The sequence below is a fragment of the Sinohyriopsis cumingii genome, chromosome 2 (assembly GCF_028554795.1).
Source record: "Sinohyriopsis cumingii isolate HCF-2022 chromosome 2, ASM2855479v2, whole genome shotgun sequence".
In the NCBI taxonomy this organism is placed as follows: Eukaryota; Metazoa; Mollusca; class Bivalvia; order Unionida; family Unionidae; genus Sinohyriopsis; species Sinohyriopsis cumingii.
This window is the reverse complement of record NC_142962.1, coordinates 110,719,605-110,791,693: the sequence shown is the minus strand read 5'-3', so window position 1 is coordinate 110,791,693 and position 72,089 is coordinate 110,719,605. Positions and strand designations below refer to the sequence as shown.

The following is a 72,089-nucleotide window of genomic DNA, read 5'->3' as shown; positions in this document are numbered from 1 at the left end:
TTTGTTAATGATTTCGAGAGGTTTGCTTAACTCTCTCTCTCTCTGATCTTTCTTTTTTCCTCCATTAGGTGAGAGGTCATGTCAAATATCTAGCCCGTGCTTGACAGTACACTTCCTTATGTGGGAGGTAAACCTCATCTCCTTACCCCATATCCCCCGGGGCGATAGTACAGATTAACGATAAAAGCTTCACGAAGATTTCATAGAGTATTGGAATGTTTATATAGGAATTTAGTTTTCCTTATATGTATAACCTGTCCACAGCAATTGTGATTTTAATAACATAATCTATACTTTTGATGAGTGGACGCTCACCAGTTAATCTGTACTTTTGAGAGAGGGACATATGTATGGTGAAGTTGTTTGCATTTAAAACATACACAATGGAGAGAATGTTGGCATACCTCTATGCTACATTAATGTAATGTGGAAAATATTTCCTTGGATATTGCACTTTTGGAAATTGTACATGATTTAAACACACTGCTGACTAGAATGAATGCTCCCTTGTGCTAAAACATCAGCGTAAATTACTCTAAAGTACACTATATTTAGCAGCAATTAAAATAGGGAAAATAAATCATCTCAGACTAGACAATACCAGTCACCAATCACTTTTCACCAATGGGGGGTAGGTGGGTGGGGGGTGCTGGACTTGTTAGCAATACAATCATAATTAAATCACACAATAATAATGCCTATATTCTCTTTAATGGGTCGTTCACCAGTTATTATGTACTTTTGAGAGAGTGACGTATATAAGATGAAGTTGTTTGCATTTAAAACATGCACAATGGAGAAAATGTTGGCATACCTCTATGCTACATTAATGTAATGTGGATGATATTTCTTTGGATATTGTACTTTTGGAAATTATACATGATTTAAAGACACTACTAACTAAAATGACTGCTCCCGTGTGCTAAAACATCACCCTGAATTAGTCTAAATCACACTATCTACAGCAGGAATTAAAATAGGGAAAATCAGTTTTGCCAAACGAAGGCAATGCAAGCTTCTGAAAGTGCAGTGAATAAATTACCAAATGTATAACATATAAAAATGTTATTGGCTCTTTTTTTAAATACAATTTACCTCTGAAGTTCAGGAAATGAAAATCACCAAGTGGAGCTAGCACTTTTTTGAAAGGTGCACATATGGAGTAAGGCCAAGCTGTACACTCTATAACCCATATTACAATCATCAATCATACACCAAAATATTGGGAATTAAAGGGTCTTTGAATTATACCTAAGATATACAAGGTCTTTCTTAAATAACCAGTATAACCAGTGAGGAAAGCCAGGGAAATTCTTTCTTTAAAATCATAACCGTATGCAAAACTATGAAACTGTAGACCGCCACCTTTAAGCAAATACAAAAATGTATGCAATTATTTTTTTTTTAATTCGTATAATTAAGTATTATGTTTCGAAATAAAATGGTACATTCATATTGATATTAAGCATGAAAAAAAGCTAATTATGCTCATTTTGCTCTTGCGCACATTACTAGCAATGAGGCATGTTTGTGTAAGTAGTGACCTTAATTATGGGGAAATTAGAAGTCTTAGAATATAGGAATAAAGTTAATTTGACTTTAAAACTGTTGCAATAAGTTAAACAAATATATAGTGGAAATGGTTCTTTTCATTAATTTGCAATGAAATAAATTTAACAAAATGATGAGAAAGTTAATTTACTTCTTCCATATTAAACAATGCGCACATATTTTACATTTTGATCTTTAAACTTTATGAACCTGATCTGTTCCCTCCCTTTACAAACTATAACATTCATTGATGATATCTCAGAAATAATTCTTGCTAGTTTCATGTTCCTGTCATTCAGCATAACTTTGGTTGGTATGTTTACAAAATGTAATGTGCATTCTTAAAATAGCCTAAATTAGTCTAAAGTACACTATCTATAGCAGCAATTAAAATAGGGAGAATGAATTATGCCAGACTAGACAATACAATCTTCTGAACGTGCAATGAATGAATTACCAAATATAGAAAATGTTAAAAAGTAATCGACTCTTTTTTATACAATTTTCCTCTGATGTTCAGGAAGTGAAACTGACCAAGTGGATCTAGCACTTTTTTGAAAGGTGCACATCTGGAGTAAATCCAAGCTGTATAATCTATAACCCATGTTACAACCATGCATCATGAACCAAAATATAGGTTCTTTGAATTATAACTAAGATATACAAGGTCATTTTAGAATACCCAGTATATCCAGTTTGGAAAACCGGGAAAATTCTTTTTCTTTAAATTCCCAACCCTTTGCAAAATTATGAAACTGTAGAGCGCCACCTTAAAGAAGATATACAAATTAATTATGTTTTCTTCTCTTCATATAATTATATTATGTTCTGAATAAAATGATACAATCGCATTGATGTCAAGCATGAAAATAAGCAAATTATGACGTGTTCTCTCCCTTTTCAAACTGTAACATTAAATTCATTGTTGATATCTCATAAATAATTTTGGCTAGATCCATGTTCCTGTCATTCAAGATAACTTTGGTTTGTATGTTTACAAAATGTAATGTGCAATCTTAAAATAGCTTACATTAAATCATGCGGGGTGTGGGTGGGCTTTACTTGTTAGAGACTCTGACACTCATAAATACTGTTCTGTGGAGGGAAATGCACGAAAATTATTCAGAAGTATTGTTTTGAAGCTTGCGACATAAAATCATAATCATCTCATACTATAATAATACCTATATTCTCCTTAAGGGAGTGTTCACAACTCATTATGTACTTTTGAGAGTGACATATGTAAGGTGAAGATGACTGCATTTGAAACATGCACAATGGAGAGAATGTCGGCATACCTCTATGCTACATTAATGTAATGTACATGATATTTCTTTGGATATTGTACTTTTGGAAATTATACATGATTAAAACACGGTGCTAACTAAACTGACTGCTCCCTTGTGCTAAAACAATCAGCCTGAATTAGTCTGAAAAACAGTATCTATAGCATCAAAAAGGTAGGGAAAACGAATTATTCCAGACTAGACAATACAATCTTCTGAAAGTGCAGTGAATGAATTATCAAATATATATAATGTGAAAAAGTAATCAACTCTTTTTTATAAATTTTACCTCTGAAGTTCAGGAAGTAAAAATGATCAAGTGGAGCTAGCACTATTTTGAAAGGTGCACATCCGGAGTAAAGCCAAGCTGTACACTCTATAACCCATATTACAACAATGAATCATGTACCAAAATATAAGGAATTAAAGGTTCCTTGAATTATAGCTAAGATATACAAGGTCATTTTTAAATAGCCAATATAAACAGTTTGGAAAGCCGGGAAAATTATGTTTTTTTAAAATTCTAACCCTTTTTAAAAGTTTGAAACTGTAGAGAGCCACCTTAAAACAAATATAAAAATGTATACAATTATTTTTTTATCTTCATATAATTATGTATTATGTTCTGAATTAAATGGCACAATCATATTGATTTTAAACATGAAAATAAGCTAATTTCATTTTGCTCTTGCTTACATAATTTGCCATAAGGCATGTTTTTTGTGAGTAGTGAACTTAATTATGGGGAAATTAGAAATCTTAGAATATAGGAATAGAGTAAACTTAACTCAATAGATATTGCAATAAGTAAAAGAAATATATAGTGGAAATGTTACTTTTCATTTATTTGCAATGGAATAAAACTTAAATGATGAGAAAGTGAATTGGTTTCTTCCAAATTAAACAATAGGCAAATATTCTACCCTTTGACCTTTGACTTTATGAACCTGATGTGTTCCCTCCTGTTTCAAACTATATTATTCATTGTTGATATATCAGAAATAATTCTTGCTAATGTTATGTTTCAGTCATTCAGCATAATATTGGTTGCTATGTTTGCAAAATATAATGTATATTCTAAAAATAGCTCACTTTTTATCATGGGGAGGCTGGACTTGTTAGAGACTCTGACACTCATAAATACTGTTTTGTGGGGGGGGGGGAGGAATGCAGGAGAATTATTCAAAAGGATTGTTTCGATGCTTGCGACTTGAATGTTTCAGCCATAAAATCAAAATTAAATCATACAATAATAATACCTATATTCTCTTTTAGTGGGTGCTCACCAGTTATTATGTACTTTTGAGAGAGTGACATATGTAACGTGAATTTGATTGCATTTAAAACATGCACAATTGAGAGACTGTTGGCATACCTCTATGCTACATTAATGTAATGTGGATGAAATTTCTTTGGATATTGTACTTTTGGAAATTATGCATGATCTAAACACACTGCTAACTGAAACGACTGTTTCCTTGTGCTAAACAATCATCCTGAATTAGTCTAAAGTACACAATCTATAGCAGGAATTAAAATAGGGAAAATGAATTTTGGCAGACTAGACAATACAAGCTTCTGAAAGTGCAAATGAATGAATGAATATCTCAGAAATAATTCTTGCTAGTTTCATGTTCCTGTCATTCAGCATAACTTTGGTTGGTAAGTTTGCAAAATGTAATGTGCATTCTTGAAATAGCTTACTTTTCATCATGGGGAGGGGCGGGGCTGGACTTGTTAGAGACTCTGACACTCATAAATACTGTTCTGTGGAGGGAAATGCAGGAGAATTATTCAGAAGGATTGCTTTGAAGCTTGCGACATAAATTCATAACTATATCATACAGTAATAATACCTATATTCTCCTTAAGGGAGTGCTCACCAGTTGATATGTACTTTTGAGAGTTACGTTTGTAAGGTGAAGATGATTGCATTTGAAACATGCACAATGGAGAGAATGTCGGCATACCTCTATGCTACATTAATGTAATGTAGATGATATTTCTTTGGCTATTGTACTTTGGAAATTATACATGATTTAAACACACTGCTAACTGAAATGACTGCTACCTTGTGCAAAAACATCAGCATGAATTAGTCTAAAGTACACTATCTATAGCAGGAATTAAAATAAAGAAAATGAATTTTGCCAGACCAGACAATACAAGCTTCTGAGAGAGCAATGAATGAATTATCAAATATATAAAATGTAAAAAAAAATATATCGGCTGTTTTTTTATACAGTTTACCTCTGATGTTCAGGAAGTGAAAATAACCAAGTGGAGTTGCCACGTTTTTGAAACTTGCACATGTGGGGTAAAGCCAATCTATATACCCTATAGCCCATATTACAACCATCAATCATACACTAAAATATAGGGAATTGAAGGTTCTTTGAATTATACCTAATATATACAAGGTGTTTCTTTTTAAATAGCCAGTGAAACCAGTATTGTTGTTGTTGTGGGGTTTAACGCCATTTTTCAGCACGATAGGCTATACATGGCGGCCAGTATTAATGGTGGAGGAAGAACCCGGAAAACCCCGGAAAGAACCACCGACCCACGAAAAGCTACTGGCAGGCTTTCTCACATGCCCACATTGGCTGAATCTTAAGTGAAACCAGTGAGGAAAGGCGGGAAGATTCTTTATCTTTAAAATCCTAACTCTATTAAAATTTATTAAAATATAGAGTGCCACCTTAAAGCAAGTATTAAAACATATGCAATTTTTTAAAAATAATTTTCATATAATTATCTGCTATGTTCTGTATAAAAGGGGCAATTTATATTGATGTTAAGCATGAAAACAAACTAATTATGATCAGTTTGCTCTTGCTTACATAATTGGCAGTGAAGTACGTTTGTGTCAGTAGTGAACTTAATTGTGGGGAAAATAGAAGTCTTAGAATATAGGAGTAGAGTTAACTTAACTTTAAAACTATTGCAATAAGTAATGCAAATATATAGTAGAAATGTTTCTTTTCATTTCTTTGCAATGATATAAAAATTGAATGATTAGAAAGTGAATTGGCTTCATCCAAATTAAACAATATGCAAATATTTTACATTTTGACCTTTGACCTTTATGAACCTGATGTGTTCCCTCCCTTTTCAAACTGTAACATTAAATTCATTGTTGATATCTCAGAAATGATTCTTGCTAGTTTCATGTTCCTGTCATTCAGCATAACTTTGTTTTGGATATTTACAAACTTTAATGTGCATTCTTAAAATAGCTCACTTGTTATCATCATGGGGGGGGGAAGGGAGCTGGACTTGTTAGAGACTCTGACACTCATAAATGCTGTTCTTAGGAGGGAAATGGAGGAGAATTATTTAAAAAGATTGTTTTGATGCTTGTGAAATGAAATCATAATTATATCATACAATAATAATACCTATTTTCTCCTTAAGGGGGTTCTCACCAGTTATTATGTACTTTTGAGAGAGTGACATATGTAAGGTACAGATGACTGCATTTAGAACATGCACAATGGAGAGAATGTTGGCATACCACTATGCTACATTAATGTAATGGGGATGATATTTCGTTGGATATTGTACTTTTGGAAATTATATATGAATTAAACATACCAGTAACTGAACTGACTGCTCTCTTGTGCTAAAAAAATCAGCTTGAATTAGTCTAAAGTACACAATTTATAGCAGGAATTAAAATAGGGAAAATTAATTTTGCCAGACTAGACAATACAAGCTTCTGAAAGTGTAATGAATGAATTACCAAATATATAAAATGGAAGAAAAGTTATCGGCTCCTTTTGTATACAATTTACCTCTGTACTTCAGGAAGTGAAAATGACCAAGTGGAGTTGGTACCTTTTTGAAAGGTACACCTCTGGAGTAAAGCCAAGCTGTATACTCTATAACCCATATTACAACCATCAATTATACACCAAAATATAGTGAATTAAAGGTCCTTGAATTATACCTAAGATATACAAGGTCTTTTTTAATAGCCAGTATAACCAGTTTGGAAAGCCTGGAAATTTGTTTTCTTTAAAAGCCTAACTCTTTGCAAAATTATGAAACTGTACAGCGCCACCTTAACGCAAATATAAAAATGTATGCAATTATTATTTTTAATGTTCATATAAATATGTATTATGTTCTAAAGAAAGAGTATGTTCATATTTATGTTAAGCATGAAAAAAGCTAATTATGATCATTTTGCTCTTGCTTACTTAATTTGCCATGAGGCATGTTTGTGTGTGTAGTGAACATAATTATGGTGAAATTAGAAGTCTTAGAATATATGAAATAGAGTATACATAACTTTAAAACTATTGCAATAAGTAAAAGAAATATATAGTGGAAATGTTTCTTTTCATTTTTTGCAATGAAATAAAGAAATCATTGATGAGAAAGTGAATTTCCTTCTTCCATATTAAACAATAGGTAAATAATTTACACTGTGACCTTTGACCTTTACGAACCTGATGTGTTCCCTCCCTTTTCAAACTGTAAAATTCATTGTCGAAATCTTAGAAATAATTAATGCTAGATCCATGTTCCTGTCATTCAGCATAACTTTGATTGGAATGTTTACAAAATGTAATGTGCATTCTTAAAATAGCTTACTCTTTATCATGTGGCGGGGGGGGGGCTGGACTTGTTAGAGACTCTGACACACATAAATACTGTTCTGTGGGGGAAAATGCAGGACAATTATTTAAAACGATTGTTTTGATGCTTGCGACTTAAATGTTTCAGCCATAAAATCATGATTATATTATACAATAATAATATCTATATTCTCTTTAAAGCAAATGTAAAAATGTGTGCAATTATTTTTTTTTTATTTTCATATAATTATATATTATGTTCTGAATAAAATGGTACATTCATATTGATGTTAAGCATGAACATAAGCAAATCATGATCATTTTGCTCTTGCTTACATAATTTGACATAAGGCATGTTTGTGTGAGTAGTGAACTTAATAATGCGAAAATTAGAAGTCTTAGAATATATGAAATAGAGTCAACTTAACTTTAAAACTATAGCAATAAGTAAAGGAAATATATAGTGGAAATGTTTCTTTTCATTTATTTGCAATGAAATAAAAAAAAAATGATGATAACGTGACTTGGTTTCTTCCATATTAAACAATAGGCAAATATTTTTCACTTTGACCTTCGACCTTTATGAACCTGATGTGTTTCTTCCATTTTCAAATTGTAAAATTCTGCGTTGATATCTCAGATATGATTATGGCTAGTTTCATGTTCCTGTCATTCAGCATAACCTTGGTTGCTATGTTTACAAAATGTAATGTGCATTCTTAAAATAGCTCACTTTTCATTATGGGGGTGGGGGCTGGACATGTTAGAGACTCAGACACTCATACATACTGTTATGTCGGGGGAAATGCAGGAGAATTATTCAAAAGGATTGTTTTGATGCTTGCAACTTAAATGTTTCAGCCATAACATCATAATTAGGTCATACAATAATAATATCTATATTATCTTTAAGGGGGTGCTCACCAGTTATTATGTACTTTTGAGAGAGTGACGTATGTAAGGTGTAGTTGTTTGCATTTAAAACATGCACAATGGAGACAATGTTGGCATGCCACTATGCTACATTAATGTGATGTGGATGATATTTCTTTGGATATTGTACTTCTGGAAATTGTGCATGATTTAAACACACTGCTAACTAAAATGACTGCTCCCTCGTGCTAAAAAATCAGCCTCAATTAGTCTAAAGTACAATATCTATGGCAGCAATTAAAATAGGGAAAATTAATTTCGCCAGACTAGACAATACAAGCTTCTGAAAGTGCAATGAATGAATTACCAAATATATAAAATATAAAACTAAACCGTTCCGGTGGCTTAGTGGTTAGAGCGTCCGCCTCGGATGCGGTAGGTCGTGGGTTCGATCCCCGGCCGAGTCATACCAGAGACTTACAAAAATGGTACTAAGAGCTGCCTCGCTTGTCGATCAGCATTAAGAGGTTAGTGTTAGGACTGGTCGGCCTGGTGTCAGGATAATGTGACTGGGTGGGACATCGTGCTACATGTCTGCGGCATGATGCCACAGTGCTAGACATCACTGTAAACTGCCACACTGCAGACATCGTAGGGATATGGCTGAAAAGTTGTTAAAGCTACGTTAAAAATGTCCAAATTACACACACACATACACACAAATATAAAAATAAGTTATTAGTTCTTTTGTATAAAATTTACCTCTGAAGTTCAGGAAGTGAAAATGACCAAGTGGAGCTAGCACTTTTTTTGAAAGGGGAACATCTGGAGTAAGGCCAATCTGTATGCTATATGACCCATATAACAACCATCAATCATGCACCAAAATATAGGGAATTATAGGTTCTTTGAAATATACCTAAGATATACAACGTCTTTTCTAAATAGCCAGTATAACCAGTGAGGAAAGCTGGGGAATTTTTTTTTTTCTTTAAATTCCAAATCTAAGCAAAATTATGAAACTGTAGAGTGCCACCTTAAAGCAAATGTAACAATGTGTGCAATTATTTATTTTATTTTCATATAATTATGTGTTATGTTCTAAAGAAAAGGGTACATTCATATTGATGTTAAGCATGAAAATAAGCTAATTATGCTGATTTTTCTCTTGCTTACATAATTTGCCATGAGGCATGTTTGTGTGAGCAGTGAACTTAATTATGGGAAAATTATAAGCCTATGAAAATAAGAATAAAGTCAACTTAACTTAAAAGCTTTTGAAATAAGTAAAAGAAGTATATTGTGGAAATAGATCTTTTCATTTATATGCAACGAAATAAAAAAAGTAAATGATGAGAAAGTCAGTTCACTTCTTTCATATTAAACAATAGGCAAATATTTTGCACTTTGATCTTTGACCTTTATGAACCTGATATGTTCCCTCCCTTTTCAAACTGTAAAGTTCTTTGTTGATATCTCATAAATAAATACGCTTTAGATAGTGGCGTATGCAAAGATGAAGCTGTTTGCATTTAAAACATGCACAACATGCTAACTAAAATGACTGCTCCCTTGTGCTAAATAATCAGCCTGAATTAGTCTAAAGTACACTATTTATACCAGCAATTAAAATAAAGAAAATGAATTTTGCCAGAGTAGACAATACAAGCTTCTGAAAGTGCAATGAATGAATTACCAAATATATGTAAAGAAAAAGTGATCAGCTCTTTTTTATACAATTTACCTCTGAAGTTCAGGATGTGAAAATGAGCAAGTGGAGTTAGCACTTTTTTGAAAGGTGCACATCTGAAGTAACGCCAAAGGGGACACCACAAAGTTGAGAAACGAGTGAAAAGAAAAAAAAAAAAGATTGAAGATTTGTAAAAAAAAAAAATGATAAAACTACTGCAAATTGATCATAATGTTATCTAGGGTTATCTTCCCAGGTGTACGTGGAAAGGAGGGGAGCACCAAGATTTGTCAGTGCTTAGGGCACCAGTGAGCCTTAATCCACCCCTGACTGTAGCTGACTGACGTTCATTAAAAATACTCTGCCTAATTTCGGGAGTGTTGTCCATTTTATGTTATATAAAATAAATGGAGTTGGATAAGATTTTTGTGATAGTATATTATTTCCACTCTTCTAGACCAACATAAATGAAAGTTACAAATGTCCTTTGACATATTAGGAATTATTAATCACGGCTATTTTCGAAACAAAGCAAAGCGTGTGCAATCTAGAGACTGACCATAGAAACATCAGACTCGTTTTATCCATGGAGTTTATGTGTCTTAAGTTGAAGATACTCTGAATTTCTAAGTTAACTACCAGGAGAACATGGTCCACAGAAACTAGAATGGGACTACTATTAGTTAGGAATGGAGGGCGGGAAGGAAACCGTGTAGTTTGCTCAAATTTTAGTTTATAATACCGTTAAACACGTTTTTTTATATACGTATTTTATTGTCATTTAATTTAATAATGTGGCATTCGACGCGAGTTGTCAAACTCATCTAGATTTTTCCCCAAAAGATTAAAAAATGGTCCAAAACTACCATTCGTTTAACAAAGATTCGAGTGTCTATGAAAAGTAAGGTAAACAAATTTCATCTATTAAAAGGCATGTAACATTTCAAAGGACAAACAGAAGAGACATATACGTATGTACGGGGGGGGGGGGGGGGGAAGACATTGCACTGGTTATAGTTACTATTGTACATTTCGTTTATTTTATAGATTCGTTACTTAGAATATAATTGTAAACAGTAGAAATGTCTAGTTCCGCGAATATATTTATGAACATTTTGAAATATTACATAGTGTGTTCCTTTACTTATATTGACATCAGATTCCATTATTAAATCTAGACTTAGACTAGGAATGTACTGAAAGATAGAGCGAAAGAGCTGGGATCTTTGGGTATTAAGTAAGGGGCAATAGGCAAACAAAGTATTCGACATCTTTATTATCATAATCACATGCACACGTGGAAGAGTTAACTAAATTCACCACGTAAAGGTCCGATTTCAGGGGACTACCCGCATATCTAAGCTTAGTTCCTAGGATATTAAGATGATGTTTGCCAGTAGCATACTAGTGTGATGCCCCGTTTAGTGAATTAAAGAAACGTTTCTTTAAAATATAAAGATTTTGGAGGATTTCGGATATCGTCAGGGAGAAAGTTCCAAGGACGAATTGTATATTGGTAAAAGGTCGCCTGAAAAAATAAAATATGGTAGAGACTGATGTCATACTTTGAGAGTAACGTAGACGATAATTATTTGCCTCATATATCTCTTGTGGCTTAAATAGTTACGTACTTGAGTATTTATTATCGAATACAGTATGCATACTCTCTCCTTTTTCCTTCGTTGTGCAAACCAAACAGTTTCCGTATAAAGAGACTATCTAGCAGAATTAATGGGAATAGATCTGTAACGATCCATGCAGATTCCATCATTATTATTTTTTCTTCTCTTTATTCTCATTTTTCCGAATCTTCAATAGAGCAATTATCCCCGACTCCAGAAGCATATTCTAAGGTTGGACGTATGAATAGTGTATATAATTTAGCAGAAGTCAACAATCCGTCTTTAATTAGACGATTGTGTTTTGTCACCTTTCTTATGCATCAGCATGTCATGCGCTAGCTTCCACTGTGTTGGGAACACGCTGGCTTCGAGTGATTTATTTTAAAAAGTTTGCATTGGAACATACATTTCTTCAACTATACTTTTACAAGTTTATAACCTCGTTAATCGGCTCCAGCGGTTTAGATTAGCTCAAGACTATGATTGATTGATTGATTGTTTTTTTTTAACGGCGCATCAGCACTCTTAGGCTATTTAGCGCCAAACAAAGTGTTACTTGTATAATCTTTTAAAACTTATAAAAGGTTCTACATCGACCAGCGATATAAAAGAACAAATGGTTGAAATTAAAAACGGTAAGATGGTAACGGTGCAAAATAAAGCTTCCCGATCAACGGGAGATGTAAAAAAGATGAATAGGTATTAAAATGGGACGGAATGTATATTGCATAAAACTGCACAAGGTGATAGCATAAAAGTCAGAGTTTAGAGTAAATATTTACGGCTTTCAAGAACTCGATAATACGAGTGATGTTTATATTATCAAAAAGTTCTTTCATATCATGCACAACTTAATAACGATCGCGCGTAGGTTGTAGGTCAAAGCACTCTATCATAAAGTGCTTGACAGTGAATGGTTCATTGCAAGAAACGCACTCTGGTGGGTCTTCACCTTTTAGTATGTGGGTGTGGGTGATATAAGTATGACCAATTCGGATTCTTGCAATGACTACCTCCTCCCTACGAATGGTTCTGTAGGAAGGAGTCCATTCTCCTAGAGTTGGTTTGATTGCATGAAGTTTGTTATTTACAGCATCATTCCATGATGCCTGCCACTTCTGACGTAAGAACTTTCTGATACAAGGTTTAAAATCTGTATATGGTATTTTAAAATCAGATGGTTCTTGAGACTCAAGACTAAATATTACATCTATAATTTCTTGTATATGTATAATGATGGCAGAAATAAGAGTTTGATTTCTAACTTCAAAATGCGGCAACTGTTTATCATATTTTTTAAACGTGTAACAGAGGAAAACTACGAGTTCAGCAGCTCGCACTTTTCCTGATCATTTGATGCAAAGTTAGAGGATGGAACCGTTCGTTTTAGTGGAGGTATTAGGTCCAATGTCTTTGTAGAATATACTTGTTATCTCATTATTTTCCAATAAGGTCGAGGATTTGATCCGAAATCAGGGCTTGAACCCTCATCCTTTCGCTCGCAGGTCTGAGATACTAACCACTGACCCACTGTGGCTCCGCTTAATCTTAATATACTCATATGACATGTTCCAATATCATACTTGTTTAATGGCAGCCAATAACACAGCAGACGACGGCATGAAGACATCTAATTAGAAGGTGTAATGACGAATGCATGCCAATGTAATTTAAGGACAATTATGTAACCTATTTTTGCGTTTTTTTATTGAATATCATTTTTGTCATGTGATACACATAACATAATCTTACATTTGAGATTATTTAAAATGAAATTTATGAAATACGTTGATTAGTTTCAATCTTTTGCGACTCTTGTGAAAGATCGTACATTTTTATTTATATAATTTTACATGTTATTATAATCCTTTATTGAGTTACACTTTGGTTACAAAAGAGACATCACTTTGATGTGCCCTAAAATTTATTTAATCTATTTTACTCTAGTAGGACTCATGAAATGAAGGCAGCTTACATGGCCTCCAATTCACCTTTCGGGAATAATACGTGTGGTAAACTTCTCTATCTCCTCAGTGTGTAACTATGGAAACGGTAATTTAATTACCTATACTCCCGTATGGAGATTTTCGATTAACAGTGAAAACAGCTGGATTATATAATGGTCAGATCTGTATATGTGTAGTTTAAAGCTGGGAGAATTATACCGAGAGAGTAGCAAATAAACCCTTCTGTAAAATCCCCAAACTCGCACTTTTACATTTTTAACTAGTTTATCTTTCACTCGTTTATAAATAATTGCAAATACGTGAGTAGTAACCAAGATTATATAAATTATTCAGACCAATATCCAAATTTCATTTTTAAAGCATCGTGAATTTTATGCTTACTTTCCAAAAATAATGATAAAGGAAAGTCTTATTATTTTGAAAACGGTGCAAGACAACTGGACTATACGTTCAAAAAATGAAATGTACTAATGCGTAAATCGTTCGTTTGAATTTTAAGATACATTTTATTTTCTTGGATTTGTTGTTCATGTGCAAGTTGGTAGAGTAATAAGGACATTGCAGTGTCCAACCCTATGAGACGTTAAAGCAGAAATAAATCCTTGTCTAGTTACTTTTATGGCATGAAGTTGAAACAACATGATTTATAAGCACGTCCTGTTACACAAAGGATGGTTCTGGAAAGTTGTTTCTTATTACGTGTATAAATCTCACCCATATGGTATAATGTTTTGGTGAAATAACTTCTAGCTTTAAAAGAGATTTGAAAATAAATAATAGTGAAAACACTGTATGTTCACATGGTCTGCACACTCAGTGTGCATAATCAAAATACTCTTCTCAGCGTATTTGTGGTTCATATTTTAATATCAGAGGGATCATTAACAATTCCCATTGTCAAAGGACGACCACATTATGAGTATCAATTGTCTATGTACTACACTGAATCTTAATTGTTACTTGAGACAGTAAGGTGCCAGCCTATTGGTTCCATATATTTACTCAGAAATAGATGATGGCTTGCATAAATAAACTCATGTAACAAAAGATATATTTTGGTATTTCACATGTACGTAATTTTCACCATCAACACAGATTCTACATGACACCTGTCAGTTTTACATAATCTGATTCATAAAATCACGAGCTGATTTATTTCTTCTTGTATTGTTATAACATGTATCCTCTTTGGACTGTATAATTTTTCCTCATATTAACTACCGATGTTAAATAGATCTAAGAATTAAAACTAATGCATCATATTAAAATATAGGCTTGATAGTTGATGTGTTTCTGACATTTTTGTAACAGGTAACAGATTCAGTTTTATGAAATGTTATAATACATAGATAAAATATTGTGTTGCCGAATTTACACCATTGGCCTTTAAAAAAAAAAAAGAAATTTCATTAGCTGGTCTTCTGAGATCATATATAATTGTACATTCCAAAGATCATTACGAACTAAATATTTCCCGATCTCTTATCTGGTTACTAAAATGGTGGAAATATAGAATGATGTGAAAATTACCGATACACAGTATATAGTGCGGTAAGAAAATTATAAAATACAATAAAATGGTATTGCTGAAGTTAGATTTTTAACCAAAACAATGTATTGTGGAATCTATGTAATTATTTCACTTTCGTGAAAATAGATGTGTGACGTGATTTGGATTTGTAACGTAGCTTAAACAATTGTTCAGTCATATCGCTACGATGTCTGCAGTGTGACAGTTGATAGTGATGTCTAGCACTGGGGCGTCATGCCGCAGAGATGTAGCATGATGTCCCACCCAGTCACACTATCCTGACACCAGGCCAACCAGTCCTAACACTAACCTCTCAATGCTGAGCGCCAAGCGAGGCAGCTGTTAGTACCATTTGTGTAAGCCATTTGTATGACTCGGCCGGGGATCGAACCCACGACCTCCCGCATCCAAGGCGGACGCTCTAACCACTAGGCCACCGGAGTGGTTTGAAAATAGAAGAAACAATTGGTATAAATTGTCCAAGATTGGTTTACGCATACTTAACTATGGGTGACAGTAGAAACAGGCATACGAATGAGCAAAAGGCTGTTTAACCGACCATATTAAAAGAAAAACATTCTATCTGACCTTATACTTTTCTTTAGTTTGTGTTCAAAAACTCTTTTCAACGTTTATATTTTAAAAAATGCAATATAAAAAATCTCAGCAATGGCCTTTTCATTTATTTTAAAATGTACAGTTGAATGCATTCCAACAATTAAATGTTCCAGATAATATGGAATTGTATATTTCCTTTCAGTTTTCATCTTCTATGCGTGTTTTCAGGATTTTTTTTTACTTCCTCACAAAATACAAATACTTTTTGCCTCCAGTACACTTTTGTTGGTATTTTTTTTTTTTTTGCTTTTATCACAAATACACATTTGACACTTAGTATTACCCTTGCTTGACTGCCCGTCAGTCCGTCCATCCATGCGACTCATAATACCTGATGTCTGCAAAACAATATTAATCCCCTCAGATGGTTTGCAGCAATTTGTACAAGAGCGTTTATTATTATAACAATGCCCTACAGGTTATATCTAATTTCACAGCACCACTTGCCTTCGTTAAAAATGTTGACATTCATGTCGGTTTTAATGAAGGTGATGATTCGGTTTGCGATTCTGGTGCTTAGAAGGTACTAATAAAATGTGAATATTGAAATAATTTGTAAGAAAAATGTCTACTTTAACAATAACTTTCTATTTGCTGATGTCGACTTTCGTGTCAACGTTGAAATTAGTTCAGATCTTAACCAAGACAGAGAAACGCGACTATCCCTGAATATCTTGTAGCCTGCAAATGGATTTGACCAGGTTAAGCAAGTAAATCAATAAACAAAACAACCCCGAATCCAAATCTCTGAAGGGAGTAGAAAACAAATATTCGGTATTTTAGTTTCGTCTTCGTGTTCTTCCTTCTACACGTCGGTCTTAACGTTCCTTAAAAAACCCAAGACCTTTTATCGTTCAAACATGACTTATGTTACTAACAATCTATTTCTAAAATATTCCGTACAGGGATACACATAAGGTATCTACATGCATACATACATACATACATACATACATACATACATACATACATACATACATACATACATACATACATACATATATACATACATACATACATACATACTTATATTATTATAGTTTTCCTTGATTTATTATAATTCCTTCATAAAAATATTAAAACGAACATTAACTTAAACGAACGAGTTTGCCTCAATGAGACGCATCTGCCAGTGCAAACCGTATATAAATTGTCCTGTCCGTTCGTCTGTAAGAAGAAGAAAACCAATAATATCACGACGATGTCTGGAGCGTGTGAAAAACGGTTTGACGGCAATAGTCTCCCAAACTACAATCACGTATCTTGCAGTATGACATATCGATAGGTAGGCGCTGAGAAGAGGCAAGTAGTAAATGGGGCCACTTTAGCCTCAAGGGGAATTAGCATTAAAAACACCCCTGGGCCACTATAGCCTCAATGGAAATTTAACATTAACCACCCTGGGCCACTTTAGCCTCAATGGAAATTGAACATGGGCAAAAAACCCTGGATAAGATTAGCGACAATGGATATTTAACATGGGGAATAGAGTTTGGGTCTGTCTAGGGACAAGGGGAATTGAACATGGGGAATGGAGTTTGGGTCTGCCTAGGGATAAGGGGAATTGAACATGGGGATAGAGTTTGGGCTTGTCTAGGGACAATGGGAATTGAACGTGGGAATATAGTTTGGGTTTGTCTAGGGACAAGGGGAATTGAACATGTTAGAGAAAAAAACTACTTTAGGGACAAGGGGAATTGAATATGGGATTTTTTTTTTTTTTTTTAAAAATTAAAAAAGGGTAGGCAATGGAAAGTCAGTCTCTTTTCGAGAAATGTGGGTGGCCCTGAAAAGGGCCTTTGGGTTTCTTCTTCTTCTTCTTCTTCTTCTTCTTCTTCTTCTAACTCCTTAACTTCTGTAGCCATCTTCTTATTTTTTCCATCATTCCTTTCTTCTTCTTCTTTTCTGTTTCTGATATCCACTCCGGGTGACCCATGGCTCGGAACTTCTGTTGGATTTTTATCCAGTTAGCGTTCAGTTTCTCTAGTTCTTCCTTTTTCTTTCTATTTTCTTCTTCTTCTTTTCTATCTTTTGCCCACCTGTCCTTTATTTTCTCCACTTCTTCATCTATCACCTTTCTCATCTTTTCTTCCCCTTTTTTCAATCTTTCAACACCCCTTTTGACAAAGGGCCACTCTGACCTTTTTATATCTCTTCCAAAAACCTTCTTACTTCTTCTACCTTCTCCATAGCCTCTTTTAATGTTCCCACTCTGACATAAGGGGGATTTATTAGCCCTCTCAGTCTCTTCTCTTCTTCTTCAATTAATCCTTCTATCATATCCCTGGCTAATTTTAGTTCGTTCACATAGTGCACACTGGTTCTTAACCTCCAATCTCTTTCAATCCTTTCTACTCCATATTCACCATCCACCATCCAAAAATAAACATGTCTTAAATCATTGAACAGTTGGGACACTTCCATCTTCTTTTTTATTCTTTGTAGAATGGTTTGAACATCAAACCTTGTGGGTTCTTATAGTGAAAGCGTGGACGTGAAGGAAAACATCCCCTACTTTTCTCATTTCATATAATATACTATCCACATAAGTGAAGCAACATTTAACAAACCCCTAATCTACTATTTACACACGCAAAGCATTAAAACTAAATCCATAATCTACTATCCACACAATCGTACGTGAGCGGTTACAAAACCCAAACTATACTCTCCACATACGCTAAGAAACAATAAACAAACCCATAATCTACTATCCACACAATCGTACGTGAGCGGTTACAAAACACAAACACACAAACACATACACTAACAAACAATAAACAAATCCATAATCTACTATCCACACAATCGTACGTGAGCGGTTACAAAACCCAAACTATACTTTCCACATACGCTAAGAAACAATAAACAAATCCATAATCTACTATCCACACAATCGTACGTGAATGGTTACAAAACCCAAACTATACTTTCCACATACGCTAAGAAACAATAAACAAACCCATAATCTACTATTCACACCAACTTACGTGAGCGCTTACAAACACAAACACACAAACACAAACACATACACTCACACTATGAAAAAAGAGTCAGTGTTTATATTCACACTACTCTACCTACACATATTGGCAAATCTGTTGTTATTTCTTTTCTAGAGTATTGGGTAGCCCTGAAAAGGGCTGTTTGTTTTTAACTCCAGATGCACCTATCTAACGCTGGCACCTTCCTGGCCTGGCGCCACACACACATCTTCTTCCCCAGTCTCTTATCACTCTTGTTTGGGAGAGAGCAGAGGTGGGATATGTGGCTTCAGAATCCCAATTTTCTGTCTCTGGCATTCTGAAATTTCTTCTCTCCTTTTCCTCCACTTCTTTTTTTCTTCTTTCCTCCCCCTCTCTCATCCTTCCCTCTTCGACAATGGCCTCCGCGGCCAGTTCATTCAGCAGGCGCCTGGCACATTCCAGGTGTATCTGGAGTTCTAGAAGCTTTACAATTCTTGTATTCATTCTCTTCATCAATCAACATGGGTAGCTAGACTGCCCAGCGAGTTTCAATTTATAGTAAAAGCGCGGACGTGAAGGAAAACCTCCTCCTAAAACAAAATTGATCTTACCTAGATCATAACCAAACAACGTGCGGTCCTAAAAGAAACACTCACTCACTTTTTTATACTACCCATTACTATTCTAAAAAAAATTTCATTAATCACTTCAATATACTATCCACATACGCAAAGCAATCCAATCAAAATCCCAAATCTACTCTCCCCACACCTCAAACAGCCAAAAACATGATCTTAATCTACTATTAACACCAACGTACGTGAGGACTTACAAACACACAATCCTATACACAAACACATACCCTCTCACTATAAAAAAGAGTTAGTGTTTATATTCACACTACTCTACCTACACACTTTGGCAAATCGATTGTTATTTCTTTTCTAGAGTATTGGAGTAGCCCTGAAAAGGGCTGGTTTTTTTTTTTTTTTGTTTTATTTGGTTGCTATGGCAATCTTTTAGTTTCTAAGAATGCGACGTCCTCTGAGGATAGACTTTCTGACGATAGGTCTGCTTTTTCGGAAAGAGAAGAAGAACTCTTTGGTGTCGATACGACAATTGACAAAGCCTCTGTCAGGTTCAGGTTGCTGCTGCTGCTGCTGCTGCTGCTGCTGCTGCTGCTGTTGTTGTTGTTGTTGTTGTTGCTGTTGCTGCTGTCTCTGAAGTCTGTACTTCTCTGTCCATTCTTCTTTCTCCCTGTTCACTTCTTCTCTGAAGAGCTCTTCTATCACGTCTTCAGTGACTTTTAGCATTCTCACATTCTCTATCTCTTCTGGCTTCGGTATCAGACTGTGTCTGACCCTGTGCAAATTCACGTAGGCTTCGTTTAGCTTAGCTAGTTTGGAGCACATCTTCGTAGGGGGATGAGTCGACAATGGATGGTTAGACTGGAAACTGCCCCGGTTCTTAAAGTCAAAGCGCGGACGTGAAGGAAAACATCCCTCTACGGTTTTTTCGAGCCGCAACGTTCAATGAGTGTCATGAGAGGGATAGTAAGAAGTCAAAGAGCATAAATCAACATTCTTATAGCCAAACAAACCAGAAAGGCATTTTTTTTTCAAAACACAACATTTTTTATTCAAAATCACTTAACACTAACCAACAACTCTAACATTTTTTAACAATAATCTAACCATATAACATCAAACATTTTTTTCAAATCACAAACATTTTTTTTCAATTTACACATTATTTTGGACAGGGCTGAACAAGTTGTGAATGAAATTGTGATTTCCACTGTTGGAAGTCATTAGGCCATTGATAGACACTATGTTTCCTAGCTTGAGACAAAAGATAAGCATAATGGTCACAAAACCATCGATCTACTTTCACATCGTTTCTTGAAGAAGAACGAGGATCAAAATGAGTCACTAAATGTTCTAAGGAATAGCCCAGGCTGCGATGATGCAGAAAATACACAAAGTACTGTCCGCACACCAAGGAATATGTGCCTTGTAATTTCACATTATTGAATCGGGTAGTCTGAGCATTTCTTCTCATAAAGTCGATGATATCGTCTTCCAAAGGGAGCAATCCGTACAAATCAAAATATTCCACACATCCTTCTTGAGGAAAGTAAACGGCTACCCAGTGGGTTCCTGGGAGATGACTGTCGTCCGTGTTGATGACATAAGCTTGATGGTCTTGAGGTTTGCGATGAGGGAGTTCATCTTTAGCACAGACGACAGGGTTCCAAGAAGCCATATACGAACTGTGGTTCAAAAGGTAATAAAGTTCCCAGGTATCCATGTTTTTTTTTTTTTTTCTTCACAGGTAATAATAAGTCATCAATTCGATCCTGACTTTTTGCTTGAAAATGTCTGACAAATAACCGTTTCTTCGTTTCGTCTCCTCACTCTGATTCAGGAGAGCTTCGATACGATGGATCTCTTGAGTGGTTAATGGTGGACAAGAATGTTCACGCAAGTCTTTATACCACTGATGCCACACGACTTCGTCCGAGATGAGACTCCAAACTTCGTCCAGATACTCGTCCAATTTTTCTTCTTGACTCAACATCAGGCATTTATCGTGTTGAATTTGGCTGGGATGACCGTTTTGACATCCATAGCAATTTTTCTCGATCAATTCCGTCATTTTTTCGACCAAGTGTTTGACAAAACAGGAGACTAAATGGGCTTCTTGTTCTGGCCATCTTGACTTCATCATGATAACTTATTCGTCTTTGTCTTGGGATTCTTCTTCTTCCACGATCTCCTTACATTCTATCTCCAAAGTTTCTCCACTAGGTAAAGAGGGATAACAGTCTTCCATGGCTTCTAGTAATCTAGAATGACTTCTCTCAAACTGTTGATTTCTAAGGTATTATCGAATTCTGCATACATGATGACGTTCACCGTTTCATCAGGGACTCGGTTTGCAAACTGAATTTCCACACGAATCTGGCCGGATTTTATAGGGTGGAAATGTCCCTCGTCGCTGCCTTGGTCTGGAGTGAAATCAAAAGCCCACAAAGCATAGCCTCCTGCATAATCCTCGTACGTAATGCCGTGACTGGTGTTGGTTCCTAACTGTCCGGTGGCTTCGTACAAGTACGATCTTAAGTAATTCTTCTTGGTAAAGTCAGGTTCGAAAGGTCGGATACACAAGGTCTTGCCATCGCGACTGACTTCGATCTTGGACACGCCAAAGTGTTGAAAGTAGAAAGGATTTTTTTCGGCAGCTCCGTTGAAGGCTGTATTCTCGACGATACCAACGATCAAACGTTTGGGTAACTGTTCTTGGAACAGATGATCTTCGATCATGGATCGCTGTCCCTTGGGAATAGTGAAGGTTTTCACTTCCACGCGTCGTATGGGATACTTGGCGGTCGTTCTGCTCAACGTCTGACTGGTGTCGTTTCCCACTTTAGGTAACACTTCCACACGGCGTACGTAGAGTCTGGCTTCTTGGATTTTGGTTTTGTAATCGTCAGTACCAGCCATTAAATGGAAAGCGCTACTGCTACGATTCAGTCTCAGGCGGACATCCACCCCGTTCAGCAAATATTGTTCTTGCAACCACATGTCCAAATGCAAACGATCCATCAGTTCTAAACTTTGGTTGGGTCCCATGATTCTCTTTCTTCGTTCTACAAATCCCTCATTGTATTCTTTCTTTGTATCAGTTGTATCAGTTTCCAATGTTTCAAACTGGCCTGCTTCGACAGCTTCCCATACCACACAGGCATCGAGATGAGTGTTCTTGGCGTCTATTCCGTACGTCAAGAGATTTTCCATGTAGGCACGGTAAGGGTAAGTATCCATGCTGCTACTGACTAGTTTGTTATTCAAGTACAAGTCCACTCCACTGAACAAGGAATGCATGAAATTGTTGACGGGAGCTACTGCTTCGGTGTTTGTATCACCTCCTGTCTTATCTAGAACTTTGACTTTCAGGTACAAGTAACTGCTATTCAGATCGATGCAATCTTCGGGCTGTCCTTTGATTTCAAACTCGATGGGAGCGGAATCGGTCAATGAGGAGACGGGATGAAATTCCACCCATTGGGATTCTTGCATGGTCAACATGGTGGGTGGCATGGCAAACAGATCCAGTTCCGACTTGGAACAAGCGCAAGACTCTCGGTGCATCATTTTGTTCTGTTCTTTCTCAATAATCGAAAACGTCTAAGTCTCGAACGGTTCTTCTTATCTTTGTCTTTCTAGCTTTAGACGTGTGAAGTCTGGTGAAAGGGTGTTTTCTTCGTCGTCTCTTTCTGCCTTGTCCTTGTTGAATGCCTGACTCGGTAGCGTGCAGGGCATTTATAGGTGTTTCTCGTTGGCCCAAAAGGTCTTTGCCCGTTTGCAGCAAGACATTTTTGCCAGCCCTCATGAAGGCTTCTTTAGGGTTTTGTTTGTCGATCATGACATTTTGGAGAAATTCTTTGCCTTGCGTCAGTGCCGCATCTTTCAAGGCGTGCAATCCGCGTGCCACCATCGGTTTCAAGACTGGGACCACCGAACGAAATGCCGATTTTAACATATCTCCTAAACCGTGTCCTCGCTGTCGAGCAACCCCTCGGTACACTGGATACATGACTTACGAGTCGTGAGAGAGCCGTTTTCGAAAATGGAGTTTCACCGTGACTTTTCCTTTGGTGAATGGAATATTTTGTCCCAGATCTCCTTTTATAGCAATGTTGACCGTGTCCAAAAAAGACTTACTGACGGGCAAATAGTGAGGATTTACAAATTCGCGGTGGACATGATAAGTGTTCCCACCTTCCTGGTCACTGGTCGTGGCACTATCCACTTTGAAAGGAATGACACGCAGTAACGGCACAGAGGTGTGTCCCACCACGTTGTACTCCACCACATCGGAATACACAAAGATCAAATTCAGTCCTTGGTTCAGTTCTACAGGGAATCGAAAAAACTTGTAAAATTCCGTATTGCTGTTGATCTTCGGTTTAAAATTTGGAGCCATTTTTGTGTCTCCACCTAAAATATCAAACAAGTCACGATTAAAACTAATGGACAACGTTTGGGTGTCCTGAAATTTCATCAGGAAGCGACGAGCCACTTTATGGTACTCTAGGGTGACACTTTTTTTGATTCTGTTCAGGGCCTTGCCAAAGGCTAACTCGAACCTGGAAGCAATGGTGTCCACCAAATGTTGGCTACTAAAATAAAACCCTGACGGAATTTTCAAGGTGTAGATATTGAAGGGTGAATTGTTGGATGGTCTTATGTCCGCTGAAAACCCGATTTCATTTATGGTTTCTTGCAATTGTTGGTTCAGGATTTCGACCTCAAAAGTGTTTTGCTTTTCAGTGATGTTTTGGATTTGTGTAGGGTGAATCATTTCTACCAAAGCCACTTCCCAATAGGCTTCGTGATCTAAGGGGATGGCCTGAGGTAATTTGGCCGTGTAACAGCACAACGTGTTGTGGGGAAACACCTCCATGAAACTGTCACTGGGTAAGGTTAAGTAAAATTGGTTTTGGTGACTCATAATTCCAGAGTTCTGTGGCTGTCCAAGGGGTTACTGGACGTCAGAGGCGTGTCTCCGCTCAAAATGGGGTTCTGGTTGTTGTTGGAGTGGTGACTGGCACTGGCACTGGACACAAGGTTCCCGTGGTTCCCGTTCGAGGAGAATTTCAGGGAGGGATTGGGAAGCTGGTAACCGATGCAACTGCTCAATAAAATGGTCCACAATTGTTTGTCTCCTTGTTGCAAACTCAAATTGGCAATGGCTGCCCCGATGACACAATACACCACGAAGATTTGGCAGAAAAAGGCGATTTACGTTTTAGGCACACGTTCTCCGCACCACAACCACAAGGGTTGTTTCTGTAAATCTTGCACAGAAGAACTGGGTGAAGGAGTGGTCGACGTAGCTGCGTCGGTGTGAAAGGGCATGATGGTCACTTCTTTTTATAGTCGATGACTTGCGAAGCGTCGATCCAAGAATCAAAACTGGGTGGATATCCTTTCCAACGTACTTTGACTTCTTTGACACGTCGTTTGCCCACTTTACGGATTCTGCGTTCGAGAATGCTTTCGATGTCGTACACGTCATCTTCTTTTTTGGTGACACATTGTAACTCGGGCAAATAAAACGTTCCTTTGAGCACTTCTCCGTTCATGTCTTCCAATTTATAGACGGTAGGATGACGGACATGCACTCGTCCAGTGACACGAAACAATTCGGTCGTCCAGTTAGGTAAGTAACCTTTGTCGAAAGTGCGTTTGGTTTTGCAAATGCGCACCCAATCTCCTATGGTCAACTCTCCACTTTTCTTGGGGACAGCCCTCGTCGGGGACGTACCAAACAGGCGCTCAAACACCAACACTTCGTTGTTGGGAGTCACTTCTTGCGGGGCACGTCCGACGCTTCGATGGTAAGATTGGTTGTACGCTTGCACCAGGTGCGGTAAGATGTCGATGTACTTCAGAGTGTGGTGATGCGTAAAATATTTCCACATGCGTTCTTTCAAAGTGCGTTGAAAACGTTCCACGATGCTGGCTTTGGATTCAGGATTCTCGGTCGTAAAAAAATGAATATCACGTTTCTTTAATTCTTTTTCGGAAAGCTTGGTTCAGAAATTCGGTACTATTGTCCCTTTGCCATCGAAGCGGGAGACGACCGCTTTGTTTCAACACTCGTTGCAGGGCTCGCACTAACTCTCTGCTCGATTTAGAAGTCAAGGGTACGACCCAGGCAAATTTGGAAAAGACGTCGATGACACAAAACAAATATTTGTAGCCACGATTGTAGCTGGCCAAATGAGAGACATCGGCTAAATCGGCTTGTCATTGATGATCGATGCCTTCCACTCGGGTGCGACTTCTGGCAAACTTGCGTCGAATGGGTTTGTGTAAAGTGTAGGTAGCTTGTTCTTGTAACCATCGTTGCACTTGAGGTAAACGGAGACTTTTCAGTCGAGTTTTGACAGCACGATACAATTTTTGAACTCCTGCGTAACCTGTAGGATGGGAGGGATCGTAGTAAATGCTGGCTAAGACTTTTTCCATTTTTTTGTGTTTGTGTGTTAATAAGACACCCACTCTTGGAGGATGCTACTCTTTTTTTTCTTGGGGTATTTTCTTGGATTGCAATGCTTTGCGTGTGCGACCGGCAATAGGTGTTGAAGAGGAGGATGTCTGAGCGGGGGATATCGGTTCTTGTTTCACTTCTGTCTTCACTTCTGTCTTCACTTTCTTTTCTCTTGTGATGAAGAGGGGTGGCCATCATTCTTTTAATCCATCCAATTCTGGAGGTAGGTGGTGTTGTTAAGTTGCGTCCTTTTTCTGATGCAGTTTGAAACCCTTCTTCTTCTTCTTCTCCTTTTTCTGTCTTGGTCACTGGTAGTGGTGGTACTGGTACTGGTGATGGTGCTGGACTTTTCATCAAGGTCTTAAAATCGTTCAGAGTGGGTAGAGCTGTTTCGTCTAAAGCTTTCTGGTGAAAGAGTTGCAGTCGTTGCAAGAGTTGACCGTACTTTTGCGATTTTTCTGTTTCGGACAAATCTTGGCGATCCATCAAGGACTGAAATTCGTGTTGTAACTAGGACATCTCGCTCAAATGGGGATTGGGGGGTAAATGCGGGGTGCGTTGTTCTTGCCAACGATGGTATTCCATCCATCGTTTGTAAGGCACTAAAGCCAGTTTTCGTCCTTCCATGGGGTTGTCAGGGGCCGATTCTGAGTTCTTGGGACTTCCGAGGGCCTTTTTATCTTGCTACCACCAGTCCTCCCAACATGGTTCCCAAGACTCCTTTCAGTAAGGGACCTAACAAGAGGGGCAACATGCCTCCACGTTGGACCAACATCTTCTTTTGACGAATGGGAATTTTCTTTTGAACCATTTGGCGAAGAACGTGACGATGTTTGCCTAAGCATTGTTTCTGGTGCTTGGACAAAGGGATCGTGCCTTTGAAGACGTTCAAACAGCATTCGCACACGGTATCGATGACCTCTTTGGAGGCTGATTGAATGAGATTTTTTGGTAGAGGTGGAGAAGCTTTGGACAGGACAGGTCACATGTCCCCATGTTTGACTAAACGAGGAGGCAGTCCTTTCCTTTTCTTTCCTTGGGGTTGTTTAGAAGAGGGATGTTTTCTGGAGGGTGACATCTTTGAGTCTTCAGGAGCACCAAAAACACTGATACCCTACTTGGTCACACACCTTTTTTTATAATGGAACGTGTCGCCACTGATTGTCTTTACGTCAGGACACGTCGAGCAGGGGTACGTAACGGACTAAATCGAGCCAGTTCTTGCTTGGACAAATCCAGTAAACTTTGTAACATGCCCGATCTTTCTTGGACTTTGATTTTGGGAGAAGGTACTTTGTGAGCAGCAGCCACTGCCACTAAATTGGAAGGTCCTGCCACTGGGGAAGTTCTTCTTGGGGTCATCAACGGAGATGTTCTTTGTGTGATCAACATCTCCAAGTACTCTTCAGTTCTTGGTGTCATCAACGGAGAAGTGGATGAACTTGAGGCTGCCAGAGACGCGGTCACCGCCGTGGCAGGTCGTAGTTTGCGAGTGTAAAGTTGCGTCCTGGCCGAAGTGCCTCTCTTGCGACTAGATTTCTTCTGTGGACTTTTCTTTTTCTGGGGGTCTCTTTTGTTTTTCCGGGGTGATGTCTGGTAAAAGGAGGGTCCCGCCACTGGAGAAGTTCTCCTTGGGGACCTGGTCTTTTTCTTCTTCTTGGAGCTTCGTTTGACTTTTTTCTTGGGGAGAAGTTTGGGGGCATTAGGATCCCATCTTAAGAGAGAGCGAATGATGACCCCTCCTAGAGTACCGCTCCCTCCAGGTTTCAAAATGATTTGGTTTTTTGGTTTGAGTGTCGATGCGGGGATCGGCCAGTTGGGTCAAAGCGACTTTGTTTCGATCAAAAAAGCGTTTGGTTTGATGAGGAATCTGAATGATTCCTTGGAGTAATTGACGTGCCGTCACCGTGAACCATCGTAAGACTTCTTTGAGAATAGCTTCTAAAACACGAGCTCGTATTTGTGGATTTTTTTCTCGACTGATGCCATACAAGGCACGAATCAATTTGACTAGAAGATGCGACTGAAGGGACGTCATGTTCAAAATGTGTGTGAGACAGACGAAAAGGGTCTGAGGTTTTTATAGATATGTTTGTGGAGTGAAATTAAGTCAAGGACGGAGACGTGTACAGGACAGGCCCTGCGTCTTGGCACCAGTGGTGAAACAAGTGGGTACGAAATTGCAAATCCTCGGGGGTCGTTGGTTTCAAATGGACGAGTAAATAGGCGTGTGGTGTTTGAGTGGCATCGTCGTACGCCTGAGTCAGCCAAGGTGTCCCTAACTGTTTGGCTAAGACTTGCACTTGCGATTTATCTCGAGGGCTTTTAAACAAGACTGATGGTGCAATGGGCTTTACTTTGTTGAAACAAATTTTGAGTGAGGTAAACGACACTGGCATTACGATGATGCCCTTTGCGCGTGAACCACAGTTTAATGTCTTCTTCGTCTTCTCCTAACATGTCTTCGAAAATGACCAAATGGGTTTGACGGGAGTCAGAGACGATGCCGTCGTCTTCTTTAGGAAAGCCTTCCACAAACACGATGGAATCACCTTGACTTTCTCGCAAGATGCTGTACGCCGATTGCCACTCTTTGTAACACCACACGATGCGCTGAGGTGGTCGATCGATCAAATGATGTTTATGTTCGATCAAGCGTTTGACGAATTCGGTTTTGCCTGAACCGCTAGGTCCAGCAATGAGCATGTTAAAGGGATGGCGAAGAGACAAAGCCTCCCAAATGGCACGATCTAAGTGTTCGTCGATCACTTTGACAGTAGAGGAAGAGGGAGCAGAGACAGCAGAGGTAGCCATAGTGTTAGGAATGTCACTTGTGACACGAAAACAGACCATACAAGAGTTTATGTACTTTTTTCAGGACACGTTTATGGAATGTTTCAAAAATAAACAGGAAAGACTAAAATACATCAAAGTCAAATAGTTATGTACAACGATACAAAGCACATGAAAACGATCAACGTGAAATAGAAACAAGTCTCTGTAAAACATGTGTTTGGTCACTAAGGTGTCTTAGGGGCAGAGTGTAATGTTCTGACAGTCTTTACATGAGGCATTGTCACACAAGTGTCCTCCCGAAAGGGTCTTTTGGGAATGTAAACGAAAGTGCTGTCCAGAAGGGAATGGTTGTTCTCGGTAACGGGTTCTTCTGACACTTGACCATTTACTATTGGCCTTGCATATGATTCCTTTTGATATACTGTCCGATATCGATGTCACCGTACGGCAAAGTAAAGTGGTTGGGAAGACGCACTCGCTTCTGCTACACGATTTGATAGACTTTTTCCAAGGGTCGACTGACGATGTGGTGAGTGGGTAAACGTACAATCTTGCTGGGTTGATAGGTTGTCACTTTAAAGTGTTAATCTTCTCCAGATTGCAAGGCTTCTTTCAATACCCCAAAGTTGACCACACGACTGGTACGATAATTCAGAGTCAATCCTTTCACTTTACACTTCGTGTGCACTTCTCCTTGTGTGTCCTGGTATTCGTAGCCGTAATTTTTTGGACCGCCACTGACGAAACTTATAATCTTGTCGTCGGGATGCTCGTCTCTCCAGGCTCCTAAACGGTCTCTTTCGATGTCAGGGTGTTGTTGACTCGGGTGATGGATGTAAATGCAACTGTCCGTGTCAAAGTACAGGACGCCTTCCCCTAACAGTTCTAAAGCTTCGTACAATTTTAAGCGAGCATGAGCTGTCACGTAAGCCGCAATGATGACATTTCCAAAAGGGTCGTCTTGTACAAAGTCCAGATCTTCTTCGTAATTGACCAAGATCAAATCCTCGCGAACGACGTCTACGTGTTTCATGAATTTGGTTTTGTCGTGAATCATCTGAAATTAGCGGGAAGGTTCTGTCAAATACTCCGTCTTGGGTAAACACGGACGTTGTGTCATTTTACCCCACAAGCAATTTAACATCACTTTGGCAAACGATCGCCTGCTTTCGTTTTTCTCGATGTGGTCTAAAGAGATGCCTTCTTGTTCGTAGTATTTCTCTTTGAATTGTATTTGGTCTTCGGGAGTGTGACACCAGGAAGGATAGCCGCTGGCTTCTTGCTTCAGTTTCAAAAAGGCATCCACGTAGTCAGCGAAAATGCCTTTCTGACTGGGATCACCCTTGTGGTATTGTTGTGTCTTGGGAAAGTGGCAAATTTCGTACACTTCTAACAGTTGATATCCCATGTCCAGAGCTTTGAACAATTCTACGCCGACCCACGTCCCCGTCAAGGCGCTTTCTTCCTGGGTGTGCTGGCAAGGTTGATCTTGGTTGCACGTTTCGGCACAAGTACGGCACAAAGGAAACATCAGTTTGCCTTGGCAATGGTGAGGTAACACGGGATGGTACAAGTCCGTGGGAGACAAAACTGTGCACTTGAACAAGCCTTCGTATTGTCGAATGTTTTTCAGGTCGATTTTTCCGTGAACAATTGTGGGTGTCCTGCAGGAAAGCGACAATATTTGCACATGTAGGGACAGCGAACACACGTCCAAGTATTTGATTTCTTCTCCTTTCTCTTCGTCGGCTTGGTACAGAAAACAGGTGTCATTGTTCCTTCCTCCGTACAAACTATCACTCGGGTTCAGGGGGTCCATGAACTGGTAACTTTCCACGAGGCGTTTAAACTCGGGATCGGTTTTCAAACTGTGATCATATTTGTGTTCCCACATTTCCACCACTTGGTATCCTTCCTGTTCTAACTTTAGGCGTCGCTGACAAGTGGTCTGGTACAAGTCTTCCATGGTTCGTTGTAAAAACTGATTTTTAGTGCCACGGTCAGGATAACAGACGGGACATCCGTGAAATAAGCAACCGTTAAACTCGTACACGATCTTGGGGTTTTCTAAGTCCCAGCCATCTACCGAATGCGTTCCGATGGTCTTTTCACCCCCCTCCGTTGCGGGCATGCTGAATCCACTTGTCTTCCTTGTCGCACAAGTAATGTAACCAGCGTAGGGCTTTGACCGAGTATTGGCGTTTGACATAGTGGGTCTTTTGAGGACTGATGACAGCCACGGTGTTTTCAGGCATGAATCGTTGGCGGTACACTAAGGAACACGCTTTGGCAATGGTGCAAGCTTCTTTTAAAGGATCGACCTCTCCGTGTTCCATGAACAGTTCTCGAAATTTTCCTCAGCGACGAGTTCATATACAGAAGAGTAAGCTCCAACCAACCAGCAGAGGCTGAAATGAAGACTGCGATTCAATTCTCATCTTTTGATAACAACGACGAAGATAATAAAGACATGGTGGAGCAAGCACTCTCATTAACTCAAGGGGATGATGGCATATCATTGGAGAATTGTAAAGGTATTGGCGTTTTGCATAGTCAAAAATTGTTTGGAGACAAAGATACGATTTATTCAATTCGATTTGATCCACGCAATAGCTATACATTAAGCAAAGGTCAGCGACGTTGTTATAAAGACTATCAATCAAAACATGCTAGCAATCTTTTTTGGGAAATAAACTAATCCGAAGCGCACATAGATACAGGCATACACTTTTATTGTCTTGATTAAAACTACACAAGATTCAAATGAATATATATATATATCACATACAGTATATATAATAATACATAATATACCATAGCTTAAGAAAGAAAACTATGCAGTAAATTACCTAGGCTATACTTAGAGACTCAAGACTTAAATTGATATTTCATGACAAATTTAGACAGGCAGCCCACCTATGAAATGAATAATTTTGTATAATCAAATATATTTCAAACATTTATATCAATTTAATCTAATTTTTTTTCTCACGTATTGTAATTATGATTTAATTTATCTTTTTGGTAGATATACTTAGGAATCTGCCCATTGAACAATATGGTCTTAATTTTGTATTCAGTACTTACAATTGATTCTCTCTCTTTCGTCAGCTGATACAAATATATGTATGAAAAACTGTCTCTGTTTTAACACGCACTTACTAACAAGGTTATGATACACCAACTCAAAACTTTTAACATTTAGTACACCATTGGTTCGTAAATCATGTTTTAGTTGACTTTTCATTATCTCATTGTTATATTTCAGAAAATGCTCCTAGTGATACATTAGCCCCATCTTATGACGTCGTCGAAAAGTTAATAAATTGTGGAGACAATACTAGTTTACAGCAGTTCTTGGGCATTGTCGGTAGAGAGGAAGAAGAAAAAGTAATTAAATGTTTGAAATGTTCACTTTCGTTACATGATGGTGAAGAAAAACTGAACAAAACGAAGACAATCCTATCGTGGATTTGTAACGAGTTAACACAGTTTCATAATCCTAATAAGGTTGAAGTTTGGCCAGCAATACTTGCAGGAAATAACAGTGACCAGGAATTTCCTATCCTAATCTGCAATTACTGGGAAGATGTCATTGAGACATACAGGGACAAACATTTCTATGGAATGACTGTTAAATATCATGAGTACGATACAGTGAACAAGGAGGAGCTTTTTGTTCGGGCGAGTAAGGAATTTGTAGAGAGTACCTTGTCAAAAACTGACGCAAAATACGCAAATGCAGTCGTATCCAAGAATACAGACATGCTAATGGAAAATTATAGAAACCTCGAGATGATAAAGCCGTGCCATGTCAGAAGTATCCGTTTCCAATCAGGAGACATCAATACAAAAGAAAAATGGGAGGTTATACAGGAGCCGACTATAGTTCTTTACTGCAGAATGAAAGGGTATATACCTTTTGGTGAGAAACTATTCCCCAAGCAATTATGGGACGGACAGAAGTCACTCCCTGTAGATGTGAGAGAAGGTTTTTTTGTTGGTGCAATGATGAAAGGAAGTTCCACATTTTCAAAAACCGGAGCAAACTGGAATACGAATTTAGATAGAGCAGAAGAAGACTGGGACCCCAGTCTTTTCCGTATGGGTGTCAGTATGGGACCACATGACAAAATAGTCCAAGGGACTGTAAGGCCGTTTGTACAACTACAGGATAATGACATTGGATTTTTAACTTGTGCACATGTTTTTGGGATACCCTCTACTATTAGTAATGTTAAAGGAAAAGAGGTTGTTCATCCAGCAAACGGAGAGTTTGTTTCTGTTCACGGAACTAATAATGATGACATATGTGGTCACATTGATAGAATTGTGTTCGATGTTAATCCTGATCATCCAGTCAGTGTTGATGCTGCTATAATTAAACTAAAGGAAGGAAAAAACCCACATAAAGGACGGTTTGCCCGAATGGATGCCCAAGATCTTTCAGAATCTGGTAATGAAAAACACAAATTTCGCCCACTCCGTTCTAACACACACACTTACCCACACACACATACACACACACACACACACGCGCGCACACACACAACGCACGCACACAATGCCCCCCCCCACACACACACAAACACAAAAACCCGTTTTTTTTTCTTTAGTTTTCCTTCATATTGTAACATCTATCATGTATACTTAAAAGATGAAGAAAATTAAGACGTCTATTTTAGGAAAACTATTCCTTGTTAGACGTAAAATATTTGTTTTGTGGCCGACTCCTAGAAGGTATTTGACCCAATCTTACAATGTACAATGTACTGCTGTCAAACAATGCTTCTTACAAAAGCTTCTAAAACAAGAAGAAAAGAAAAAAAGTCGCTACTGAGCACATGAAAATAATTATTTCATACGCTACATAACCACCTACGTTTAGTGGTTATTCAGTACATTATATAAAAATGAAGCTTGCTGATTAGCTGAAATAGATTACTAGGAACAAATTAACACAATTCCTTACACGTATGGATAAATTGCAATCATTAGTAGGCTTGAACCTATTATTGATTGTATCGTTGTCTCAGCACAGGCAATACCGAAAATCTCATCTTATATGATTTGTATAGTAGGCAGCTACAACTAATTTGGGTCCAAAGAAAGGCTCACCGTCTATCAGTTTCATTTTAAAGGTTTCTCCTAGAATATATAATTCATAAGATGTAAACGAGTTTTGTAAATTTGCTATAAAATATGAATATATTGTACAAATATTTTAAAAATAATTTATGTACGAGGTTAAGTTTCTGTCTGTGCTGGAATGGATTCGTACTGTGCACACTTTTCAATTGTGACATCTAAATTGGAACAATATTAGAATCAAACGGGAAAAAATGTACACATCACTTTCAATACAAAATTCGAAAGTGATCACATGGGGAAATACAACTGTTGATGACACTTAACAAGTCCCAATCTACGGAGAAATATATTTAAATATCTCTATTTTTAAACATAGTGTGCTAAACAGATGTTTAAATTTGTGCTTGGTTAGTTATTGATGACGAAACCTTCCGGGAGGTACGAGAATATTGTTATTAATAATAGTCAGTGGACACCGAAGGCGACGTTACTCCCCAGCTAATGAAGTCTCTTTTAACATATATCAAGCCTAACATTTTTCTTTCTTTATGCGATACAATTATAATTATCATTAGTAGTAGTGATGTTGTTTTAGTTGTCGCAATACATGATTTTATAAGGTTACAAACATATTTGCTTGCACTTTTATAACTCTTTCATATTTTCCTTTAATTATTTCTTCAACATATCTGGGGGGAAATTCGAAGAAAGAAAAGAAATAAAGAAAAACAATTCAACAAAAACAAGGTAATATTCAACCTGGTTACCAAGATTTGGTACATTTCCTATTTGCTTCAGCAACAAATGTTAAGATGAAAAGTCTTTAGGACTCAATTTTTAAAAAAGTGATATAGTAAATTTACTGCTAAACTGATATTTTTAGGATAATTCAAATCAATAAAATATCTAACCATTTTCATCAAAGGTTTACAGCCTGGCCAGAGTCTCACGTTTGACAACGGAGAAATCCTTAAGAAGGAAACCATTGAGAAGGAGCAGTTAAAGCAAGGCAAGTTCATTAAAGTTGGTTCCAAATCTGGTGTAACATCATCTAATTATCTCGGTCATGAACATGTAGTAGTGAGGGTCCGACAAGACGCTGCTCTTGACCACGATGATGGAACATTATCTCCACCCATTATTGGAGGAAGCAGGGCGTATCTCATGAAAGGACAATACGTAATCACCTCAAAATCGAGAATTCCGTTTCTTGTCCCAGGCGACTCGGGCTGTGGGGTTTTTCATATGGATGAACACAGAAAGCTCCGATGTGTAGGAATAGGCATAGGTTCCATGTCCTTTGGACAAGAAGCAGTTGTCACTCCCATTGAGGATGTTCTTAGAGCATTAGATTTAGGCGAAGACACTCTGATGAAATTTGTTTCTACATCACCTAGCGTACTAGAAAACACACATTTGTAATGATCTCCCGCATATAATATTTCTGTTTAATTCCATCCGATCTCATTTCTTATAACCATTATACGTATTGATTGAGAGAAAGAAAACTGACACATACAAATATAAAAAATATAATCACTGCAATATGTGCCAATTGTATACATAAAGGCACCCCTGTATCTTACAGGCAGGGAAACCTGACACAAACTTACTCAAATGCATACAAGAACTAAGCTGAACATTATGATTGTTACAAACTTGTTTAATACTGTATATGGTATATATGTAAATTGCTATACAAACAATATTGGCACATATGAATTGCCTTCGCGATATTGAACATTTTTGGGGATATACATGTTACACCGGATGGACATGAAATATGTGACACTTTTTTTAATACAATTCTTTACTACTAAGTTCCGAAAATTTATTACGTGTCTGAGTATTTGTCTACATATTTTCTACAGGAGTGTTACCATTTGAAATATACCGTTTAGCTTAAACATATGCACTAAAATAATGACATAAAACTAAGTTTGTTTGAACATGTTGATCACTATATATAATGTGTTATTATGCCATCAAGGAAGAATGTACCATGTAGAACATCAGTTCTAAATATTATGAATATTTCATCCAACATAATTCATAAATCATTTAATTTGCTCCATCCAGGTAATAAATGTATAATTTACTCTTCTATTTTACATAACGACAATTGTGTTATCCTGTATACTCTTGTACTTAAATTCGTCATTTTAGTCAACATTTCCACCAAAAGCAAACTAAATCAATGCTAGTATGGCTGACGTTGCTATGACATTTTTGTATGCAAACATTTGTGTGACTTGAAATATTTGAATGATACCATATTGGTGCAAATAAAATATTTTATATTATTAATTATGCATTTCTTAGTAAATTATTGCCGTGCTTCTTGTACATCGCATCTGTCCATAACCTTTTGAAGCAATATGTGATTAACATGTGAAACAAAAGTAAATATTGTTTAAAAAAGAAACTATATATATATATATATATATATATATATATATATATATATATATATATATATATATATATATATATATATATATATATATATATATATTTATATGTATATATATATATATATATATATATATATATATATATATATATATATATATATATATATATAAGCAACAGTGTTTTGCATTTCACAACCTTTATAACTTCTATGTTGTAATACAGTCATTGTGATTTTAACCAGCTTTAGGTTGTTAGACTCATGCCATTGAAGTAATACATGGCTTTTAATACAACCTGGATCTAAATCCCAAATAAACCTGAGAAACAATTTATCCTGTCTTTTCTATTTGATGTATGGTGTCGTGGCTCAAGAGATTGTACATTGATGCTTTTACATTACGTTTTGTGATAATAGTGGGTACTATTCTCCTGATAATATGAAACCCATTTAATGCTTAGAAATGTACTTTTTAAACGAAGAAGATTCATGCGCATTGTAAAAGCAATATATAAAGCAAGACATATGATGTAAACTGGGATATTAGGAGAAGAAGCTGTAGCAGATTATGGGATTTTGCCTAATTGATACAGCATTGCCGTTTGCAACTATGGATCACTTCATAATTAGTGCAGTGATTACTTTTAAAATGATACGTTTATCTGAATTATAGTAATTTTGGGTGAAACCTTTAGCTTAGTTTTGATGAAGACAGCGATAAGGTAAAATAGCAAGTCTATCCTACAAGTGCTTGATTTTTCGTCCAATGCTTATATACTGGCAAAAGTGGTTCCATTATTATTCCCTAACAAGGGGGAAGCTAGGAATCACATTTATTTCAGACATAACGTGAAACTGAAAGCAGCTTTTAATAGCTAAATACATTAATGTTTGTTTTCTCATCATATAATTGTACTTTTTATGAGGTGACTAGCCATTCCAGGCGATAACGCAATGTTATTTATATAATTTAATCTCAGTTCGAATCCTTAGAATAATAGAGTTTTGAATGATTTTTGTTTCGAAATTGTTTGATCGTTTCAAGAATAATGTATATATCTATTAAAAACTGAGAATAATTGGGGGATTATTTGAGAATGAACGGAATAAAATTGTAGTCGACTACTTCGTCATATAGAATATGCACATTTTCCAATAAAACAATTCTTCTGGGAACTTGTACCCACCTATAAAATTCACAAACATGAGAGTGAAAAAAGCATTATTTTCATAGACATTCTCGTCAAACTATCTATAACGTATATTGCTACTGATATTTTTAGTTAACCAACTGATACACATAATTATCTCAACCTTAAATCCTGTCCTGAAAAAAACATCTTACAGTGATCATTAGTTTTTATCTTGCATCAAGAGTGATAACAATTGTAAAGAACAAACATAATAACAAAGACTGTCCGAGCTACAGCAGACTCTTTAGAAGTAAACTTACCAGAATGAAATTATCAACCAATGAATGCGGAAAGAAAATGACCGATCAAGCGAAATAAACCTAAAAACATAAACCAATCATAAATGAAATTCCTTTAATTACAATCTATAGTCCACTATAGGCCATTAATAAAGGTATACAAATTATATAAGTAAGTGAATAATTACTCAAACATAGGGATATAATGAAAAATGTCTTGGAAGAAAGAAACATTATTACTAGTAAGGGACAATGCTAGAACGTGAAACACATTTGTACTGGACCCAACTTTGACTTCTTTCAAAGAGATGTTTGTGTAACCAAACTTGGTACGAGTAGATGCAAAACTTGTTCAAGCATCATGTAAAAAACACAATAAATGTTAAAAATGATAATATATTCAAAGCTAACAATAACATGATTTGCAATTTAATAAATGAGATTTATGCATCGATACGTTAGTGATATGGATCATTTAAAATAGTTCAGACAACAAATGAACTAAGACAGAGACTGGGGATACAAATAAAACAAATCTAGAATAAATCGGGTTATTACAAGTCATTAACATAACGGTTCAGGAGGAAGCACACTTCTATAAAGTATTAACAAATCATGAATCTTTTACTGAGGAACGGTATAAGTACCCTGCGTCCAGACCTTGAAAGCTTCAGCTAATTCTGTATATAAATTAAAACCCGATTATTAATACATTGTTTCATCACATCTAAAATTATACATACAACTAAATATTATTTACCAAAGAGTATTGTTTGTCCTTACACCTAACAAGAGAGCTACATACGTACCTAAATGAATACCAGACTGCATACGACATCTGTGAGGATGCAACGGTATGTACTCATGTTCATTACATATAACCGTAAATATATGCATTCATACAAACAAAGTTAATTACATGCACATACTCTTTCGTCGACGTTATTATTATTTTGAATATTGAGTCCCATGTTGCTTTACAATATTAAACAAATCACGTGAACGTCATCAAGTACGTACCCATAGGCGCCACGGACATAATGTCTCTATATCTCTTTATCTCGATCGTGATCGATCGATATATATATATATATATATATATATATATATATATATATATATATATATATATATATATATATATATATATATATATATAGATGGATAGATAGATAGATAGATAGATGAAAATATAGACATAACAATAAATAAATACATAGATATACAGATAGTAAGATAGATACACACACACATATACATATATTTAGAGAGAGAGAGAGTTACAGAGAGAGAGACAGATAGAGAGAGAGAGACAGAGAGACAGATACGGAGAGATATATATATAGATAGCTAGAAAGAAAGAAAGAAAAAAGATGGAAAGAAAAACCGCTATAAAGACAGATCGTGATACAAACATCTCAGTCATACACATAAATCCTGCTATGAGAGATATTTGTTCAGAGAGTAGTACATTCCAAATTTGTATTGTATATTTCAATGTTTTAATGTGTCTTGTTCTATCTTCAGAACAAAATGTTACAGTTAGAGGAATTATGTTATCTTCGCAACAATAAAGTGACATTAGGTTCCAAAATCTGTCAAAGCTTTGGATTATTCCATCTCTCAGCATATCAAACGAGGAATCGAAGCGGATCATCACTGCATGTTGCCGAAATCAGCGACCTAGTCTTAGCTAGACTTTGACTGAGGTTTTTGCAGCGTATTTCGGTCAACGACATAATGCCAGAGTTTGTATGACCTAGCTAATATAATGAGATCCATTACCTTACCTTCTTGAGAAATAAAAAACGATATATATAGCAAGTGGCCTATATTAATTAGCTTTTTTAATCAATGTCTTATCTTTAACTGAAGTATCATCAATTTTTTAAAGTTTGTGCTCCAAACAAATAAGTTATACATGTTAGTGTCTTGCATTTTGCCATGCAGCGTTTCTTTTATACTGAGGCAGATGTTGTGATGGTTGTACATGTATGCACACGCTGTCGATATATTATATTTAATTGTCTTGGATACATTTACATTACCGTATCTACAATGATTCAAAAATGTAACTTATGGACACGCACATAGGTAACTAAATTGGATATTCCCTTTCGATGAAACTGACACACATGATTTATTAAAGTACTGGATCAACTGTTTGGTCTTAATTTACAAATGGTTAAGTTTAAGCACTTAGTTTGATTTCCTTGGCATTATATTGCCAATAATGTGTTAAAATGCATGCTCCCCAAGCTAATGTCGATATCTGACTTGATTTTTCGCCTTTTACTTCATTATCAATTCTGTATCTGATTCCATTATCAATCTGAGTGGGGTCTGTCGCTTTGAAGATATCTAGGCAATGCATTTCTTTATCGGCACGATGCACGAGTAGTGATAGTTTCTGTATCAGTATTATGAGAATAAATTTTTAATTAGAATAGGTTCTAATGTTTATCAACATTAACATATTAAATACCTGCTTTCACAACTTACAAACCGATATCATGTAAGATTGGAAACTTGGTTTCGATTAAAATAATCCAATTACGAATGACACTGAGATAATTTAATAATAACCACGACTATCTTGGGTTAGTTATCTGCATCGTACAATATTGATTGTACGTGTATTTTGTTGTAGCGAGGACTAAAGCCGTGTGCTTCTGCAGATCAAAGATATGCCTTCTCGGACCCTCTGTACGGTAAATTGTCATAAGATGTAAAGTAGACGAAGACAGAAAATATTCCCATTATCAGCCAAATTGAACCATTACAAGTTAGAAACTGTATCAGGTGTCAATTAGACGTGTCACAACATATCTATTTTGGAAATATTCATTCTAAACATATCATGCGTGTTTCCTGCTCACAGTGATATCATCGCCAAATTGACATATGCAACTGGAAGACGTGATACCTATTCCGATAGCAATGGTAGATAAACTCCGTATACCAATATGATTATCTCAAGTAATTTCAAGACTGCGTAAAAATGTCCCATGTCTTCTGCTAAAAATAAACTTTACATTTTTAATATGCAAGCCTCAAAAATTGCATTTTCTTCATTCATATATCTGCACAAATGCCCTTGTTTCCGAAAGGTTATTTTATTTCTAAACATCGAGATACACAAAGAGAAATACAATGATTGAAACAATCGGAACAGAAACACCCGGTGTAGGTATGTCCTCTATTTGATCTTAAAATAAAATGTAGAACGTGCACACCATGTTACACCTGTTAAGCAGGAAATATTATCAGACAATGGAGAAAAACAACTAAAGTTACGTCCGTAGTTTACTACGCAGTAGAGACACACAGAACATTTTCAATTACACATTTTCACCTCAGGGTCTAATTGGACTATGCTGCTTTTGATTACGGTATATGTCTTATTCGTAATCAGCATATTCATCTGATTCTTAATTATTCAGCTAGCACGCCACGAACGTTATGCAACACGGATATAATTAGCATTAAGAATCCATGAAAGTGAAGTGACCTATACAAGAAATATAAGGTGATGCAAAGCAGTAGACGTCTTTGCTGTTTCATATCCACAAACGTAATCAATTTTACATCTCTATATTTGCAATTACCGAATCCATTCGTTGTTCAGCGGCTTCATTGATGATTTTACCAATTGCTGATATGTATGGTAGCCTGGCCACTTTGATGTTGCTCGAGCCATTAATCGCTAAAATCGATCTCGAAGCAAAAGAGCCGCTTAAAATGCTATTTGTTCCACATGACAACATGTATGTTTTTGAAACTATCAAGGAATCAAATTACAACTTGTGTAGTGATTGATGCAGTGCGCGATGACAATGCAATAATCAACTTTGGTGTGCATGTACGCAATCCACGAGCATCGTCACCAAGCCTTAAACGGGATGCATGTCACAGATTTGACCTTGATTGTAAAGCCTCAAAATATCGGTGCACGTCAATTGGCAGACGTGGATGTTCATCCCTTACTTGAATGCGATTGCAGGACAAGGCATCATCATAGGAGGTCTGAACTCTAAGACCGTACTCGTATGAAACGTATTTTAGCTGCTAGCAAATCAGATATTAGGTCAGCCGGATGTCCTTTGGGTAAATCCAATGACCACTACTGAATTCGTCGATATATTTACGTCAAAAAAGAACATATCACGCTCTGAAAAACCATGAATGTGTTTGCAAGAATGGCTTTACCTTACAAAACATCCATGAACTATAAAGGTTACTCGTATTAAAATTGTTATCTTTTAAATGACCATTTCCGACTCTAAAAGAAACAATGATCTTTTGAGTCTCTGTTTGTGTTTATTTATATTCAAGGGTTCTATAAACTGGATATTTATTTTTTTATATATTGTTCCTCCCTTTACGAATTTCGCTTTTTCCGTACCCGTCAAATGATCCATGACCTGAATCGAATGAAAGGACTGCTGTAGCAACGCCATTTAAAAAATATGCTTTTAAATGCATATGAACATGCTGTTAAATAATACGTTGATATGGTTACTGCTAAATACATAAAAAACAAAAATTAGTATAAACGTTTTCTGAAACCGACTATTTGTTAAAACTCTATTGCACTATCGCACATCGCCCGTAGTTACACAACAAGGCAATCGCACTAAGATTTGAAACCTGTGTTCCATTCACCGATATCAGGATGTAAATCGTCTAAGTAAAAACAAAACAACTCGTGATTTACAACTTCACATGAGTTGGGACAGTCTAAACTCATGCAATCATTATTTGGGTCAGCGACTTTATTCAATAGTTCTACAGGTTATGGTTACAACTATATGTTAATTTAGCTATAAATATAAGCGTCTCTTGCCATGGTACAGGTACATAAATTTAAAAGAGTTATATCGATTAGTACGTGTATTGTGTTCAGGAGGATACGGAATTGGCACAACGTTATTTGAAAAGATGATCTACGTTCCACCACTTTAATTGTTTAACATTTTGGCTACGAAACGTTTCATTTAATTTTGCCCTAAGACAACTTGAGTTGTCTACGTTATTCGTTCATAGCGATTGGAAGATAAATCTAAAGGTAATACATTTTGGTTTAATCTAATGGTGGATACTACCCCCGTATATTACTATATTACTGAAACAACTGAAAGATAGTTCATCAACATGAAATACAGTTTTTATTGCACGTAAGTTATAATTTTCACTTAATACTTATCAGAGACTATGCATTAGTTTCATGCATACATATGCGATTATCTTTTGTGTTTTTATGGAAAATGTCCAGTATGATAATTATTCTAAAAAACCCAAATAGTTAAGTCCCATTATTAGACCTAACTCTTAAATGCCCTGTCCCCAACAGGTATGTTGCATTTCCCCCCTACACATTAATATGTACGAGTTCTCTCCGACTGATATGAAAAAATGGTTTTCGGGTTTTTGAACGGGCGTGAAGATGATTATGTTTGTTTTAACCGCGAGCAACGTCTAATTCGTTCACTCTCCATTTCGCAAAGATACGCCATCCTGGTAAATCGCAAAAAATCGCGATATCCAGTATTCGACAACCCTGTCAACGACCCAGCCTATCAGTGACAGTGCCAATTTGGAGACACAGCGCCCTCGTTGCTGCTATAAATTTATCCAAAAGTTGTATCAAGTCCTTTTCGATATATTGTTCTGGCATCATGTAGATTTATTGTTATAAATCCACGTGGAGTAGCTTGCGCTAGTGAAAAAAAAGTTTCTAAATTTATTTGTATCCATGTCACCGCCACTCCAAGTTTGATGAATATATCACAACGTATGAGTATCGACTCCATTAAACAGAACTAAAATATTACAGTTAGTTCTGATCACCTTTTGTATTTGTGTGTATCTCGAGAAAAAACATCTTAGCTGGATTTGATTGTTCGTCCAGGATCACATCACCGTACACGACTAAATTATTAACGAACCTATCAATGTCATCAATACTAGGCGATTCATCGATATCATTGATACATTCAATAATATCGTCTTCGTTTTCATTTAACTCTTCTGCATTTTCTTTAAAATCCTTGAGTACATCATTATCTCGTTTTCAAATTAAGTAACAGTTCCGCCTTGCCACTTCCAGATGGACCTATAATAATCATTCGGATAGAGTTTGGTAGCGTTGCATGATGTTTGACAGGCTCTTGTTTTCTTGTCGCATACAAATCAATTACGCGCATTATTTTGTTATGGAGTGGTTGGCAAAACTGTCAAAAACAATATTATTATAGTGACTATGTTAGTTCTGCCACCGCGGATACAAGGCCCCAATAACCATTCCGTGGTGAACACCGAGACACATCTGTTTCCGCGTTGGCAAAAACAATATAGTGAGTCCACCGTGCGATAAATTACCTAAGCTCTGTGATGGGCTGACGTTGTTTCAGGAACTCTTCAATGGATGGTACTGTTTTATTTTTTCTGATGCAATATTCGATTAATGATCGATATCGAGGCCCGCCACAATCCGAACAAATTTGATATTTTCCTTTGACGCCTTTATGACACACCAACCACGCACGGTTTTGGTCCTTTATTTTGCCTTGTCTGACCATTACCATATGAGGGCCATAGAAAAACACCGTAGTGTTGTTTCCACATATTTTTAAGGAGCACTGTGGAAGCTACTGACATTTGTTTCTTGCTAGTGCCGGTGTTGGCATTATATATTAACGGCTACGATATTTTTAATTCAGTTTTAAATATATTCAGTTTAAAGCTAAACTATGATAATTAGATAAAACATTTTATTATATAATGACCGAGGATTTTTTTTCTTCTCAAATTCAAGAAATCGAACAAAGTTATAACACAATGGATTCGACAGCAGCTCATTTACAAGCAGACATATGTATGACTGATGATCATTTTCGTTAGTTCTCCGAAGGCATTCAATGCTAAATTTGTGTATAACATTTTAATTCCTACTACTTCAAGTTAGATCGATCTAGGTCACATTGACCTGCAAAACTCGTGCACGATTACGACTTCAATATATATGACAGTAACTTTTTTGAAGCTGATTTCGAATACGTTGAACATTTACATTTCCGTTGACATTAGATGTACTTGGTTCTCTATGTATCAGTGCGTTGATCGTAAATGAATTTTACGAAATAAACTGTATGCACATAACTGGTACCAAGTCTTTGAACAAACACAGTTATGTATTGCACGCTAGAAATTTGCAGTTGTACTTGCTAATGGGCATGCCTGTAATGAAATCCATCAAATGTTAGTCTTTCGTCAGTTTCGAGGGTTCAGTACATACAGCTGAAAATGGATTGGAAAACGAAGGCTTCCAGTGACATTGAAAATAACTTTTATAGCTCAGAAGCAATGCAGTTTACTGGAAAATATAGATAATCTGCACAAACAAACCCTCGTAGGTTTTATTATTGATAGGGCGCAAGAGAAAACTTCGAAGTCTCATCGCTGATTAAACCTTTGAATTCAAGAAATATGTTGTTGATTTCTTTTCGTCCACAGCAAAAGAAAATCAAGCCTAACGCAGAAGAAACCAATCTGTGTTTGATCATCCTTGCTTGACTTGTGGATACTGCTCATGTATACAATTTACTATGACAATATCAAACCGTTTTAAAAGGATTAGCTCAGGATGGTGTTGACTGGCACTGACTTGTTGCATATACCCTCCGACGATGTGTACGTGGTCAGGTTCGAACGAAATTAGGTTAACGATTTTGATACCGGCAAATATCCGAAAGAGCATGTTGGTAAGTTCAACGGCCTATGCCCGGGTACAGTAATCGATGAGTATGTGGTACTGACTCGGCGGGGATCGAACCCACAACCTCCCTATTCCGAGAATGACGCTCTAATCACTAGGCCACATGAGCTGCCTATCCACATTTTAACTCTCCAGGTGCATTCAAAGACCAAACACTCGTGTATCCTAGTGGTAGCATTAGTGCTGTGTGTGCAATCGTACTTAAAGTGACAGTCTTTTTGCGAAACGCATAGGTTGGTTTTATCCAGTCGTGTGTGTAATTTCATTGCTCATTGATGTTATGATCAATGAATGCCGTGATACCAAATAAGGAGGCCGCTCTGACATTACTAGCAATTCAAGCGGTTAATAATGACGGAATAACGTTGTGCAAGCTACGATTAAAGTGTTCCACACTATTTTGATGGCGGTGTATGTTGCAATGTCCGACACTTACTCGTGCACGTCGTTTGGTTACTAGCTCAGCCACAAAGGGGACTGCATTCTCTGCATGGATGGATTTGTAACAATCATGGCCATGCGAGTGCTCTGATTGCACAGAATATACTTCCGCTTTAGCTCCAAATAGTTTTGAGTGAATCCCAATATCAGCTATTGGCTGTGGAGCTGATGATTTTAAATTAGTCATGCCGTTGGACCTGAAAAACTCGTCAACGAGTGAATACTAAATGTCATTTAATAACTGCAGAATAATCCGAAAGTAGTTGGATGTCCGTGCTTGAGGCTGTGTACTGATGTACTGTTCACAAGAACATTGTTGTACAGCGCACTATGTTCGGTCGTTTTTAAGTACATTCCTTAAGAATATGTCAATGTCGATCTGAATGGGTATGGTTATTCTAACCCTTTCATCCCTCAATCCATGCAAGAAATGCTAAATGATGAAATAATGGATCGAACATTTTTATTTTATAATGAAACAGACCTTAATGCAGAGTAAATTCAATTGAATCTGATACAATTTCTATATCAGTCCAAACAAATGGTTGTATGCTTTTCTTACTGACGTCTAAGATGGTAATCACTAACTTAAAATTACGAAAGACGTAGTCTCTAATTTACTGGATTTATGACATTCCTGGTCAATATCGAATCCTAATTGAAAAACCATTTGATCGAAGGAAACATCGTCCACATTTGTCATTATTGCTGATAGTATCATTGTCCTCATTTATATCGACGCTGTGTACGTCAAAGCTAATATTGATTGTAATCGGCATGGTGTCTAATCAGAATTTTGAAATCCATTATAGTATTGTGTCGATTTATGCAGGCGATGCCACATGCTTGATTATTAAAGCCTGATAAGTAAGTTAAAGAACAAAAGCCCCAAACGAAACAATAACCAGACAATGTTCTATTCATCATTTTTACAAATGAATAACATCAATCACAATTAGATAATTAACATATAAACATAATCTTTCTCAATTGCCTTACCTTGAAGCATTTAGGTTTTAATACAAGTAATTACCCGTAAAACCTGTCTCATTTGTATGGCTAATGCTTCAGATAAGCATACGTGCGTGGTAAGTTATGTTTAACCTCATGTGTACTTGGGACATATTTCAGGCATTCTTCTCACAAATCAGATCTCTATATTACCTGATGACCATAATTAGTCCATTCCATAGCATGTCAAAAATATAACTAAAAATTGTGTTCACGTTTATGTTTGGTTGTTGAAATAGAGATGAATTGTCTCCCTCGGTTTATTGGAATGACTGGAAAACAATGCATCGTAGTCTATTCTCCTGGGGGAATCTTCATCATATTTGTTCTTAAACATTGAAACATATTTCACTTTTTAATTTAGCATGGCATCATTGTATACACACACAATCGTTATCAAATCTTAAACAGTTTAATTGGCCTGTATTGTATTGTCTTCAGTGATAAAGGTAATAATACTACTTATTCTGAAGACATGCAGATGTAATAGACACATGCTTATGCGAGCATATCAGCTGGTTGTACACTTAGGCAACTATATATTAATATGTATATTTCATTTAAAGTGTGCGTTTGATCATTGTCCGTGATGGAGGGTGCATTTTTGGCGTACAAGTATTTTGTCTTGTTCCCTTATATATGTGATAGCAATTTACGTATTGGCCTAACAATGTGTACGGGGCTGATGAATTCTACAGCGAAGATGTTGACAATATTTCATAATTTTCCATAATTTGTTTTTATTTCCAGCAAAGGCTATTGCGACATAAAAATAATGGTGATGTATGTAGTTTGTTTTGTAAATAACATCTTCATTTATATACTTGTTGTTGTTGTTGTCGGGTTTAACGCCATTTTTCAGCACACCATAGGCTATACATGGCTGCCAGTATTAATGGTGGAGGAAGAACCCGGAAAAAACCCGGAAAGAACCACCGACCCACGAGAAGCTACTGGCAAGCTTTCTCACATACCCACATTGGCTGAATCCGAGACTCGAACTGGCGCAGACAGAGGTGAGATGGCAGTGATCCGTAACGGAGAGCGCTTTAGACCACTCGGTCACTCGGGGCCCCCATTTATAAACTCATTCCAGTCTTTGGAATCATTCATTAATATGTTCATATATAGTTTGTGAATGACATGAGGTAAACCAGGGTTTTCTTTCGTAGAGGTCTGAACACAGATCGAACTAAACATGTTTACATGCAAGTAATAATGTTTTTTTGTTTAAAGTAAGACTCAAATCATAGACGCAAGTATATTTCTTCTTGAAATAAACCTTACACTATTTAACTATAGACAAAAAGTCAAACACACACACGTTATGTATAGTTCTTGCTACTTTATATTTGAAACAAGAAAAATAGTCAATAGGTGTATCTTCGGTTGAATGGAGTTCCTCTTTTAATTAAAATTGCACATTAGTTATTAAACTAGTACAGCATTATTAAAAACCAGAATCTTCATCAACTGAATCCTCGAGCAGAAAACAAATATCCTCGTCCCAAGTTTTTCCTGCATCAAAACGATATAATCCAGTCAAATCGTTCAAAACTAAACTAGATCTTTCCACAACCATTGACCATCAGCGTTATGGTTAAACAAATAAAACAGATGGATTTCTAATTCACGCATATATTGCTGGATCATTCCAGTCATACATTCTTACTGATCACATTGGGCAGATTTGTGAAATCTAAAGAGTGAAACAAAATTATATCATTACTTTTACCATCTTGTTTTCAAAATACCTCAGTGGTATAGTCTATGCATATTTTATGGACACACACATTATGGATAGCAAGAACTGGTACAATGGTAACATCAAACCTTGAACTTGTGTGGAAGAGACAAGAGCTATTTTCACCTGCCAGGTCTAATTCGTATATATTAAACAGCATTTCCCTTTCTTCTTTTTCTCTTCTTCTCCCCATCTGTATTTCCCTCTCTTCCTTTTACATCTGCATCCCTATTTCTCTCCCTGAATCTTTACTGTTCTCTTTTGTTGTCTCGTTTGCATTCGCCTCTCTTTCATTTTTATTTAGTAACTGTATTATAATATGCCACACTCTTCCACTGTTAGCATTATTCTAGTTCAATGCCTAATTGATGCAGATGACATTAAGTTGCAAAATAAGCCGATATTTCGCACAGCTTAAGTAACATTGTAAATATCATACTTTTATAATATCTCGTTCCTGTTAAACCATATTTTTCCTTCTGTCTTTTCGTTTGTGGACGTTTATGGTGCAAAGAGTAATTTTGTAGAAAATATAATTTAACATTTGTAGATTATTCTGACAAGTAGTTAAGCCGACATGTTCCTCTACATGAAACTATTCATGTGTAATCTAGAGGTAAGAAAGCCTTATTGTCTAATATGTTTTCATCAATGTAATGAATACGTAATTATAATGACGTGATACAAGTAGCTATTAATTAATCGTAGCATATAGGGATACAATATTTTCATTATTATTATTATTATTATTATTATTACAAACCTAAGAAATAATGTTTTACTGGTGTATGCGGACGATTTAATTGTCTTTGCTATCATTATCCACCATCTGCGAAATTTGCTCTTAGAGGTTGTATATATATTTCTTAAAGTGGAATGAAAGAGTCTATTTTCCAGAGGTGGCATCTTTATAAGTTACACAAATTAGTGCGATGACCCTACAAAGGTAAATACTGAATAATTTGACAACTGTCTAGTATGCAAATGTTCTTCTAAAAATCTTCTGGTGTATCTGCCAGAGAACTGTCGATGTAACAACTATAGGCTATGCGTAATTTAAAGAAAAGTTGAAAGCCTACTTCTAAGTGCATTGCTTCTTCTGTTTGACTTGAAGATAGTTTGCATTCTTAACTATTGAGCTGCCTTTTGGGGGCTTTATGTTGAACAAATTCAATATTCATTTTGTGAATATTTCCTTGGTACATTTAGCGCTACTTCAAGTTCGTTTATAACGAATTAGGAAGACGTAGTATGTAGTTTATAAGGTCTAAAAGTATTTTAACTGTTGGAGTATCATCATACAAATATCAGCAGACATATATTCTCAACAATTTTACAATTTACATCTAATATGGGAGAACATTGCAATTGCTGGGCTGAGACTGATAATAAGATTGTTTCTGCGTATGGATTTGGCAATGTTTCGTGTACTAATGTCATAATTGGTATAAAACAAAAAGTCGTAGAGTGTTCGGTCAGAGATGTGATTATATTTTTAGGCAATAGCTGCAGAATGAGTTTCAGGCAAAGGAAAGGCTGCGTTGCTGTAGATTATAGATTTTACTTGCAATTGATATGTATAACTGTTACGATATATTGATTCGTGTCATCTAATCACTATGCTTAAAATTCGGAGCCTGCCAATCATATGTAAGTACAGGAATATATGAAAGTATTTTTTTATGAAGAAAGATTGTCTCAAATTTGTGATGGTAATATCGAAAATGAATTCCATTTTATTTACGGTTGTCCGCTATGTCAAAATTAAGAAGACATCATTTACCCACTTTTGTTTATAAAATCCCACTTTGGAAATAGTCAGGTATTTTATGCAAAATAATACTAGAAAAGTTATGATGTCTAATTTCGCGATGTATACTAGTTAAGCCTTAAAGAACAGAAAAGCCCTTTTTATCAACAACTCCTGCTACATAGACATTTCAACAATGTCACACAATCTTTGTTTACTTCGTGCAGGAGTTAAGATTTTCTGTATTCAGTACTTCAAGATTACTGTGTAATTTACATTTGTATTAAGACCAAATAGAAACACGATATAATAACTAATTACTTGCAAGTCTAATCTGTCCCATGGACTCAATGTTTTCCTGTTTTACATACTCGAACACCATTTTGTGATGCATGATGTATGTATATTTATCATGGACCAGTGAACTGTGTTACAAATAAACACTATTATTGTTTGTATTATTATTATTATTATTATCATTATTATTATTATTATTATTATTATTATTATTATTATTATTATTATTATCAATGGTAGGAGTAGTATCATTATTGTATTGTATCAGTGCTTTTGTTGATTACTGAGATATATTATATTCGTCTGTCCGTCATTATCTGTATCTGTTGACAATCCATGAGGCCTAAACAAATACAGGTTTTGACAGAAAGTGGCAATATTTGATACATTTTTATCTTGGCCGTTTACGTGATCACAATGATCAAACAATATGGCAATTTGTACTGTTGATAAAAAACATTCTTTACCAGCGATTATTATTTTGCTTCAGATTATATTGATCATCATCGTCGTTAAAGCTCAAAGAAAAGAAGAAACTGGCAGATAGCAAGCATATATACATGTGTGTTTACGTTTGTGTGTGTATGAGAGAGAGAAACACCAATATTAAGCATTACATTGTGATAGCATGTTAGTTCTATTATCTATGACAATTATGGTGTAGGGTCAATTTCGCTGAAGGAATATACCAGTATGTCTGCATCTGCCACGTCAAAATTGATTTCTTTTAAAAGTGTCTGTTTCTCTGCATATTTCGACATATCTGACAATATATTAACACTGTTGAATTGGGTTTTCATTTTAAACAGAAGTTGCAGCAAGTTTGCTCCCGAACTGTGTCATGCTGCTAAGTTTGAAAACGATATTTAGCAATCAGATTTGAAATGAGCTATAATAATGATACGTTAGTCAAGCTAATAGTGATGATGGTATTTTTATTTCGAAATATGGAACATGATGTTCGTGCCAAATGTCTGCATTATGTTGGTAGACCAATGGTTGCACACAAACACACACACACACACACACACTCTCTCTCTCTCTCTCTCTCTCTCTCTCTCTCTCTCTCTCTCTCTTTCTCTCTCTCTCTCTCTCTCTCTCTCTCTCTCTCTCTGTTTCCTTCCATCCAAATGCACGTGATCTTCAGAGATCGATTTTTGGTCCAGAAAATAAGTTATGATAATGCAGAGTTAGAGAACATTTAAATGCTTTTGATTTCCACGGACCCATTAGTAAAGGGTGACTTTAAACACAAAAGGGAACAAAATATACATTTATATACTAATTTCGACAAGAAGTCCGAACTACTAAGCTTAATGCTAATACAGCTGGAAATATGTTGTAAGCTTTATATCTCGAACTATTTATACTATGATACATCTTGTTTCTTTAATTAGGCAAGACGACTATTTTGTTACAACAACCAGCAGCTATCATGGATTTCAATTGATTGAAACAAAATACATGTGTCAGGTTACGGTATGCGCGCACCGATAGATTGATATATAATATTACGTACCGGATAACATATATAGTACATTAGCAGTGTATTTATTAAAGAAAATGTTCTGCGCACATAATGAGAGATAAAAGAAACAAAAACAAAACAAGAATAAGACAGTGTTCAATTACGATATTCAGGCAAATGTTCGGTTTTGCGAATCACATTTATGTGGATTTATCCATCCTCTTAAAAAATATGTCTCCAGCACATATCGCTTTATGAAAAGTGGCGTCCTATATCACATGTTTTGTCTTGTATGGGATGGTTCTTCTGCAAATATTACGTTTTATATCGTTTTAATTTGCTTGAGAAAGACTTCGTTTTGATCAAGTGTTGCGTATTTGATCTCCACATAGTTCAAGCTTTCGTTTGGAGTTAGATTTGTAATGAATTTCAGGTTTGATATGATAAGTATAATGCTCAAATGTTTAGGTTTACGGTGTACTGATTAGTTTACCTGGAACATAATAGTCTTAGGATTCGAATGAATCTATTGCTAGTCATTGCTAATGTTGAAGTGAAATCTAGCTGAAAATGTTAGGGCATATTGTATTCTTCAATATGTTATCCGTTTTTTTTCTACTGTACGAAGGCGTCTCAGTTTTCCATATTCGCCCTACTGTGACAAAATGTATTGGTTTTCATCGTTCCGATAAATGTTGCGACAGTTATTTTGATCGTTTGTTTAATGTCCTTTAGTAAGCTTATACTCTTATAAGCATTAATATTAGGCTACAAACTTAATTTATAATGTCTCTTTCTCTGGATGTTAGTAAAAAAGGGAAATAGTCAAATGTTTCTTTTTTGAACCATAGTACCAGGATGTAGAGGACCTTTCGACAGTTTCTCAGTTAAAACAGTCACATACTGAAGGAGATATATAAAATGACTATTAGAACCGATTCCTCATAGCTTTAGTGCTAGGCATTATATGATGTATTCGAATATAGAGTTTAGGATGACAGCTTCTGACAGTTATCGAACTTTCTCTTTTGGTTTGTGATATGCATGCTTCTTGAGGTAATTGTTCAATGGATAGTGTTAATGGATACAAACGTGCATTGTATGTGTTTAAGATTTTAGCAGTGAGCTTGATTGAATGACGGAATTCATTTGCTTTGTTATTAAATTCGCCCGTGTCCTTTGTTTTCAGTACTCAACAAAACCAAGCAACTGAAATGAATTCTTAGGCAAAGAGGCTAAATGTCAGCCATGGCGACTAATGTACTCAGTTTGTGTGGAAATATTTGTATAGGGAAGCTGGGAAGGCGGATTAAATATTTTAAAGTTGAGCATAAATATCCACGACCAGATTAAATACTAACTTCATTTTGTTATCATATCATAGACTAATTCAATTGTCTGAACATTTGGCTACCTGCCCTAAAATGGGGGAGTCATTGCAAAAACACTGAATTATATGATGGGTCACACAACATGTTTAGTAATGCTGAATCATTATTTCTTTACATTTTGCCTACAAGATGTTAACATATTTTTTTTCAAGATCCAAAAATAGCTCTGGTATCATATCAACATGAAGCACTCTTTCAAAATATAGCTCAGTTTATTGTATATGTTGTCTGGTAATGAATTCAAACACAGTATCGTGATTCAAAATCAAAATGATGTAAGCGACCTGTATAACTTGTCTGCTCTTAAGACCTAATGGAATACGTTCTTCTAAAATATAATGTCAAAATAAATTGTCATGAGAGAAATTCATGGAAAAATGTCAGTACCAAAGATTTATTAGTTGACACATATACAGATGAATCTATGAAGCAAATATTATTTGCTTGCAATCCGTGTAAAATATATAGATTGAAGTTAACTGTCAAGGACGTGAGACAAAATAAATGCATTAATAGTCTTTGCAGTAATTGAAAAAGTGATTGAAATTCAAATAGCCAACGATTCGTATTTATTCGGTTTTATGATTGCAGTTTACTGTAAGATAATACTGACGACGACATTATACGATTATGAAAGCTAATTTATTACTAAAATGTGTGCATCTGAAAACTTAAATACATTGACTTTCAAATTTTGAAAAGCATAGCTTATTTTATTAACTTTCTAAGCCACTTTTAAAAATGATACTTTCTTGCAAAACAAAGCTTAAAATTTAGGTATCATTTTCATACAGTTACAAGCAGTAGTATCGTACTATCAGTAACCTGTCCAGTGACACCAATCACTCATATGTATTCAAAATATGTAAGGATGGATGGATGGATGAATGCATGGATAGATGGATGGTTGGATCACTGGATCGATGAGTCTATATATACAAATCATATGGCCTATAACAGTCATTCCATGTACATTGGATCCAGCAAGGTTTACGTGTGTCAGGGATTAATTTAAATAATGCAATAAACTGACAATGAACACTGGAAAACTACTATCAAACTAGTCTGAGCGCTTTGGACAATTAATGAGTCATTTTCAAAGGCAAATACAAAATAGAGACAAGGAAAAACCGTCGTGTTTTCAAATTTTAACGTGACTGTTTCTACATGAATAAAACATTTAAATGTATTTCATTTCAACTAATTTATATCATTTTGTAGCGGATTCTGAAAAATATTTTGTATTGGCCTAGAAATCGATGAGTCATATCGACATTTGTTATTTTATTTACATGTATGTAAGCGCAAATTATGTCCGGGAAATTTCATTCTTATATTACTAATTATACGATATTTATAGGTTACTGCATTTGTATGGGAAAATAGGAACGAGTTTTTCGGAATGAATACTGCATGAACTTGTGAGTGCAGTATATCCTTCCGACAAAACGAGTTCCTATTTTCCCATACAAATGCAGTAACCTTTTTATTATATGCTCATTTTTTTATTCAACCTAAGGTTTAATTATATACACAAAATACACTACAAGAAACAATATAAATGAACGAATGCCGTATTCCAAACTAAATACACAAGCGCATATTTGACATTACAAAATGACATCATTATTATTGCGCGCATAGCTCCGCCCAGACACATTTCAACTTAGTGCGCGGTCGACAAAACTTTCGAAAGAAAATGGCGTATCTAGTTAAAATTGAAATTTGCAGTCATATTGTGAATGAATGCACATTGCAGTAACTTTTCCATTTGATCTGGAGTGAAAATATTTTGGTATTTTGTTTCGATGCGACTAAAGTTTGTGATTTTGGACTGGATTCATCTGTGCAAATTATACATGAAATTCATCGGACTGAAGTGGCGCGGGAGAAGCGTGTTTACGTCTGCAAATGTGTTTTTGTTTCTGTCACTGAATGTTTGAAAACATAACTTTGGGAAAATATGAAGTCTTCCAATTGCAATTTCAAAAAGACGCTATGGAATTTAATGTGTATTTCATTTTGAGTGCAGTAAGGAGGATGCAATTGCACTTATTATCGAAATGACAGCGCACTTTCGAAATGTGTGATCCAGATTGAAAACCTATGACATGGCTCATGTAATTCGGATTTGCAGAATTAAGAAAAAAACAGTTTGAGGAAATTCGGGATGTAAAACTGTAAGTATATTTTATTTTGCCATTCTTATCACCAGCTAAAGAAAACAGTATATGCCTTGTTATTTGTAAGGACCAAATCCGTCATTTATACAAGGTAGCTAGCCTAAATCCGTAACATTGTATCAACGCAAAATGTCAAAACATCTGGGGGTTTTTGCAGTCCACGAAACATGTTTTAGTTCATTCAGAAACAAATAAACAACCACAACGTAAAGAGCCTCTTACGCGAATGTACATGATTCGTTTACAAATCAAAAGTGCTGGCGTCTCAGTCCATTGTTTATTTAAAAAATAAAGTAGTTCGTTTATTCACGTGAATGCTGTATGTGTATTATCGCGCGCGTTCAGCATCGGGGAATATTGAACGATTTTGTCAATGTAAAGTTAACGGGTAAAAAATTGAGCATATAATAATAAACAATCTTAGATATTTAGTCAAAAGGAAATGTGTCGGCTGCAAAAGTTAATTATATGTGTGCATGACTGTCATTTTCTAGTCTTCTTGGTTTAAACCGGATGGTTTCAATATATAAGGCGGCGTATCCAGCAAGATTCCTTTTCTTTCTTGGTTTCGGAACTGCAGTTGGGTTGTGTACAATTGGATAAAGTGCTATATCACTGAAAGCGTGGCCATCTAAGAAAAACTCTTATGCGACCGGGCTTCTATACAGCTTCTTTGTCAGCCAGTCAGAGATATGAAGATTAATCATTTTGTGTACATTTAAGGTTTCTCTGACGCACTGAAGGATACATATCTTATATGTGATGAGATAACTTACATTCTCTGTTTTGCACATTTTGTTTTTACCATGTATCTTTAGTTTTTCTCTAGTCACTGTGCTAGTAAAATGTTCTAGTCTATATCATGAATTGACAGTTTTTGCACCTTGTATCGCCACAGTGGCCATACTGACTAGGCTGGTTCTCGTTTGCTTCGCCCTGCCCAGGATGTCCTTGAGGTATTTTGTTTGTTCAGGAAGATTAACTTTAGTGTGTCAGATGATTCCTCAATGGGCCAGTGTTTCTCGATGATTTTATCTCCCATGGGGTCGTCTGTATGGTAGGTCAGAATAAATGGTATCCTATCAGTTTTTTCATTCTCTTTAATATTTAGTAGGTCATCGCGGTTTCTTTGTTTACACCTCTAGGTCTTTACTGTAGCCTCGGTAAATAAAATGTTAAGATAACTCTTCATACCTTTTTAGGAATGTTTATTGTCGGAGCTAATGTTTCGTGTCTTCAGTGCTTAGCTATATGGGATGTTCCCATGACGGCAGCACGCCAATCAAGGATATTAACTGCCTGTGCAACATCAATCTATATGACAATGACTCAAAGTCTGTCAACTAATGTCTTTACGTGCGATACCGGACCTGTGCAAGCGCTTGAATCAGTATATACTGAACTGTGTCGGAAAGGTGAAGTGTGTTTCAAATGACATCGTAAAACGCACTCTGCACCAAGAACTGTACCTACGAGACCTTATAAATTGGACGTAGTACGCAGTCCTAATCCTAATCAAAACAAGCTGTTTGGAGATACAGGTACATGACACTCAAACAAGTGGATACAACTGTTACGTCACAGCGTACAAAGGTGGAATATTTCAAAAATGGTGAGATGGTTCTTTTTTGACAGTGACCATTATCTAATCTGAAACAAAGAAGTTGAAGCTTATTACAGTGACTACAACATCAACAGTACTGTTCCGTTATTAATATTCCATAAGGTTGTCTCATATTTTATAGAGTATGCTTCATTGGATATATCAATGTCAGAAGCATCTGGTGTGACCAACAAACGAGTGCAGTGAGCAACAACCCATTTTTATCCTACCTTTCACTTTGAGAAACGCACATATGCACAGCAACGTTCCTGTTAATGTTAACACACACCTTTGACTCCTGCTGTGATGTGCTGATTTTCTTTATTAAAACCAAGCACACCATTGTTCTTAGTAGAAAACAAAACACAAAAACCACATAGGTTATGACGCTATCATTCACGACATTGCCGATATTGAAGGCAAAAATATTGTTTCTGATGCTTGCTGTTAGGAAGAGGAAAGAGTAATTGATGGCCACAATCTCACACACGCACACGTTCGCTGCCACTTTTAATGGTAGGTCAGAGCCAAGCGGGTTATCATATCATCCGGATTCGATTGTGTTACCTTCCAAAACGGTGAGGGGCCAAGGTACAAGCATATGGTGTTTCTCAAACTGGGTGTTATTGATTTTAACCGACGTCTCAATGGCCATCATTAGTTTGTATGCTTCGGGCTTTCAATTATATCCTGGACTTCGTGGAACGCCACTAAACCGGTATAATATGGCCGTCAGATAAGTAAAAAACAACGTAGTGAAACAATAATCGTTGCTTGAACAAGCATTTCTTGAGGACATGTACTTCAAGGACCGCGTCGCATAGGTGCATTTCCCAAGTACATTGCCGTCGTCGTAATACACTCAGGCAAGACGCTAATGTTCGACGCTGCGAGTATGAATTTTATAGATGCACATTTTGAACACACCACCTGAACAACACAGATGCACATACCCATTTTCACCACTTGTTTCCCTTTCAAAAGGATTATTTCGCAAAGTTCACACTTCTGTAAAAGCAATCAAAGGGTCATCAGATGTGGCTTGGCGATGTCATCATAATGCTAACAACCACACAGCTAAGCACACCATATGTAGGCAAAAGGAAGAGTCGACTGGAAACATTCAGCCTCGACCCTGAAAGCAATGTGCAATACCGCGGCGTTGAGCCCACACATAGTCCATCAGTATCAGCATAGATTTGGGGTACGGTTTATCGCACTAACCCAAGTAGAACACCAATATATTACGCAAATAGCCTCGAGTCTTAAACGGTGTCGGCCTCTAAGCGTCGCTAACAACCGACTAAACTAAACGTTTGAGCACAACATCAACATATATATTGCATTTAGTTTGTTTAACCAGGCAATGATTTCGAAATGAATGCTTAATGGAATCAACACAATTTTAACCCACGAATGGATGTTGACATCTTTGATTACTCGGCCATTTCAAGCGCTGGACTCTCACATCTCTCGCGGTACACAAAGATAACAACCTCACAGATTTTAGTAATATCGTCATTAACGCATACCCAAATGATCTGGGCCACACTATGCAAAATAACGTGCGCCCAATATTATTTTTTTACACACTGCTTTCGTGCTTTCGCTTGTTTCACTTACATTTGTACGTAACATTGTTACAACTGCAAAATGGCTGTAGGTGGAATATTTTGTTTCCAAGGTTTGTTTGCGTACAATGAGAATCAGAGAGTGTATTTTTAGATGTTCCTTGACATTCCAATACTAGTATCTACCGTATAGTCGGCCTTTCTCTAACAAAGATATTGCCAAATATATGTTGCACGTTCCCTGCAAAATAATTTCATGCGAAACTATATATGCGCGCTGATAGACTTTTTTTTTAATTTCCTAACCTGTAGGATATAAACATGATACAGAATCGTCAATTTTGCTGTGATTTTATCACAAATAGCAGCCAATAATCGACCCTACAAGGACAGCATATAGTGGTCGCATAGTGCTTATATTTAGAAACGCTTCCCATCCAGTGTGGTTTAAAAAGTTTTGATGTTAACAAGAAGAGGAATCAAGATGCGAACAAATCTAATCCAGTATTTTAATTTTCTTTCTATGTTTCTATCTGCCGCTGAGATTATTTCCACTTCTTAAAATAATGTGAGCCTCCGTTAATGAAAATTCCTTTGTGCAAACTGCGCAGTTTGTAGCTAGCATATGCGTGTCAAAAACTTGAAACCAGTGTAAGAGACTCGACATTCAATTTTCGGAGGGGATGTGGTACTAAGAGTTACGATCGATCCGAGTTATATTCGCCTGGTATAAATCGAGGCATGCTGTTACATTATTTGAGAGCCGAGTCTTCTTTCTTCATCCGCCCCTCCCCATTCCTGAAAATAATTGTCAAAGCCGTTTCCAAATAAACTGCATACCTCTCATACGCAATAATAGGTTAACGTTTCTCTTAGAAGCGAATATTAAGATTTCTAAGGAAATTTTCTCGAAGTGTGTGATTGCGTTATATTGCATTACCCTCAAAGAGAATGAGGTCATCGCCTTCAATCCACGCAAACAGAATAGTTTAAAAAGTAAATACTGACAGTGATGCTGATCTGGCTTACGCCTCACACGAAAGGGTGCAAATAGCTTTGCGTCAATTTTTGCCGCTGAAGACACATTTAGATGTGATTGTCTCACGGCCAACGCAACTCTTAAGCACTGTAATCATAATTACCTTTCGCAGTTAAAGCTCAAATATCATAAAGCACACACGAAATGAACACGAATCATTGGTGTCTCTAGCCTATAATGAAAGCGAGGAGCGTGTATTGACGCAGCTTGCAAAATAAGTTGTTATCCACAAGGAATATATATACCTACATTAAGAGTTTCTGTGCCAACGTAGGGTTGGCATGTGCCTCATCAGATTGATATTGAATGAAATTGAAAAGTAATTTAACATTGAACACTGGGACGAAAAAGTGCATCCATAAGTAGGAATAATTGTACTTTTGTTGCAGGAACAACAATCAAAGGTATTGCTCGAGGGTGGGTGGGTTGTACGATAGGGATTATACATTATATTGTGCTAAAGTTGCATTTGGAGAACCTGTCCCTGCATCAATAACATTGTATTCGGGTTATATAAGAATATGCATCACTGATGTCAGCAGATAAATGAATTATACTCGAAAATGAATCTTATCCAACAGGAAAATTCTAGCAAAACAAGCCCCCCTGGTCTTGACTCTTGGTGAACATGTTGATGGACGTATTGGCTATCGTACTATTTCAGGATCTAACGACTTTAAAGAAACTGACAGCTTCTTTGACATCACGGATGTATTGCCAGTCCACAACGACGATATACTTATGGTCGTTTCCGCGGTGGAACCAGTACAACTCTCGTGATAAATTCAATTTTCACAGCACTCTTCTTTTTGAGGAATTTTAAAATGTGTAGCTATATGCAGCATAATATAACTCAAATGATGATTTTTACGGTCGGTATCTGAGTGGCGGGGATGGAAATAATGTCAACATTATCGGGGCTTGCATATCGTAAGCAGCAGACTGTCAGCAATGAAGAAAAAAGTGATATTGCGATCGATATGATAATAGCTGAAAGTTCATATGAACAAACGTAATAGATATGGGGTTATTCTACCTGTAGTTAGGTATGATTTGACTCAATTTACCATAAGAAGTTTACAAATAATATTTCAAAATGGTACTTATTCGTTCGATGCTAGGGAGAAGCTATTCGAAACATTATACATCTGCGAACCAAGAGCGACCAACTGTCTACAACAACATATACACCTGCTACTCAAAATGCAAGAAACCAAATACTGACACCAAACAAATACAGTATTGAAAACATGTAAATACAGACATCCTCTATGATTGTATATATTTTAGAAGAGTATACATTAATGTCTGCAATACTATCAAAAACATTACTCTGATCAAAGTATTATTGCAGTTAAGAACATAAAATGCCGAAGAAGAATATATTTAGTTGTTTAATCATCGGAAAGGAATGGGACGATGTTATCAGCATATAAAGAATGTTTCACCCCATACATACTATTTCGGAATATTGGTTTTGATTTAGGATTAATTTATATACATGTAGGTGCATCAAAACAACGTCGCTACATGATAACATTGAACAAATGTTTAATGCTTACTAGTGACAGAAGCATTCAGTTATTAAAATTATAACCTTTTAATACCTGGGAAACAATTTCTACCATCACCGTGAATCATAGTTTGAATGCAAAATATGCTGCATACAGATAGTGTGAGTTCTGAGACAAAGGTCGCACGCATTTGTATTCACTGATTGTTGGAAAGTAGCAGATATAATAAAATACAAAAAATACTTCTTACACTTGTCTCCATAGGCAACGATATTATTGAATTTTATACACAATATATGGCAAGCAAAATATATATCTTGTTTAGCTTTCATCTGTCTTATTTAACATCAGTTGTGACATGTCCCAAGCAGTGTAGTAATTTGCAAATTATAGCTGCATCATTTCACCTTGCTCATAACTTTGAAGGTGTGGGTATAGGTAGTGGTAAGCCCTAAATGTGTTTTCAGCTTTATCCCATGAGAGGATTAATGTTTGCATCAGTGAAGATCTGAACTAATATCCCCACGTTTATGAATTTAGAAAGGTCTATCAAAACACATGGAAATTTGGAGCACACATGTGACTTTAGAGTGCTGTAGATATTATAAAAGCAAAGAACACCAAACTAAAAAAAGTGGAAACGTTTGGTGAAGGACTGTGTAACAACATTGAAACCGGATGTGATTTTTGAAGCGAAACAACGGATTACAATTACGTGAATGAGAAGTTTAGTATTTCAATCATACACCTTACTCGTGTGCATAAAATGCAACTGTATATATAACGATCCGATGCGCACACAACTGAACGATGCATACAGGAAAATAGTATCGTTCATAAATGAAACATATTAAAACATGGAATTTCAAGACATAAGACAAATATGTTCCTATACATGAACGGATATGCTCAACGGATGGGATTGTCACCTTAGAGACATTAACACATAAACTAATAAACTAGTTAGATTCATATTAGGATATATCAAAACGATAAGACCACTGCGTGAAATTTATAAAACAAACTATGTCTGATATATAGCTCATCAACAAGTCTGATGGATGTATAATTGATTTTCACTCATAGTGTGATACTCGATTAAAATGAACAAAGCTTTTGATATTGAAATATATTTTTCCATAAATAATAATATTGAACTGGAGTTTTTTTCACAAATAGTGCTACTTAATCATACTTGATAAAAAGTGGAACAAATTACAATAGTTATCTAGGGGTGCCCATTCCAAGAACACGAGAAATTTCCGATTGAACAACCTAGCGTGGTAGGCTCAATCCACCATATCAAAGAAGTGCTTCCTTGAACTCAAATATAAATATGATAAAAAATACAGACTACTATGTTTTAGCAACGTCACAATATATGCTAAAATATAATATAATATTGTCAAAACGTGAATGTGCATCTGCAGTTCGATTATCTTTCCTTTGATGTACCTGTTGTCATTGTTGAATTTCTGCAACTTCAAACAATGAATTCCTGCAACATCAAACTATACTTTACAATCTCTAAATTTGTATTTTTAATTGGAGAATAATTTCTTCAGTGCTTGTTTAATTTTCTTCAGAAACTGTGCATACTAGATGATATACACCAGTTGTATCTTATTTAATCAATATTCCTTAAACCCCAACATTACTTGAATTAATAGACAGTTTAAATGATTTAATTAAATTTGTGGCTGAATGAATTGTTGCTCTTTTAAATATTTAACAAATACCTCGTGACATGTCTCAGAACAATGAAATGTTGTTTTCTTACTAAACAAGTTGGTCATTGGTTCAGCAATAATGGACAATTATGAACACATTTCCGAATATACTCAACTTTAATGAAAAGTCGCATCAATTGTTCTTTATGTATAATGCAATGCCAATTTAGATTTGCTCTTTCCCTAACATTCTGTTTAACTTCATCGTCTCACAATAAATTCTTAAAATGTAACAGAACGCATAAATGCTCCTTTTTACATATATCAATTGCCAAATTTACATCATTGAGTCCATCAAATTTTTTCCAAATGGTTTCCAAGCGATGTTTTTGTCGGTATAGAAAATAACGTAATCGATGTACGCATCAAAGCTATCATTACGAGATGTTATCGTATTTACCACTCACTAGAACGTTGAAGGAAAATCTTTCATACCAAACGGTACCACTGCATAATCATAAGGACCATTTGGTATAGAAAGGCCGAAATGACCTTTGCTCTTTTAGCGTGCGGAATTAGCCAGAATCATTTTAAAAGGTAAAATTTGTTGAAATACTTTTCATTTCCAATTTTTTCAAAAAATTCGGCATTGGAAATAAATCTGTTTTGCACATTGCTCACGTTATTTATTTTTTTTTTTTTTTTTTGGTATATGCGGAAATTATTATCTTGTCTGGGTTCAGCACAAGAATGCATGGTGAACTCCAGTTAATTTTATTTGTTTCTAGGAAATCTTTCTCCAGTCAATTTGTGTTTGTTATTTTTCGAAAATTCCTCATTCATAGAAGTCATCCTGTAAGGGTGTTTCACTGGTGTAAAATATACAGTTTGAACTTTTAGGTTAATTTTTGTTTGTGTTTGAACATATGGAAACAAATGCTCATGTTCCGATAATAGCTGTTTTAGTTTACTCTTTTCTTGTGACAGCAGATTCGAACAGTTCTGATCTATATTGCTCCATTTCTCTGAATTATGAAGGCTGGTTAGCCAAGACCAAACTAGCTAATTGTGATACATGGTTTATATCCTCACTACTTCGGACAGCTACAGCTAAAAGAATTGAATGAGTATCATGGCTCTTTCAACATACGTTCACATATTTATATGGCATATGTGCGTTTTGCTTTCTCCTCCCAGGGTTGTTAATGAAAGAACCCGGGAAATCCCTGGAAAGAACCACCGACCCTCGAGAAGCTACTCGCAAGCTTTCTCACATACACACGTTGGCCGAATCCGAGACTGGAACCTACGCAGACAGAGGTGAGAAGGCAGTGATCCGTAACGGACAGCGCCTTAGACCACTCATCCACTAGGGGCCCCTCATTTGAAATAGTAGATATGGTGAAGAAGATTAATCTTGGGGTCATCATTTATAAGAACGTTTTTGTTTTAATAACTTCAATGGTCCGCGGACATTATTTCGAAAAACAAGTTCCAAAATTATATAACTCACATATGCTTGGACTAATTCCCAAAGAGCAAAAACAACAAATGAATAGTCTTGTCCCTATTTTTTCTTTATCAAAGCAATATGACAGAATCATATTCTGTTTAGTTTGATGAAATCATTCCAATGTTATTGACTTTCAGGGTGAAAGATAAATAATTAATATCACGTTTGCTGTCTAATTGCTGGAAATTCCTTACATACAATTCGACATTTTAACAGACTGGACAGATTTGAGAAAGCCAAAATGTGAAATGTAAAAACTTGATCACATCTTTTACTATGGTATTTGTTTTAATGTTCCTCCAAAGATTGGCCTCGAAAACCTGAGGATGCATGCATTATGGTATTAGGTCTTACAAAAGGCACGGACATATTATGGAATTATTATGATAAATGGTTCGTCAAATGCAGTAATAGGGTGCAGCTGCACCTGTGGGATCTACTGATTTGTTTTACTATCATTTTTAAAGTTCTATAAAATCTACGGTATTTGGAAATATCACTTATAAATTTCGGCCGATAATAATGATTTACGATTGTGTGATTAGTCTTAATGTTAGCTAAATAACCAGCCAAGGGAGTTTCTTGGACAAGGCGAGTAATGTCCTGTTCATTTGTCTTAATTTAGACAATGAAGATTAATGTGATTAATACGTCTTGATTGACTAACACCGTGAGAAATGATGACCTCATCAAATAGAATGAACATTAAATATGTCAACTTCTTTCCCAAAAGCTCCTTTTTCAATAATTCTAGCAATTGCGCAATCAGGCTGTTAATATTTCTTAGGATATAACTTTTTTCTCTCAACAAGTGGACTAACCATTAACATATCTCCAGTTAGGGTTCTGCCTATTAATGAATGAACACCCGAACTGACAAAGAATTACAACTTCGATAGTCACGGGTCCTGAGATTAAATCTAATGACAAATGTACATCTTTCATAATAACACTGTCACTAGAAGAAGAATTATAAGACAAAAGCAATATATGTGATTAGAAGTCCCTCTGAGACACTCCTGTGTCGGTTTATAATTTAATAGGGACAGACTTACCAAAATCAACAATAAGGCATATACAGCCTTTCGACATGAATTGTTCATAATTTCCCATAAAAATCATGGCTGTATTTTGATTGACCCAACACATGTATTTGTTTTACCGACTACCGTGTTATTGACTTCGCAGAAATAAAGGCAACTGGAATAGCCATACATTTGACATAGGTTTGGTCCGTTGCTTGTTTGCTACTCGTCAACCTTTTTGATGGGCCAACTCATAACCCTTCATATTGTAGTTAACCATATTATACTCAGCAATATGTTGTGCTGACAGAAAAATGTATATATAAATTGTATCTACTTAATTTTCCTGAAAACGGTGGCAATAACGTGATAATGTTGGTAACATCAGAACCTGAATTTGCTTTTAAAACATGAAAGTTTCCTTTACTGCCCATTTGCACAATTTCTATCTGAAATCGGAGGTTTCATAACTCGAATTCCATCATTTTACCTGTAAATCTGTTTTTAAAGATTACATTCCTCCTGGGTAGGATTTTAAAGTTATCCGCTTATGTTGACATTGTTGACATTGCAAACACTTGCTTGTTGATTCATTTTGGAAATTTCAGACATTTGAAATCAATTTACCAGGTACTAACACAATTCCGAGAAAAAGGTGAATTTAAAATACAGACATTTAATATAATTTCTCTCTTTTTTTTCGTAAATTCCTATCTAGGACGAGGTATCCCAATATTATGTTATAAATCTTGGTTTCAAACAAAGTAAGACAATACAGAGACAACCCAACTGTTTTGTAAAATTTAATAAATATTGTATTTCCTTAGAATGCAACGTGAAACTTCAAAAAAGAACGTACATTAGTCAGCGTTAAATCTCAGCTGGTCGTGAAAGTTATATCATCCGTCAAAAGGTATAGAATAATCCAGATGAATTGCTGTGGTATTCTGAATGTATTGATATTCTTGTAATCTGGAATAGTAATGATGTGTTGACAATATTAATTTGTTACTAAATATCCTTGAATGAATTCACAATAAGTATGATTATGAAAACACAAATTTAGTCTAAAAGTGATCAATGAATATTGTCTAATTTCAATGAATAAATTAAATAAATAAAATAATGATTCCTTTCGAGAAACTTTAGAATTAGCAATTAGTCATTACTTTGAACACAACATTTCAATACAAAAACATAGGGAAAATATGTGTGTGTGTGTATGTGTGTGTAGGTGTGTGTGTGAGTGCGTGTATATTAGCTTTTATGTAACATAGTGTTTTACTTCTCATCCGGTAATGAGTTTTGTTTCATTAGTGTGTACATGGATGACAAAAGAAATAGACAATATTGCCATTACTGCAATCGGACTGGGCTGGGACCAAATGATCGAGATGAGTACATATAACAAAGTTGTTTTGAAAAGAACTATCCCTTTGAAAATAAAACTGACAGTGAAGAGCAGATGAATCAGTGGCGACCCGTGTGCACCAACGGAACCATACCCTGTATGTATTAACACTTAGGCATGACATTCTCTTGAGGCACATAAATCGCTTCTTAAAATCAGAGAAGACAACATCGAAGCTAAACTGCTTAAACACATTTAAGTGCAGAAATTGTAATCCCATACGTTATGACATTTAACACGTTTAATGTACTATTCTTATGACGAAGAACAACTTTATTTATATATGTCATAATCTTACTTCATGTAAAATATTTAATTAATGTATAATGTACTTGCTAGATTTTTTGCATTTGTGCATACACTTATATTGCAACCTATTTACATCATGATATTTCCAACAAATCCGTTTTGAAAGAAATGCATGTATTCATATCACCACAAAAACGATTTAACATGTATCAGGTTATACAAATTAGCAATAGTGTTATAATCCTTAGACAAACACCCACGACATCACGATATTAAACAGATAAAAGGTAGCCGGTTTTGGTTATATTTTGTTCTTGCTAAAACGCCATCTGTTGAAGGAAATTAGTTTAATTCATATGCGTGTCTCGAAAGCATACATGTTTTGGACGGACCTCATTTCATGCTCCTAATTTTGATACCTCCTGTTATTAACTGCTTGAACTTAGGTCAATTCTAACTTCAAATTCATATTTGTATGAAATATTTTCTATTGTCAGCATGTCCGGAATTAAATAAGGATTTAAATGGAGCTTGGCACTGTAGCCAGGGGCAAAATGAAACCGAAATTTACTTGAATGAGACTAAAGGTACATACATCCTCCCCGTCTACACCGAATGCACATTAACGTGCAACAATGACTTTGATGTCACAAATACAAACTCCACCTACTGCAACAAAAGTACGCAATGGAATGCGGATCCAGGATCAATCCGTTGTGTTAAAATCACAGGTAATTAAACAAACCATTTAAAGTATTTAAACTGATACAACGAAATAAATATGTGACTTTATAAAATATTGTGTTAATGTAAAAAGTCAAACACGAAAAGCACCTCTTTTGAATAATATTATGCACAAGCCAGCAATGATCTGGGTCGAATATGTTCATTTTGGAGGTACTAACATGTTCCCTAAATTTAGAACAGTTGTTGCCAGTCAGAACATGTTTCGAAAATTATGGTACTCGATCTGAATTGCTTTATGGATATTCTATTTCTTAAATTCTATCTTATAAGTGAAGATTTGTAGGACACTCTGCAACGTCAAAAAAATTGTATCCCTTCACATCTTCTTTATTTCTTCCATTCGTCAGTGACAAAGCCTGGATACAAGTTTACACTGGACTGATCGAAAGTTTGTTCATTAATTTTCATGGCCAAATAAGTGTCTCAAATAAATGTCAAGGTTTATATTGTTGCTCTCTAATTAATGGGTCTTTGTCGTCTCACATTACTCTAGGTATTTGCTAATATTTTCTATTAAAAGTAATAGTCTCGTTTGGGTAACGAGCAATACGTGGTTAACTTTTTGCAATATATCCCATTTGGTAAATTTCCATATTTAACAATTTTTAAATGAATTATTATGAGAAATATGTTTTGAGATATAGGATATAATTTTCTGTTATATTCTGTTTCTCTTAACCTTCAACATATACTTAACTTTGATTTTGCTATATCAGTCGGCAACTGATAAGATACTATTTTTAACGCAGATTATATATTGCTAGTGCTGAGGAACTGGACGGCGGGACACTACTCTTTCTCATAAAATTATGTATCTTCTCTGACTGAAATCGTTGGTTCGATAATAGTTTGCTTAACCTATATTCTTACGACAAAGTATACAAATGTTCACACTTTTTGTTTGATCAACAGTTTATACTACACGGGTTATATTTTTTATATATCATGATACAACTTTAGATATTTTAAGAGGTTCATCGTCATGTCAGGTTGAATTTAAATGTTACACATTTTTAGGGTAGAGTAATACAGTAGAGTCATTGTCACTTTTACAAATCAGTATAGACGTAGTGGATATTAACGTTAAACTTACTTGTATGACAATAAATATTGTTGATATGTTTTGGATCTACTTCATACCATCCCGTTTGTGTCGGACAGCCATATAAAATTGCTACTGTAGAATCTGCATCGCATATACCTACTCTGTTTAGGAAAAAAACATTATGAACTTTGTATACTCTATATTGTAGTCTCCTGACACCTGTTCACGTGCCCATATGTTTAACCAGGTATTCGAATTGACGTTTTTAGGTACTTTGATACCCGGACTAATGGAGCTTGAACAAAACTGTTTGCTGACAGGGTGCTTCAATTATCAGAACACCACTAAAAAGCATAAAAAATCCAGCGTGTTAACATGCCTTATCATTTGCTTAGCGCACTTGTATGTGCCACAGTGACCCGTTTTGTAGGCTTATTTACGAGTCAGTGATAAGCAACCTACCAGAAACCTCGTCCTTGGCTACCTCATTTCGATTGTGTATAATCTGCCCAACGTGTAGGTGCATTCCTGTATAATTTATTTTCGTATTGACCACACAGTACATTTTGTTTAATCTGGTGGGTAGATTCAATAATGCCATGCCTTCATTTTAACTGACGCTTTTGTGTTAGGAAATACAACGTTAGTAACGATCTAAATTTCAAAACATGTGTTCTCTTGGTAACTATTGACTATATTACGACCATATGGTTTAAACGTTAGTAATAAAAAGAGCGAGGAACAACAAACGTTGTAAATTTAACAAATAATTTGTCATCTGAGTACAAAGTACAAATGAAAACAAAATAACTTACATTATTGCTAATTAAGCATCAAATGATCATAGATTTTCGAACAGAAGTCCTAATGATTACATTTTTGAATTTTGTTTATATGGTGGTATTTTTCGTTGTAATGTGCAAACATTAATTTTGTTCAGTCAAAATAAAACAATCGAAGAAAATACATCCTCATCTGAATTTCACCATAAATCACAGTCTCTTTTCTCGAGAACGCCATTTTTGAGCATTTTTCATTTCCAGAGAAGAATTTCATGTATTAAATACAATTAAACACTGCTACTGAATCTGTTCAGATCTTAGAGTTAGAAGAAACCAATTTTTCAGTAGGCAGCTTTTGTGCTTCTCTGCCTAACTACATTTAGTTTTCTCCAAATAGCTATTAGGTAATTTTGGAAATTTCATTCTAGAAGGTTCTAAATGATTACAAGATACATTATTTGTTATAATTAAAAGTTGTGTTAGTAAATCTATAATACAGAACATGGTACGTGCAATGTCCTTTGACTCCCTCCAAGATAAATATGTTTGGTTCTGGTCTCATACTCATAGAGAAACAATTAGCTGGGTAATAACTATTTAAGGAACCAAAACAAATATTCTGGTCAGGAAGAAAATCAACTTGATTTTGGACTAGGTTCTATAAAATTCATTATAAAAAATAACAAACAAGCAGTGCAAATTGAATATATCTAACAGTTAAAAATACAAGTTTTACTGGAAGCCCATTCTCAAGTGAAAATTGACAAAATACGATACAAGTATGACTGCGCTGTGTTGTCGTCCGTTTGAATCCGTCAAATATTCTACGAATCAACATGCGTAGTGCATTTGATTTTACGTTTGTGGAAATGAGATGCCCGTTTTATGGTTATATTTTCACTCGTTAAGCGTATAAATAATGTCGGATTTTGTATAGTTCAAATCTGTAATTTTTATTAAGTTTTAATTTAGAAAATACGCGACTAAATATACTTTTTAGCTATCTAATAAAACCGGGTTGTTTCCTTTACAGTGATAATGCAGGTATAACGACAACTGTTATCATTTATTTGAAACGTTCATGATGCAAAGAACTGACTCAAACCATATGTGATATTAACTTGGAGTCGATATTTCTTCCAGATACATTTTATTAGCTACAATTTTAAAAACAAAATTAAAAAAAAAAAAATGATATTAGAAACCATGCAAGAATTAAATTACAGTATTTAAGTTTTCTGCTGCTGACTAGGCAATAAGATGTTATTATAAACTTCAGAATATGTTAATGTGAACACTATTGCATATTTGTCAATATCATCTTCTGTTTAGTGTGTATATTTATCATATATGCTTGTATGATTATGTTACAGATCTAAAACGAGGTCTGGAGGGCAACATATTCTTTACTGGCAAGTAGCACATAGATTAAAAATCCCATTATCGCTGAACTAAATAAAGGTTGAAAGTAACTTTGTTACATGAATTACTGGAAACAATATTTCATTTTTCTACGTGTATATTACTGATTTTAAATGGAAATATATCCAGCTTTTATATTGCATTACATTAATTACATTATTACTATATTATAATGTGCATGATGAATGTATCGCTATCGCTCCCTCTGTCTGTCTCTCTCTCTGTCTGTCTGTCTCTCTCTCTCTCTCTCTCTCTCTCTCACTCAATATGTACGTGGTATTACAGAGGAGCAATCATTGGTACGTGTTTTACGAGCACCCTTCTTGTTTCATTAGTTTCAAATATTTTTTCTCATCTCTTGACAGCATTGTTGGTATCTGGTATTGTCATGACGATATTTAGCATGATCACCTGCATAGTGGCACGTTTATCATTGAGAAAGCGACGAAAATTATACAGTCTGGCATCACGACATGGGCACTCTATTGAACCTGGTTAGTACCCTCATGCACGTTGTAATGCATACATGGTTTACTTGTTTAACAGACTGAAATTAGAACTTTTTATACTTTTGTACACGAAGTTTCTTTAGTTTATTTAAATATGGTCATAAATATAGTTGGGTATTAACTCAACTAGGAACCTATCAAGCAGTTAATAGAACAAATATAAATTGCTGTTTTATTGTAAGCATTGGAATCAGCTAACGTTAGCCACACACATAAACTTGACCTCCCTAATTGCAGAGTTATATAATGTCTTTCTGCTCTTTCAAAACAATTTAGAAAACACGTTGGCTTAATAAATATAAGCTTTCATACGCAACACAATTAGATTCATTTTATCCCTCACTCTTATATCTTTTAGACAAACTGAAGAGATTAACTGCCATATTATTGGAGCAAAATAGGTTGATTTATAAAAAGTTTTACATCTTATGGAACGCAACAAT

General features: G+C 35.8%; 1 protein-coding gene across 1 annotated transcript; it reads left to right on the top strand.

The window, feature by feature from the left end:
- The first annotated feature begins 30,944 nt into the window (after positions 1-30,944).
- LOC149805608 (uncharacterized) lies at positions 30,945-35,997 on the top strand. The gene is made up of 3 exons (XM_089936533.1): positions 30,945-31,082; positions 31,817-33,004; positions 34,565-35,997. Exons 1-3 carry the CDS (start codon positions 30,962-30,964, stop codon positions 35,059-35,061), a joined length of 1,806 nt encoding a protein of 601 aa, XP_089792659.1. The 5' UTR covers positions 30,945-30,961; the 3' UTR covers positions 35,062-35,997.
- The last annotated feature ends 36,092 nt before the right edge of the window (positions 35,998-72,089 follow it).

Bases quoted from the DNA above. Each gene is read 5' to 3' on its own strand.
- LOC149805608 (XM_089936533.1), top strand. From the start codon at position 30,962: ATGAAGACTGCGATTCAATTCTCATCTTTTGATAACAACGACGAAGAT. The intron at 31,083-31,816 runs GTATTGGCGTTT...GTTATATTTCAG, and splicing joins ATCATTGGAGAATTGTAAAG to AAAATGCTCCTAGTGATACA. The intron at 33,005-34,564 runs GTAATGAAAAAC...TTTTCATCAAAG, and splicing joins CCAAGATCTTTCAGAATCTG to GTTTACAGCCTGGCCAGAGT.